Source organism: Meles meles, chromosome 5, assembly GCF_922984935.1.
Source record: "Meles meles chromosome 5, mMelMel3.1 paternal haplotype, whole genome shotgun sequence".
NCBI lineage: Eukaryota > Metazoa > Chordata > Mammalia > Carnivora > Mustelidae > Meles > Meles meles.
The window spans coordinates 2312327-2373274 of record NC_060070.1 but is presented as its reverse complement, the minus strand read 5'-3'; the positions used below and the strand labels follow the sequence as shown (position 1 = coordinate 2373274).

Here is a 60948-nt window from a genome sequence, read left to right as displayed (position 1 = left end):
AACCTAACCAAAGAGGTCAAGGAGCTGTACTCCAGGAACTACAGAACACTCATGAAGGAAACTGAAGAAGACAGACATCTGTTTGTAAGTGCTAATACCTTACTAAGTATCTGAAGAACTGGAAAGGAAACTGGGGTCAAACATTCCACAAACTGTGATTCAGTTGGTTCTCCCTGGACTTGTTCAGTGTACATCCTGTGCAACAATGAGCAGCAGGCTGACTTATAGTTACTCACGTGGAAGTTAACACTCAAGTGCCGGGGGGCTGTGGCTGTGGGCCCCTGGTGCAGGTGTGGATGCGTAGGCCAGAATACATGTGGATTGGGGAGGTTGTTTATGGGGGGGTATGGATGGTAACCAGGGTGGGTTATCAGAACCAAACCAAGGGCAGAGGGCAGCTACTCCAGATGGCAGGAGTGGTGACGGGAGACTTGATTGACAGAGGGAGGATTGATCAACTAGGAAAATATCCCGACGACTTTAGAAGCCATGTTTCTCATGGTGAGAAGGAAATTATCAATATGGAAAGAGAGAAGACTGGATTAAATCCTACAGTGCTGAGTTAAAATAGGAGATATTTGTGGGGAGGCCTGGTTTCAACGTATGTGGTAGACGCAGATACAAGTAGAGAGGTAAATGCGTGTGTGCACTCACGTGTGAGTGTGTGTGTGTGTGCAGACATAATGCACCGCAGCTTTTCCACCCAGAGGAACTGGCGGCGGACAGCCCCATAGCCAAGAACATCTAGAGCCCGGGAACCCGTTCCTGCGTCCCCTTCTCCACGGAGTGGAGCCAGGCTCAGAGGAAGGGCAGCTTCCAGGGCTGGGGCGGGGCACACGGGCTGAGAGCAGGAAGCAGGACGCTCCGACAGGGACGTGGTGTTGAGCGGACACGGCGGCCAGCTCCAGGGGGCTCCTACGGGTCAAATCTGGAGTGCCTGCCCGTCAGCATGAGTGCCGATACCGATAGCAATTAAATAAGGGCGGGTCGCCAATAACCCGCTGAGTCCAACAGGACCCCGGGAGCCTGCACTGACGTCAATGAACAGGGCAGAGGGGAAGCCGTTAGCCAAGTGGCAGCGTCTGGATGTGGGAAGACGGGTGCACGGAGAGTCACCGCTGGATGCTGCAAGGAAGCGACACAGGAAATGCCCAGGTGCGCTGCACCCGCTGGGTGGACGGTGGATGAGGAGGGGCCGCGTACAGGGTTTGCCGGCTTCTCTTCTTCAAGGACTTCCTCATTCCAAGGTGAGAAAGAATGACCTGAGAGCGCCGGCGTCTGCCAGGCGCCCCTTCATCTCGCTGTCGCTATTAACCTGAGCCCCGCAAATCCCAGCCCCGCACAGTCCCGGCCCCGCAGCCCCTGCTAGGACCCCGTGCGAAGAGCACAGCCTCGCTCCGTGATGTTTCTGCCGGCACGGCATGTCCCACATCCAGCGAGCAAGAAACCCTGCGCCAGCCCACGCTGAGGGCCTCCTCCAGTCCGCAGTGCCGGGGCCAAGGTCCCGAGACCCGGGCAGTCTGATTTTGAAAGATCCCTTGAGAACAAAGCATCCCACGTGAGTGTGCCCTGGCCCTTTCTGAATGGCTTTGGTGGGACGACACGAGGGGACCGGGACGGTCTGTGCGGGTTGCGCAGCTGTATTGGTTCCTGCGCCGCGTTATCAGTCAGTCCTCACCGCCTCTCTGCACGACCGCGAAACGCACGCCAGCCAGTTTCCTCCACGCGTTCGGCCGCTGAGAGCTGTGAGATGCGAGGCTGTGGAGAAAGATGGAATCTTAGCAAAAGCGAGAGCCGTGAAGGGGGGTTTGGAAGACGTTGTTTCACGGGAAGTCAGTCAGGAGGGAAGTGTGTTCGGCGGTCGGAAAGTGCAGACCGGGGAGGCAGCATTTTATTTTCATCGCGATTGTCCTTGTGGCTTCAGACGTTTGCGGACCTGCTCTGTTCCACAATTACGTTTCCATTTATTTCCACGAGTTAACGTTCTGTTTTCTCTGACCCCGGGCTGGTTCCCAGGGGCTACCGTAAACGGGCGACACCCCCGAAAAGCTGAACGCCCTCGGGCGACACGGTTAGAAATGGAACCTTGGGAGGCCTGAAGGGGACACTGGGGAATCTAGTGGCATCGTCCAGCTCATTCGGAATTTAACTCAGACGTCACGTTGGTCCCTTGTCTTAGGAGAATGTGCTAAGGAAAGGGGGCAGATAGGAGGTTGAGCCTTTTTGCTCCAATCATTGTAGCTCTGCTTTTAGTTAATAATCACGTGAATCCGGTATGTAATAATGGGTGCCCGCAGACAACCGTTCTAAATAATGAGAGCTTTTCTTTTTTTCTTAAAGATTTTATTTATTTATTTGACAGACAGAGATCACAAGCAGGCAGGGAGGCAGGCAGAGAGAGAGAGGGGGAAGCAGGCTCCCTGCTGAGCAGAGAGTCCGATGCAGGGCTCGATCCCAGGATCCTGAGATCACGACCTGAGTCGTAGGCAGAGACTTTAACCCCCTGAGCCACCCAGGCGCCCCTAAATAATGAGATCTTAATGCACACGAAGGGAGGCCATGGCCGTGAGGATGAGGACTAGCCTTCATTATTCATGCCCACACAGCCTCTCCAAACCCCTCGTGCGCGCAGGAACACATCTCCTTCAATGCAGGTGTTGTCTGTTACCGACCGTTCTTATTTAAAGGTAATGGAGTCCCACGACACCGCTCTGTTGGGCTGGAGGAGGCAGAAATCGGGCCGTTGTTATTCTTCAGGAATAACTGAGTGCTGTGGGCCGCGTGGGTCCCCAGAGACGCTAAGGAAGCTCACCGCCCAGTGGCGTGGTGGCTCGCTCGGCCCCGTCCCATCTGGCGTCTCTGCAAGTGTGTATTTCAACAAACCAAACCGACATGTTTAACCGGACATATTTTTCTGTGTGTACTGAAAAGCATGTAGGTATTCAAACAATAAAAACATGTTTATCTCAGGGCCACGCTGACAAGTTTGTAAGTTCTCGGTTTGGGGTTTTTGCTAGAAGCCGGGCTTGGGTTTGAGGCGGGACAGGTTCTGTTGATTTCCGGGGCTCAGATAACTCAATTATTCCAAGTGGTAAAAAGTCCAGTCAGCCGTCCCAGGGGAGAAGAACTCAGGATCACCTCCCAAGTTCGTGCTCAGGTGCAGCACGTGGGCTTTGGTGCAATAGGCGCACGGCAGGGAAGGTCCGGGGGTGCTCAGAGCTCCCACAGCCCTGGGTGTGCCCTTGCTTCGGTGACCTCCCGGGCTTCTAACAGGGCTCTCGGCCCCCGGCCATAATGACTTTGGTCTCAGTGCTGAATTCTGAAGACCATTTCTCTTCTCCGGTCCCACGGAGCACTTCTGATAACGTGCCTCATACCCGCCCCAAGGTTTTCCCTGATGTCTGGGGATGTTAGAGCGCTGGCTGCATCACAGAAAAGGCCAGAACCTCCTAAAATCAAATATCGGTGATTTCTGCCCCCAAATTCATGGTACTTTATCAGAATAATGTCTCCCAGACCCCAGCCCAGGTAAGTCTCTGGGTCGACATTTGATGGCTAAGAGTACCCATTAGCAGGCTTTCCGGATCAACACGGGTAGGCGACCTGAAGATTGCTTATGCTCTACTAAGAACGAGCCGGCAATTTTAGGCAGCAACTTTTTTTTTTTTTTTTTTTTTAGATTTTATTTATTTATTTGACAGAGAGAGACCACAAGTAGGCAGAGAGGCAGGCAGAGAGAGAAAGAGAGAAGCGGGCTATCTGCTTGGCAGGGATGCGGGATTCAATCCCAGGACCCTGCGATCATGACCTGAGCCAAAGGCAGCAGCTTAACCCACTGAGCCACCCAGGCGCCCCTAGGCAGCGACTTTTGCTCAAGTAGCTTTTTTTTTTAAACCTTGCTGAAATACATCAGCAGTAAACAGCCTCACGCCGTAATACCTGTCATTACTGCTCTGCACACGGGTTCGCTCGCTAAGTTTCCGAGTGTTCGAATGTGTCAGATGCCTAAGAAAGTAAGTTAGGGTCAAAAAAAGTGTTGGTTCTGTAGATGAGAGCAGAATTCAATAACCAAGTGTCCTGAGAACTAGCCGGGCCAAAACTAAGAAAAAGTAAAACAAAATTTAAATGTGTTTGGTGTAAAAGACCACCCTAGATTTTCTTCGAACATTTATTTATTTATTTGAGAGAGAGAGCAGGAGCAGAGGGGGAGGGAGAGTCTTCAGCAGACTCCATGCTGAGCAGGGGGCTCAATGTCGGGCTCCATCTCATGCCCCGAGACCATGACCTGAGCTGGAAGCAACAATCAGATACTGAACCAAACGCACTGCCAGGCTCCCCCATCGTGGACGTTTACAGGAGCCCAGGCTCCTCTAAACCGTGCGCAATCTACGAACTTTTGTAGTGGACATCAAGGAGGACAGTTATACCCGGTCACGATGTAGCCTTTGGTACAGTGTCAGAGACAAGGCAGGGTCCGATAGACCCTGTCCGCAGCTACAAGGTGATCATGAGTTTCCTTCCTTCTTTCTTTTTTTCAACTAGCCTATCTTTGGGCCATCACTGGAGTGTTCTGGGGAGCGGTCTGTCCTTGGGTCACCCCTGGAGTGTTCTGGGTGGCGTGTTCTGGGCAGAGTGGGTGGAAGGCGGTAGAATATGGGCACATTCTCTGTCTTACTCAGTTGGGTCAACCGCAGCTCCGCTTGAATTAAGCTCTCCTCCTACACCGTTCTTGTGCTTCTGGAAAAACAGGGCAAACAGTGGTAGTGGCTGGTCTCACTTTAAACTCATGGCTGCTCGCCGATGGTGCCTGGCAGTAGGGAATTCTCTGTCTTTTCCTCCAAGTGGCTTCTTCCTTCCTATTTCCCTCTGGGTGAGACCCGACACCTCGGTTTCCATCTTTACACTCAGGGGATGACGTGGTTTCCTGTTCGCTGAGAACACAGGAACCGTCGGAAAGGAACCTGCGTAAGCACCTCCCCACCCCCACCGCGCCTCTGCGCCCGGGCTACACGGTGGGACCAGCCCCTCCCCCACTCGCTCCAGCCGCCTGGGTCTGCGGCACGGTGGAGAGCAAGGCCTCTCATACCCTCTCGCACGGCCGACAGTTGCTTCTTTACGGGCCGTTCCCACCAATAGGCAAACCCAACCCTCCCTTCCTGCATGTTAACAAAGTATTTTTGCCTCTAATAATATCTCAGCAAATTCCCTGAGATAAATGTGCGCATTCTCCCCTGTCTTTAATTCTCCTACGCTCAGGTTTTCTTCTCTGCACCGCTCAACGCAACCGTGGCAAGGCCGCACTGATTTGCATGCTGCTAACCGGTCTGCTGGCCCCTTTCCTCAGTTTTGTGTGGCTGCTGGCCAGCGGCACTGACATGGAGATCATCTGCTCCTTCTTGAAACACATTCGCACTCGGCCTCCAGATCTCAGAACTTGGGCCTCTTCTCCACGCCCACTCCCTTGGTGACCGCCTAAGGGATGAGCCTCCAGCCGGGATCCTTTCTGAGCTCCGCATGAAAACAGACGTCTGTGTACCGGATATCGCCCCTGGGCCAGTCTACTTGTTATCCAGCTTCCCGAGTCCCTAACCAACCTCCTGGTCTTCTCCCTCACCCCACCCTGCCTTTGCCTCGGTGTTTCCTGCCGCGCCCGTGAGCTCCCTGTCTCCATCGTTGCAGGCGAACCCCTCGGAGTCACCCTTTGCGCTGTCTTCTCTCTCAAACCACTATCTCCAGTCTGTCAGCAAACCCTGCTGGCATTTTCTTCGAAACGCGCCCATCGTCTGCTACGGGAGCTGTTGTCCTCACTGTGCCTCAGTCTCCCTAAGCCATTTTTAACGTTTTCCCCGGAGTAACCTCCTCACATTGTAGATCAGGCGACACCACTCAGAACCTTCCGGTAGCCTTCCGCCTCACGTTGCCGGGAAGGTAGAGTCACGGCCATGGGCTCCGGGGCTCCATGATAGGGAGCCCATCACCTCCTTGCCTGTTTGGCTTCAACGTCCAGTGCTCTCTCCTGGCTCATGGCAGCCGCCCCACATCCCACCTCCTCGAAGTTCCTTCATCCCGACTCGCTCCTCCCCAGGCAAAGGATTTTGTCTGCTTTATTCACCGCTGCAACCCTTTGGCCTAGAAAAGTGCCCAAAGTGGGTGCTCAGGTTTGCTGAAGGAGCAAAGGCATTGAGGTGTGGTGTGAGGAGGACTTAGAAGACCCAAGTCTTGACTTTCGGAAGCCACGATTTCTGATGTATGTGCTCTGGGGCGAATCACTACCTTCCTATGCGCTGGCCTCCTTCCATCTGTAAACGTTTCTGTTTGTAAAGTACTTCACCGAAGTACTTGTTTGTCAGGATTAAATGAAGGGATAAATGTGGAAAATGCCTTCTAATTCCTGTGACACAGAGGCCAGTTAACACGAGCAACACCATTTACGAGCACGTGAGAAGGAAAGGTCATGGACAGACCAGATGTATATTCTCACTTTTGCCCAACGGAGTCTTGTGTTTTGTATCAAGGCCCACTTTGGGACCTTTCTCGAGGGATTTATGGCTTCAATAATGTTTATTTTAGATAGGCGAAGAACGTAGTTCAGGTCACCCCTCAGACCAGAGGGCTTTTCCCAAACTGAATTTTGACAGTTGCTCTGGGGCTGTGAAGACTCAGTTTCTGCTCTTCCTAAATAGGTCAAGTCACGGTGTGATGGCCACACGCTGTAGAAAAAGGTTAGTGAGACAACGGGGTGGGATTTCTCCTTTGAAACTGGGTTATGCCTGCTCTCAGAGACGGTCACAGGCCTGCAGGATTTGTGACACGCTGCCTCTCTAGTCGTTATATTTTTACCATAAAAGCTTTAGTCATATTTTTTTCAGGCTTTTTATTCTCTTCAGAATAGGAACGTGGGTAGTCGATGATAAAGTTCATTCGGTATTGTGTGGAGCTTTTCAGAGAACTTTATAATCATTCTCATTAATTTGGAATTTCCAAGAATAAGAGCAATAGTCCCCAGACCAATAATTCTGAAACAAAAAGAATTTGTAGGTAAAATTGAAATGATCGAGTGACCTACTTGCACACACTTGTCTTCCTTCCTCCACCTGACTTGCGACCTTTACGTGCTCTGAGGTGCGTGCCCGCGGAGCAAGCGCTGCGGTGAGGGAGTTCACCCCACCGCCCGGCCTGTGGGCACAGAGCGAGAGTCGGCGCTCAGAAGGCCGCCGAGCTATGAGCATTAGGCTGTCCACCGCGGGGGGACCCTGGAGAGGCGAAGCCCGCCCGCTGTCTCACGCCGCACCGAGAAGGCCGGGCCGCTTCCACCCGGGAGGAGAGATCTACAGGTTAAAGAAATCTGAATTTTAAGGGGAAAGTTCAGTGGCTGCTCATTTGCGGAACAAAACGCTACTTGTCCTTGGTGAGTTTTTGTTTTGTTTTGGAATTCAGAAAACACCGCACCTGCGCCGTCTCCGTAACTGTTTCAGGCTTTGAAGGTAAAAGCAAACATTGCAGGGCTCGCTTTGAGTCGGGTCTCGACCGATCGCTTATTTGCGCAACTTTGGTCGTGGCTTGGGGATGGAGAAGGACGCAGACTTGTATTGGGCCTGTTAGGAGCTGCACGCTGTTCTAGAGACTTTACGTTTATTTTAGGGAGTCCCGATGGCAGTCCCGGGGGCAGGTGTGGTTCAGGACCAGCACGCAGGATCTGTGTGGGGCTGAGGGATTTGAGTTCGGGTTCGTCCGATTCCGGAGTCTGTGCTCTCCCTATCTCATGAAGGTGTTAAGTACGACCTTCAGGTGCTTGGGACCTGAGGCTGGCGCTTGTACCTTGAAAACCTGTCGCATTGGCAAGGAACCCCGTTTTGAGGACAGTCAGCCGCGTGAGCCATAGCCGTAAGGGAGAGATGCCGATTCTGTAAACCCAAGCCAAACACGGTCTCCCTGGCTCCGCGCGCGCCGTGGGCCCCGGGCTGTGTTCCAGGACGGTGTGCTGGAGCTTCTGCACCTGGATGGTGTGCGGAGCACGTGTGAGGCTGCGGGGGGACGGACTGCCGTGGAAGGGCAGGGAAGGCAGGGGGCAGGGCAGGAGCCAGTCCCGTGCGGACGGAGAAGAGAGCCGGACCGGCCCGGCTGCCGGCGGAGGAGGGGCGGGTGAGCCTGGGGCCCGGTCCGCAGAGGGGGTGAGGCGGGGTGTGAGCGGGCAGCCATGCGTGTGCACCCCAGGGTCTGGTTCAAGAGAGCGCACCAGCTCTGACTCGTGGGAAGGTGTTCTCGTGATAACATCGTCTTCCAGGCGAAAGTGACAAGCGCGTGGCGATGAGTTTCACCGTGCTGTGGGTTCCTGAACTGGTGTCATTTCAAAAACACTGTACTTGTATTGAGATGACAATATGGGGGACGTCTGCTTGAACCAGGCGTTCCGTTTTCTCTTCCTCAATGTTTTAACCCTTCCAAGCCTCCTTCTACCTGGAGGTCTCTTATCTAATAACAGACTCTCCAAGACAAACTGAGAAAGAGGAAGTGAACCCCAAAAGAGACGGCAGCCGAAATAAACACCACAAAGCGCATAGTCTGCACCTTGTGAGTGTTCCTCCCCGGGGAGACCTCGGGTGCACACTCGGAGGTACTCGCTCTCACTTCAGGCGCAGTTCCGAGCGGTGGGCGGCTGGGTTTGCCAGCGCAGAGCTTTCTGGAAGAGGGAAGGTCACCTGCCGGGGTCAGAGGCTGGGAGCAGCGGGCTGACGGGCTGGCTTCTGGCACAAGCTGGGATGGAGAATTCCCAAACACAGATAGGACAGACGATGTGCTCACCCTGGGGTCATTCAGTGTAGACGAGCAAAGGGTCCCGAGTATTTGAGCCATCTCTGGGTGCAGTTTGGGGCGTGGCTGCGGAGGGAAAGGCTGCCCCGGTCGTGGGGGCCACGAAGGGCACGGAGCTGGAGCTGGGCTGGACGACGGCGATCTGACCGGAACTGTTTGAGCAGGAATCTCCTGGATCAGGTCCCTAATCTTAAAATACGATCCGCACGCAGTCAGCCTTAGTTGACAGGTAACGTGGGGTGCGTTTCCAAGAACGAGAGTGGGCAGAGCGCGCACCGGCCGGGGCTCTGCTGTCTCGTCCCACTCTCAGGCGTGATGGCCGCGCACGGGCTTCACCGTCTGAAAAGGATTCCATCCCTGGGGCGACTGAGCGCTTGGGAAAGAAATACTTCCTTTTCACCTTCCAGACTTTGTTTGGGAAGCAGAGCGTGCAGACGGCAGTGGGAAGGAAGAGAGCCGCACGGAGAGGGAACGCAGGTGTCCGAGGCAGGGCAGGCTGGGGAGGGGGGACGAGACGCAAAGAAGCAGCGCGAGGTGACGTGTGGGGGGCTGTGGCCACCCGGGAGCAGGGCGGGGCCGGCGGCTCCGCAGAGGCCCTGGGTGCGGTAGGACCTCATCCAGGAAAGGGTCTCAACTACTCTGAGCGGGGTTCGCCCGCGCGTGGATGTGGGGTGTCCTGGGAGCGGGGTGGGCGCGGTCTCTGGGACCCCCACTGGCACCCTTCCCCCGCGCTGGGCTCCCAGGTCGCACGCTGCTCCCAGCCCCGGGTGGGCTCACTGCTTCCCCCGTCTGAAGTTCCGGGGGCGAGCAACGGTGAGACTCGTGAACCGCAGACTCCGGACCCTTAACCGAGGCTCTGAGACTTCCCGCTCGAGCGCGGTGTTCGCAGGACCCCAGGCCCCAGCCAGCTCTCTGGGTCGGAAGCTGCATTTTCAGCCCCGGAGATCCACAGGCAGCTAGAGGAGCCTCACCCGCGGGGAGCGTGTTGTGTTGAGTGTGTGTGCATGCACAGGGTGTTTGCACTGGGGTGTGTGTATGTGGACGTGTGGGGGGGTGTGGGGGGGTCGTGGGGAGCCGCCTGTGACTGCCCCTCCTGACCTTACCCTTTCTCATTCCTGTAGCGCCTTACCAATCCGCGTGGCTGTTCCCCTTAGAATGACAGTGCAGGCCTGAATCTGGGTCACTGCGGAGCACAGTGAATCAGGGGGGTTCCCAGGCCCTGTGCTGGGCGCCCTCCCCTGTCATGCACGGTGAGGCCGTGAGGACCTGAGGCGCCGCTGTCTTTACAGGCTCAAGGGAGGCGCCGTGAGACTTTACTGTGGGTTTATGTAACACCAGAATCATTGGTGTGGAGGTCCCCTTTTCTCTCCCAGATTTCTTTCCGGGAGATAAACACGTTTTATTAAGCCACTGCCCACTGTTCTGTGTGTCTCATTCAATGAAAACATGATAAATTAAGTCAGTCTTCTTCGGTCTTTTTGCCAGTTTGAGCTTTTTCCGATCCAGTGACCCCAGGTGCAGTGATTTGCCTCTCCCCTCCCCCATGCCCTTCGGCAGCCATGGCTGACACCCGGGCACCCGATGGCCTCTCCAGACGCATGGGTGGCTCTCGAGGTCAGATGCCAGGCCACCATGTCCTTTGAGCTCCCGATCTGGTGGGACAGGGGCTAAGGTGGCCCTTCTGTCATCCTCGTTCTGTAATCTGGTGAAACCCACTGTGCCCTCCTCCAAGGGTTTTGTGATTTTTTTTTTAAGATTTTATTTATTTATTTGTCAGAGAGAGAGTGAAAGCATAAGTAGGGGGAGGAGCAGGAAGAGGGGGAAGCAGGCTCCCCGCTGAGCAGGGACCCCCCCCATGTGGGACTCGATCCCAGGACCCTGGGACCATGAGCTGAGCTGAAGGCAGACACTTAACTGACTGAGCCACCCAGGCGCCCCAAGTTTTGTGATATTTTTGAGTCTGAGAGACCAGTCCCATTGGAAGTTAGTTTTAGAGCTTCTAAGAGCTATTTATTGCCTGTCTCATTCTGTCAAAAATACCGTGTTCTCTGCTTTCCTGTGCAGAGGTGTCCAACATTCCAACACTTTCCTGCATCATTTGAAACAAAATAGCCTTTCGCTGTTCTGGAAACTGACAAAGAAATTGCCATTACAGGAACACTCAGACAGGGAAGATGGTCAGGAGAGATCTCGAGATTTTTTTCCAGCAGTGATATGTGTAATAGTTGCTGTAATAGTGATTTCCCTGTTCTTAGACATTGTTTCATTATGCAAACAATGTATCTCATTGTTCAATGTGCGGAAAGCCCGGAGTCCTTCTCTCTCAACCCCCCAGGCAGCCAGTGCTCGCGTTTGAATGTGTTCCCTTCCAACCTATATTCTGATCAGAGTTTTGTCACAGTTTCGCACTTTTACTTATAAAAACTCTTCATTTTTCACACTTTCTGTGTCTAGAGCATTGTGGTCAGAGTTAGAACTTTAAAGTTAGGACCTCGAACAAAATGTCGTAGAGACGGCTGCTGTCATGAGGCCGACTCGACGCTTTGGAACCTCTCTTTGCCCCATTCCAGAGATCCCTGCGTTGTATAAGGATGATGTTGGTTCAAGTGAGCTCATCCCTGAAACAGTGGCTGTGCGGGGCGTAAGATGTGTCTAGAATGTCCTGCGTGAGGGGTTGTGTGTCCCCATGGCTGAGGAGCTGGGCAGCCGCCTTGCACAAAGCGTCAGGAACACAATTTCAAACCCTCACGCGGGAGGCTGTACCTGTAGGGCTCCTGTAGGAGCTCCTTCTTAGGTCGCCTTCCCGTCCCTAGCTATCACGAACCCCTTGAGCGGGCAAGCCTGATTTCCTCGGAACTCCTCCCCTTCCTGTCTTTTGGCCCAAGTGTCTGTTTGGTACCCCCGAGAGTGAGGCCAGCGAGCGCTTGTCCTATGAGGGGCAGCGCCCTCCCCCTGGGTCCCCGGCCCCTGGTCCAACCAGCCTCCATCCTCCTTTCTTTCTTTCTTTTTTTTTTTTTTTAAAGATTTTATTTATTTATTTATTTATTTATTTGACAGACAGAGATCACAAGCAGGCAGAGAGGCAGGCAGAAAGAGAGGAAGGGAAGCAGGCTCCCTGCTGAGCAGGGAGCCTGATGTGGGGCTTGATCCCAGGACCCTGGGACCATGACCTAAGCCGAAGGCAGAGGTTTTAACCCACTGAGCCACCCAGGCCCCCCTCCATCCTCCTTTCTCAGTGTCTTGCTTTCAGGCCTGTCCTTCTGGGGAAGGAGGCACCCAGCCCCATGAACCATGCCAGAAGGGCTCATCAGTCCCGATCCTCGGTGCCAGGACTTCAGTGACACCCGGGTGACAAGGACCCGGGTGACGAGGACTGTGCTGCTCTCAGCACTGAAATTTCCACCCCCTGGCCAGCCAGCAGGGTCGGCCACCCTGAGCCCGGCAGCCCCATAAGGAGGTCCGGGAGGTCAGTGCTGGGGTGAAAGGCTGAGCCCCGTCCCTGTGGGCTCAGGGGTCCCCTGCTGGTTCACGGGGCCCAGGATCTGCGTCGTCTGCACCGGCGGCCGTGAGGGCGGAGCACCAGAGAACCTGAGTCAGAGGCCTGGAGCTTTGGGTGCTGGGGAGGGCGACGGGGCCGAGGGCAGTGTCTGTCCCCAGATCTGCCGCTGAACCCATGAAGGGGTCCCGGGGTCCCATGTGGGGGTCAGAGGTGCTGCCTGATGACCCTAGGGTGAAGAATGAAGCATTTTAAGAGATTTATTTGAGAGAGAGGAAGAACAGCGGGGGAGGGGCAGAGGGAGAGGAATCCTAAGTAGACTCTGAGCTAAGCCTGTCGCGGGGCTCAATCCCACGACCCTGAGATCACGACCTGACCTGAAACCCAGAATCGGAGGCTCCGCTGACTGCGCCCCCAGGCGCCCGTGAGTCATGGAAGTTTCACCGGCGTCGGCTGCTCTCCGGGCTTCACTCTTTCTCTGAGTCTCTCAGCTGACCTGTCGGCAACACACCGGCCACGGCTGCGGCCTCCTTCCCCGCAGCAGCGTCCGTCCTCCGAGAGCCCTGCCGCCGGCCTCCCGAGGATGCGCGCACTGAGAGCCGTGGGCAAAGGGCGCCTCGGGCTCGGGAGGTCACACGCACTCAGGTTTCAGTCCTCACTTTCCTTTCTCAGCACTTCCTGCCTCGCCTGCCTCAGGATACTATGTGAATTTTTTTTTTTTAAAGATTTACTTATTAATTTGAGAGGGAGGGAGAGAGAGAGAGAGAGAGAGAGAGCAGGCTCCATCCCGGGACCCTGAGATCATGACTCGGGCTGAAGTCACAAGTCGGACGCTAACTGTCATGCAGGCGCCCCAGGAACACTGTGTTAATTCCTCTGGCCACTTCTTTCCGGTCTTTTTTCCTCGCTTCAGTTTGTCCTCCCGCTCCTAAGCGTAAGCACACGTTCCCAGACGGCTGTGCCCCTCTGAGCTCAGCTACAAGCCCTCGGTGCAGAGCGGTGGGGCGAAGGCTGCAGCCGCCGCACTCTCGACGGTCTTGAGCGCACCCTCGTCTTCTAGAAATCTTTCCTCTTTATCTTCTCGGTGAGGAGACAGACCCCAGAGACTGACTTGAAAAACGACTCACATGTGACTGAGACGGATCTAAATTCACGTCAGTAATGACCCGTGACACAGACCTTCATTCCCGCACATTCTGGGCCTGACATGAAACCGATCCCCTTCCCCTCACACACGTCTCTGTAACGCCGCCACAGGAATGTGTTAGAGAGAACTTCCCAGTTCTTAGCTGCCGTCCTCTTGAGATGGAAAAACAGGCATCATTTTAACTCCTTCTTTGTCTTGTTTCTTACCGATTTTTCACACTATCCCCCAAACGTGTGAACTTTGGGATCAGAGGACATGACTTTGAGCCTTAGCACTTCAACTTACTAAGCGTATACATTTGAGGAAGTTGCTTTATTTCTCGGAGTTTCAGTTTGACACACCAACACTACCTTGTTGTGAGGGTTAATGACACAGAATAAGGGAAATGTCAAGGTATGAACCCAAAGCACCTGCCCGCTGGCCTTTAGACCACCAGCGACGCCTCCCTCCCCTCTGTGACTCCCTCGTGGTATCACATCTTCTCCAGTCAGTTCTGTGAACTTGTTCCCAGTCACTCCACGACCCGCAAAGCTCCCCTGCTGTCCCGTGCTTCTATCGGTTCTCACGTTCCAGTCCATGTCTGTGCCTTCCGTGCTGGTGCTGTTTGCCTCCATACCTCCTTCTCCCTGGCCGAGTGCCAGCCCCTCCTTTGTCGCCAAGACTGCTCGGACTGGTGCAGTGGCTAGAAGCACACACTCCTTCCCTCCTCTGAAGGCTCCACCTCTCAACAATGTCTTCTCAGTGATGAAGCATGTTCAGCCTTGCCAACACGGCAGCGTAGCTAACACCAGGGATTGTCCTCTGTTTTCCAGCTGTGCAAGTTTCTTAAAGTCAGGAAATAAACTGCCCCACATATCTGTACATAGTATCATGCATGGTAGTTATCTAGAAATATGAACTTACAGGAGGCAGATTAGGTTGGAGTGACTTTTATGAGTACAATTTTCAGACCAGATAATTGAGGACGTAGAGTCAAAACTCTGCAGGCCCAGAGCTAGAGCAGGCCGTGAACACGAAGGCTATAGAGCTTGAAATCTTTGTAAATTCTAAAATTTGAGATGTCAGCAAAGCTGATAATTCCCCCTGTAAAATGCACTTTTATCCTAACTGGGGAGTTTGCTGACATAATTTGCTGAGTAGCATTTTCTTAATTCTATATGGAAGAAAAGAGGTAGATCCAAACAGTGTGGCAGGGGTCCAAGCCACTGCGGAGTCTGAGATCCGATTTCCGGGGGATCCCACTCCTACCTTTCCAGCAACATCACAATTTTAGATTTCTCATCCCCCCTCCCTGTCCCCCCATGTCCAGCACCTGTTCTAACTGCTGCCTTTCTCTGGAATGGTGGTTTGTCTGCCTGCCTGCCTTCCTCCTTCCTCCCTTCTTTCCTCCTTCCCTTCCTCTCTCTTTCCCTTCCTTTCTCTTTTTCTTCCCGTCTTCCTTCCTTCCTTCCTTCCTTTCTTTTTCTCCCTCCCTCTCTCCCTTCCATCATTCCTAAGAAATGTATGTTTTATTTTGATTTTAAAACATTTTTCTTGCATCTTTATGATTTCAGAGGAGGTCTAGCATGCGTGAGGAAAAGTAGAATCATTCCTGTTATCTCTTTGCTGGCAAACCACCTGCGGTTGTGGCTTAAAATAATGATTAATTTTTATTGTTGTTGTCATTATTATTATTATTATTATTATCTCTTGTGGCTCTGGGGGTTGACCGGGCCCAGCTGGGTGCTTCCGGAGCAGTTCCAGTCAGAGGGCGGCTGGTACCAGAGTCACCTGAAGGCTCTAGTGGGCCGCTTGGTGTCCCACTGGCCTGGCTGGCGGCAGGGGTCCCCGCGGGAGCTCTCTGCCAGACCGCCTACACCCAGCCTCTCCTTGTGCGGTTTCCGCTGGGTTCCAGAAGGAAGCATGCACCCCAGGAGGCCCCGTGTGCAGCCTCAGAAATCCCGGATCACGACTTCTCCTCTATTCTTCCGGTCAGGCAAGTCGCCGGGTCCTATCTAGATTCAAGAAGATGGAAACTGGATCTTACTCCCCCTGCGAGCAGCACACCGCATCAGGAGTAGAAGAGTGGAAAGTGGCCGTTTCCTCGCTGCCACTATCACAAGACGTGCACAGAGCACCAAGGTCAGCTGGGTCGCAGCCACCCGGCTCACTGGCCGCTGGAGCAAGGCTCAGGCGTGTTCTGGAAACAGTGCCCGTGACTGTTCCGCACCTGCTCGCGGCTAGCGGGATCGTTAGAGCAGCGGGGGCCCAGGGCCTGCGGGGGCTGCCGAAGGGGCGTCCAGGTTGCAGCCTCAGGCCCCTCGGTGGACCTGATGGTCTGGGTGTCAATTGTCTTATTGAAAGGATCCGTAAAGCTTATTGAATCCTTTGTCTTCCTGTGCGAAAAAAGTTCAAGGCAATCTGTGAGGAAGTCCATTTGACTGAAAAACTTTCTTCACACAATTGTTGCTTGAAATCACGGACATTTTTTAGAATTTTGTAATGTTTTTAATTTAAGAAATTGTTTATTGGTAATTACACACATTTCCCAAGTACCTGCTTTTCCTTTTAACCTTTTCCGTCTTGCGGGAGCCGAGGCGGATTCCCGGACACGAGTCGGCGGCCAGAGCCTCCCCTGGGCGCCACGTTTTCAGCGTCCGTGGCCGAAAGGGCTCGTGCTCGGCCCAGGGCCGGACCAGCGCTTCGAACCAGGAGCCACTGGGAAGCTCGGGCCAGTGCAGCACCCTGGATGCACCCCACGCTGCGAAGCGGGTCCTCCAGGACACGCGATCGTCTACGAACTGCGGCCGGCCCCGGGCTGAGCGCTCCTCCCGCGCGGCCGGGCTCCAGGCGGGGAGATGGTGCCTGTGGACGCGCCGCCCGGACCGTGTCTCTCCATGTCTGTGAGCTGAGCGGCGCTGGTTCAAACGTGAGGACGGTCGCCTGGTGGGGGGCTCGGTACAGGCCTGTTTGTAGAGGGATGAGCACACAGCGGCTCTGAGCTTCCAAGGATGGTGTCTGGCTTGGATTTGCCGACAGAACCGAAGGGATATTGGGGCAAAGATCGCCGCGAGCACCAGGCCCGACGGTGAGCCCCAGAGCGCGGCCAGCGGCGGTGGCGACAGGAGAGCGGGGACTGCCCCGCTCCCCGGCTTCTCCGAGAGGCGCACGATGGCTCTTTCCTCAACTTGCCCCTTCCCCAGTTTCTGCTTTTGGGGTGGTGTTTCTTTGCAAAATCAGGTCTGTTTTTCTGTCTTTTTTCTTTTTTTTAGGCAGACCGAGTCGAGGGCTATAATTGCCCCGAGAGGGCTCACTTCCCCACCTGCCCGCCCAAGGAGACCATCAAAGGGGATGTTTGTGGGACTCAGTAGAGAGCACAGGATGCGCGCGTCCCCAATTCCCCAGGGGGCCTGTGTCTTCCTCTGTGAGGCCTTTGGGGCCCCCAGAAGGCAGCCCTTCCAGCAGCTTCCACCCACAGCAAGAAGCAGAACCTCGGAGGTTGGGGGAGGCGGTGGGGGGATGAGGTAAGGGAGGGAAGAAGGGCAAGAACGAGCTCCTTCCCCCGACCGTCGCCGCAGGGCAGGGACAGTGAGGGAAGTCACACGGAGGTGTTCCTCCCGCACAGAGGGGACGGGCTCGCTGCGTTGATGGACATCTTACGCTCTGTCCAAGAGCAGCATCTCCTGGTGCGGAGGGACTTGTATTCAGAAGGACTTTTGTCAGGTAGGGACAAAGGCAGTGGGGGTCCCCGTGACCAGAAGACCTGTGAGTGGCTCAGAATCAAAGAGGAAAAGGCTTTTCTTCCACGGAGAAAGGGGAAGAAAGAGGACAAACAGACTGTTTGGGGGTGTGCGGAGGACAACCGGACGAAGGGAACGGTCTGTTCTGCGAGGAAAAGCCGCTGTCATGGTCAGCCAGTTTCCGAGAGAAGCTGACAAGGGGCCAGGCTCCACGTTTCATGCTCACCCGGGCGCGGGGACAGGCGGGGTTCGGGGACGACAGGCAGGCGTGAGGGCTGACTGGCGTCCGTGCAGGACACGCAGGGTGAGTCCCGGTGAGCTCGGAGGAGGCGGAGCCGGCAGCCCGAGCCGGTCTGGTCCTGGCTCGCAGGGCTCTCTGGGTCCCTTTGCTACAAAACCTTTGGTGCTTCCTGAGACTCGAGTCTCAGCGGCGCTCTGTGCTGAGCAGCACCTTCCTGATTCCGGAGCTCTTTCTCGTGTTCGCTATTTCTTTTTTGCTGTTTTTTAAATCACTCACCCCTACAAATGAGTTCCCCAAGCTACCTCTAACTTGCTACCTCTAACGACAGCGCGCTCAGCTCTGTCCCCTGCCAGCTCATAAAGGTCACGTGCCCAGCTTCTCGGGACGTGTCTTTACGCCCCAGTCACACAGCAGCTCACACGCGATGGGCGCTGTTCTCCCTGCTCCATGGGGACCGACCCGTGTTCCCAGGACACGCTGAGGCAGGAGCCACACGGCCGTTGTCTGACACAGGAAGGAACTAGGGCGTCCCCGCAGGGTCAGGAACTGACCTGTGGGTGCACAGATTTTGGGGGAAATCCAGGCGCAGGGGCTCCGGGAGCTGCCCTAACCACAGCCGCATGTACCCGTTCCCAGACTCATCTGCGCCTTCCCAGGCACTGTGCAAAGTGTCCTTGCTCACGGGAGATGAGCTGGCCCCGGGGGCGGGGGGGGGAGTTTGAGCACAAACTGTGGCCACGAGTGAAAAGCAGCTCGAGGTCACCACAAGGAGCATGGCCACCCAGGTGTCCCGCCTCCTGGGCTCCCCCTCGGGTGGGACTCGGCTTCCCGGGAGTCACGTGATCATCTGGGGCCCCGCAGGACACACAGGGTTAACCTTCTGCATGTGGGCCAATAGGCGGTACTTTTCAGTAGGAAGTGGCAGTTCAGCAAATTTGCGTTTGGCCGGTTCTGCCTCTCACCGTTTTCTCTTCATGGCTATTAGGAATCGCATCTTGTCAAGAGAGTCCCAGTGGCGACGAGAAGCAACACCGGGAGGCCTAACGGGACGGTGCCCGTCGGGTCACGGCGTTTCTAAGGTGAGCACGGCCAAGCCCCTCGCTTCTTTCAAAGCATCTTCTTCCTTCGACACCCTCGCCTGGCGGCATCAGGAATCCCAGGACACTGGCTGGTGAGTGTGCGGAACTCGATAGAACAGTCTTGGTTTTGCAGACGTCGTCTTTCTGGCTTTAGGAACAGGACTGTGCTTTCAAAAATCTCCTCGTTGCCTCCAAGTGCACAGTGAGTGATTTATCCCAACTGCCTTGCTCTCGAGCGTGGGGCACGGTCTGGGCACTGCTTCTTCAGACAGTGAAATACCCGCAGGGCAGCAGTCTTGAGTGAGATGCAGTCATTTATTTAACATACAACGTCTGGAGAGCAGAAAACTAAGCTAAGAAATGTTTTGAAACCAAGGCCTGATGTGATCTGTGCAATGGAAGATAGTGGGGGGCATTCTGGGGGGGCATTCTGGGCAGCTGGGGACTGAGTCGGAAGGAGCTTGTAAGGTGTTAAGAGAAGTTGATGGGGCGGAAATTTTTATGAGATTCAGGGGAATACAGAAAAACTCTGGTAATGGCTGCAAATGCCATAATGATTAGGAAGTGAGTGTCTCATGACCACGGAAGTGTGCGCGATGGTCTTGGAGAGGGTCTGCTCCAGATCCCCCCCAAAGACTGCCCTGTAGCAGAAACAGAAACAGAGATTGTGGAGATCAGCCCTGGAAAGAGATAAACGCAAGGTCTGCGTTAGAGCTTTTCTTAAAATGAGGAAAGTAGGATTTCTGCAAACAAAAAAGAAAATGTAAAAGTGAGCTTCCAAAGAAGCAGAAAAACCAAAAGAAAAAAAAAATTACAAACCTATAGACAAATCACTGGAAAAAACCTCCCAGCTTCTGTCCTGCCTGGTTCTGTGTGAGAGCGAAGGGAGCCGGCCCGGACTTTCAGCTTGGCTGTTGCTCATCTATGTGCCCATGACTCAGGTTCGCTGAGAAAACGTACATTTATTGAGTACCTACACTTGCAGATGGGAGATTCTGCTATCAATTAAAGGGTTTTAAAGTATACATACTATCTGAGCTCCCTGGGTGTCTACAGGCCTCCAGGAAGACCCCGTGAAGACCAAGTGGGTTAGAGCGAACAGCCCCTCTGCTCCTCCATCTGAAAAATGGGTACAGGGTCTACCTTCAAGGGTTTTGTTAAGAGACAAGAGATATGGAGCAGTGTCCCTGGTGTCCGTGTGCAGTCGTGACTATGCCCCCACTGTGGCACACCGGTGCTCTCACACACGCACATGCGTATACACACACGTGCACACACCGACACACAAACATGCCCTCACACAACGCACACTTGAACACACGTGTACACGCAAACACACGCGCACAACACACGCACACACAGCCTTGGCCGGAAGACCAGGCATGGAAGTCAGTGTGCTGACGCCCCTTCTGCTTTTCCAGACCTCGTCTCTTCTCTAGGGGCGCCTACTTCCCGTTTGCGGCCCCTCCGCCTGCCGCCACCCACTCCTGGTCCCCACAGAGCGTGACCGGCCTGAGCGTGTGTCAGTTAGCCGGTCCCAGCTAGGATGCTTGCTGCTGAGAACCTGAAATGTGTCCCTCCTGCCTCTGTCAGGTGACTAAGGAACTCCCAAGGCCCCCAGAGTCAAAGGACAGAGGTGCAGTGGGATATTCCTCCGCGGGGGGCGCTTGCACGGGGGACGTGGCCCGCCGCCTGCCTTCTCCACGATGGCGCGTCGGCTGCCGCCCTCTCCTTGGCTTCCAGGGCTGGTCTGGCTTTTAGGGCACAGAGTATCAGATTTCTGGTTTTATACAGACTTATTTATTTGAGGGAGATAGAGAGAGACTCTCAGGCAGGCTCTGGGCTGAGTGCGGAGCCCCGACAAGGGGCTGGACCCCATGACCCTGAGATCATGACCTGAGCTAAAACCAAGAGTTGGACGCCCAAGGGCCCACGCCTCTCCAACACCCCGTTCGTTTCATGACGAACGTCATGACTCAGTCAATGACCCGTTAGTTTCTGGGACTCTTTTGCATGTGGTATCTAACAAAAATCCTGCAGGAAGTCGCTCTCTTACTGCAATAACATATACATTAACATTTTCAAAAAAAAAAAAACAAAAAAACCCACTATTTTTTAAAAATGTGACTCTCATTGAGTAACACTGAATTTTTCTTAAAGGAACACCTTGCAAAGGTCTCCTGAGATTTAACTTATCGTCATGAGCCTCTAAAACAGAAAGGGGAGCCCCATAAAGGTGTATCTTTTAATGAAAGTTCATGTCTGAGCACGCCCATGAGAAGGGAGCGACTCAGGAGTCAGTCCCAGGCTCTAACCTGAGCGGGGGTCTGGGAGGTGGTTACTGTTCGTGCAAGCAGGCGCTGAAGCGAGGAAACCGCTAGGAAGCTGCTGGGTCAGTGTCCAAGAGGGGGACGCGGGCAGCGGCATTTCCCAAACCTATCAACCACAGAGCCATCTCCCTCCCACTTCTCCCTTCTTTCCACCCACAGCCTTCCTGGGAACCACGTTCAGAGGCTGGTCCAGTCCAGCGCTCTGGTCCCTTGACCACACATGAATACGGGTGAGAGTAACGTGGACTGTGTGTGGACCCCAAGAGCTGAGTGGTCAAAGCAGACATCCACAGGACCCACGGCTCTCGCCAATGTCCCATTTTTCTAACGATGCAGAAGACGCAGGGAGCACCAGGCACATTCCCGGAGGAGCCCAAACGGTTCGCCACGGCTCACCGAAAGCGGGTTTTTGGTTAACATGAGGCGTTGTGGGAAGTGTGTGTGAAAACATGTCACAAAGGTCCCCAGTTGATACCCACCCATCCTGCGAAGAGAAGGCTTCCCTGGGTGTCTAGCTCCCATCCTCCCGTGGACAGAGCTCGTAGTCTGTCGAACCCCGTTCATGTGTAGTCAGAAATGTGGGTAACACGTATAGTCTGCTCAAAAGCTCATTTAGATGTCTCGACGGGGCCCCCCAGGTTTCTGTCTTTGATAAATGCCATTAGTGTATTTCCAAGGAGGGCTGGTCCGGGTTCATGGTCCCTGGAGCCCCAGCTAGAAGGCGGAGGGGCAGCCTGCTGTAAGCCTTCCTTTCCAGAGAGTTCTACCGCCAGAAATGCTGACCGAGTGGGTCCGGGCAGCCCTCGCCACCTCATTTTCAGGGAGGACTCACCAGCCAGTGCTCGACAGAGACGCATCTCCAGGGAGCCCGTGTCTCGCCCAGCGGCCCAGCCGTCCTTCTGATGTTAGGCCACGGTCTGTCTGTGTAACCTCCGCTCGTGGGAGTGCAGGGCGAGCCCCTCTTTCACGTGACAGCCTGCAGGTTACTGATGACTTCATTCTGCCCGAGCCTCGTGTCTCCAGGCCACGTGACCGGCGCTGGTACACGCAATGGGCAGTCGCTTCTCCCCGCCTGGCCATGGGGCCTCACCTGATTCCCGTCGCTCACGTTACCCATCACGCAATCAAAATCGCCGCGTCAGTCTGACCGGAGCAGGGTCGGTGGAAGGCTCACCTACCTCACCCGAAAGCCCAGAGTTTCACTGATTTGACCTAAAAAGCAAGCAAATTAATTTCAGCAGGACGCGTTTAGGGAGCAGAGTTTTCGTTTTCTACTGCTGTCATCACAAAGTCACTCCGACCATGCAGAGCGAGAACGGACAGCTCTGCGGGTCAGGCGTCCGGCCGGGTCCCACCAGGCTGGGGGGCTGTTGGCAGGGCACCCAGGACCCACGTGAGCAATCCAGGGGCGTCTCCCCATCGCAAGGTTCAAATGCTTAGTCCCGTTTGGCATGGGAAGGCATGTTTCCCCAGGCTCTGGGGACGAGGCATGGGGATCTCTGGGGCCCTGCTTCTGCTAACTGCATGCACTGACCCTGTCTGTGGGGGCAGAGTGTCTGCTAGTGAGTTTGCAAGCAACGTGTCTGTCGGGAGCGCGCGAGCCGCACGTGTTTGAGGGGCAGCGCGACGTCGATGACCGCACCTTCCGTAGTGGCGCGGAGCTCATGCTGCGCACACCCCGCCGTCTCGGTGGAATGACGGCCACGTAAGACTCTTCCCGTTGCTCCCGCTGCCAAACTTTCATTTCCTTCCTGCGTAACTGACCACTGAACCCAAGCGCAGAACCTCTGATTCTCCCCACGGAATTTCACCCTGTGACACGCGGCGGCTGTTTGTTCTGTCCGAGTTCTTCCACGCGGATTCCGGCGTCCAGTTTCATAATTCTCGTCTCGGGCGTCGTGTTCTTGCGTCCTCTGCTTGTGTCGCTCACAGTCATAAAAACGGCGGGAGCGCTGCCTGGTGCCCGGGAGGGTCTTCCGCTGGGCAGTCGCCCACCCGCCTGCGGTTCCCTGCATCGCCCTGCACGGCGCGAGGACTGGCGGACAGTAGGTGTCACCGTGGACTCGCCGCGTGCACCCGGCCTCCCTGCCCCGCAGGCTCCCCCTGAGCACTCAGTGCTCCCACCCTGGCCCCCCTGCCCCCGTGCCCTTCCTAACCCCTGCCAGGCTCCTGCGGCACCGGCCCAGGGCGCGGACCTTCTCCCCGCCGCCCCGGGCGCGTTCTGGGGCTCCTCCGCCGTCCGTTCTCCGGGACTCCGCGGGCTTCCGTCTCGGACCTGGGCGTCCCGCTTTCCGCATCTCCCTCGGTGCCGTGCACGGTGGGCTGCGCGGGAGACCCCAGGGACCCCGGGAGGGGGGGCGAGAGCCTGTGAGGGGCCGAGGCTCAGGCAGGCAGTGGCCCTGGGACCCTGAGGCGGCTGCGGGGCTCCGGGCAGGAAGGCTCCTCACCGCAGAGCCAGGCGGGACAGAGCAGCGTTTCTAGGCACCGCGTCATGGTTTCCTCCCAGAGGACTTGACTTCCTCCCGGGGACGATTCCGAACAGTTCGTCCCACAGAGTCTCTTCACCGCGACTGGTTCCGGACCAGTGTTCGTATTCCCGGCCGTGGCAGAGATGGGGACTTTGGAAATACTCGAATTTCAAGGATGGACAAGTTACGTTTTAAACTTGGTTGAGCCCTGGCGCGCTTCTGTGTGATCTGCTGCCTTCGAAGTAAGAGCCGGCCGAGTGCTGTGACAGCGAGGAGGCTGGAGAGGGAGAGGACGCGGGGGAGACCAGCTTCAAACCCAAGGTGGGGCAAGGCCTTCCTTGTCCCGAAGCTTCTCGGCTGTGGGTTTGTCGCTCAGCGAGAACGGACGTGTCCCCGGCGGTGGCCACCAACCCTGGTAGATAAGACAGTCCATCCCCCCCGCCCTTCAGTGAAGGTCAAAAATGTCTTCCTGGCTTTCCCATCTCAATGTTTGTAACAAAGAAGTTCAGAACGTGTTTCTCCAAAAGGCGACATTTGCTCCCCAGGACCCGAGGTGATTTACTTGCACAAAACACGTATGGGCTTCCTCAGGGCTTGTGGTGGCCCAGATGCCAGTATGTCACCAGCACGGTTTCCTCAACACACGTTGCATGGGTCTGTGGTGACGGTGGTGGTTGGGGGCACGCTGAATCATTTCCAGTCACACGAGTGACTGGCGTCCACGGAAACGCGATGATGGTATTTTCTATCGAGAACACTGATTCTTAACCACAACAGCATCGAATTCGCCGCCGCCCAGATCTGTAGACTGTTCACACGGCACAGGGCAAACAAGCCCCCGTGCCCCCGACCCGGCCCCAGCACCCCGCTCCCCCTGCGCCAGGGCGGACACTGGCCACAAGCCGGCCACTTGGACCCTGGGCCTCCCGGGGCGGCCACTGGCCTGCACGGTTTTACAACGGTCGGTTTGCCAGAGGCTCCGGGCTGCGGCTCACGTGTGACTCATCTTTGTGCCCCGTGTCATCCTCTGCAGATAGCCCATAAACGTTCTTGAGCAGAATTAAACATGATTTCAGAAGACATTATAGGTCAGGGTGTGGTTGAAGAAGCCATTTTTCTGAAGCGGCGTTCCCGCTGGGGTTCCCGCCGGGCACCGAGTTGGGAGCGCACGAGGATGTCCCTTTCACGGCTGCCCTGCTGCCAGCCCTCATGGCCACCAGCCTCCGCGTGGTCCGAGCGTCGTCGGGTCTCCCCACCCCCGTATGGCCCCGTATGGCCCCCCTCGGCTTGGCACGCCGGCCGTCCCCTCTGTGATCACGCACCCGGCCACGGCTCCCACCGAGCACCCCTCCAGCAGCTCCGCGGCCTCCTGCCATGTCCCCCCACGTCCCCTGGTCAGTGCTTTCCCTACTCCCGCGGCTGCCTCAAGCCCTGTCTTGCTCGCAGACCTGTCACACGCCCCTCCCTCCCCGGGGGGACCCTGACCTCCAGCACCTGTTGTGATAACCAGCATGTTTGTCTGGACCTTGTGCAGCCACTGGATTCGCTCTCTTGGGGATTAATTTATGTACAATGACTGTCACCAGCCTGAAGTGTCTGATTCAGTGGGTCTTGACAAATGCCCAGCATGATCACGATCCTGACAGGGGACACTCTGTCACCGCAGAAAGGCCCTGTGCCCCCTTCAGCCAGTCTCTTCTCCTCCCTGAGGCGCGGCTGTCCTGGACCTGACGTTCACCACTCTTGCTTTGCCTTTTCTAGAATTTCACGTAAATGGAATAATGCCGTGCCTGGTCTTTATGTCTGGATTCCTCACCCAGCCAAATGCCTCTGCGATCCCCGCCCCTGACTGGCGCGTACATCAGGACTCTGCTCCTCTTGCTTGGGGGCAGTGATCTGTGATACGGAGATGGTACAGTTTCCTCATCTGTCCTCCTGTGGAGGGAAGCCTCTGTTTTTCCAGTGCAGGGCTGTCACAGAGAAACTGCTGTGAACACTCAAGTACTAGTCTTTCATTTTCATGTCTCTTGGCTAAAAACGTAAGAGTCAGCTGTTGGTTTATGTGGCAAGTGCGTGTTTAGCGTTATAGGACATCGCCCCGTGGTCTTCTCGGTGTGGCCGTGCGACTGCTTGGCTATCCCCCACGTCTCCATCCCTGCCTCCTGTCTGATCTGCCCCTGACTGTCAGCCATTGAGTGGGTGAGAAACAGTATCTCATTGCACTTTTCATTTGCATTTCCCTGATGACTAATCACATCGAAAAAGTTTTCTCGTACAGAATTGCCACCCCTGTATTTCCTTTGGTGAACTCACATTTTTTGCCTGTTCCTTCTTGACGTTCAATTATAAGAGTTCTTTGGATATTCTGGATACGATCCATGATCACATACAAGTTCACAAAAAATGTTTTCCCGTTCCATGATCTGTTTTTACTTTTCTCAAGTGTCTTTCAAAAAGCAGAAGTTTTAAATTCTGATCAATTACAAAAATTTTTGAAAAGATTTTATTTATTTATTTGACAGAGAGTGTGTTTGCATGCACACAAGCAGGGGGAGAGGCAGAGGGAGAGGGAGAAGCGGGCTTCCTGCCAAGTAGGGAGCCCGATGCGGGGCTCGATCTCAGGACCCTGGGATCATGACCTGAGCCGAAGGCAAACACTTAACTGACTGAGCCACCCAGGCGCCCCTTAAATTCTGATCAATTTCAATTTATCAATTTTCTATTTCATTTTTTTTACAGCTCATGCATTTTGCAGCTTAGATGAGACATCTACCGTTTCCAAGGGCACAAAGATTTTCTCTTCTGTTTTCCTTGGATGTCTTATGGTTTGGCTCTCACATTTAGATCTATAATTTGTTGAGGGTTTTTTGTTGTTGTTTATAGCATGAAGAAAAGAAAAGATCGACTTCTTATGCATGAATACCTTGTTGGCCCTGCGCCGTTTATTGAAAAGACTGTTTTTCCCTCTGGAATTACCTTGGCCCCTTCGTTAAGAATCTGTTGGCCATGGACGTGTGGGCCTAGTTCTGGACTCTGTTCTGTCCGTTGATTTCTGCATCTCTCCTGTTTCCAACACCATGTTGCCATGATTCCTGTGGCTTCATAGTGTGTCCTGAAACCGGATAGCAGGAATCTTGGAATTCTGTCTTCTTTTTCAAGATGGTTTTGGCTCTTCTCGGTCCCTTGGATTTCTATATAAATTGTAGGATCAGCCGGTCATTTTTTTCCAGAAACCCTGCCACCGTTTTGATTTGGATCTGTGGTGTCTGTGGATCAGTTTGGAGAGAACCCACATCTCACTATTGGATTATTTAATCCTGAACCTGATGCACTTCTCCTGTAACCTAGATCTTAATTTCAGCAATGTTTTATAGCCTTCGGCATAGAGGTCTTGTAACGATGTAAGATGTCCTCATCAGTATTTGACTTCATGGTTTTTGATGCGATTATAATTTTTTTCTCAGTCCCGATTGCCAAATGCTCCAAGTATTGCTAGGGCATTGGATGACAATTGATTTGCATATGTTAATCCTCATCAGTGCTTTTTCAATGTTATATGTTCTGTCTTTCATCTACAGAACATTTATTTGGGTCTTTTTAATATTTTTTGTCACTTTCTTCATTGTATGGTGCTTACCTCTACCCTCCAGGGCATCTGCATCAGCGGAGAGTCGTTACCAACTTTTTCTGTTATCTCAGTCATTCTTGTTTCTTTGTGTCAATTATGGGTCCTATTTCCCTGTTTCTTCAAATGTCTGTGTCATGGTCAGGGTGAGAGGCTGTAGCAGATTTCCACAGATAGGGTAGCTTGAACAGGAGGCCTTTATCTCTTATGGTTCCGGAGTCTGGGAAGTCCCAGATCCAGGTGACCCAGAGCCAGTGTCTGGTGAGGACGCCCCTGGTTCAGTCTTCAGGAGGAGAGGGAGCAGACAGAGGAAGCAAGCTGTCTCTTCTCGTAAGAACATGAATCCCATTCATGAGTGGTGGTGGGGGGTCACAACTTCGAAATGCCCCCACCTTAGGGATTAGGCTTCAGCATATGAATTTTGGGGACATGTGCACATTCAGACTCCAGCGGTCTAGAAATTTTTGTTTGGATGCCTGACATGAATTTTACACGACGGAAGGCTGCATCTCATGGCATGTCTTTAAGTGACTTGGGGCTTTGCTGTGGGATGTAGTGATGTTACTGGAATCAGACGGGCCATCTGAGACTTTCTTTCAAGCTTTGCTGCGGCAGGCCAGAGTGGCAGTCACTGTGGGCGATTCTAGCAGTTTCACTCCTGCACTGGAGCTGTTCTGAGGCTGCTCTCCCATCCCCTGCGACTTAGAAGGTGCTGTTATGCCTTCTGTGGGAAAGAACTCTTTCTAGCCTGCCAGGGCTTTGAGGATTTCTTGGTCTCTCCTTTCTCACACTCTTCGTGCACCGCTTCCTCTCAGGGACACCTCTCTGCAGCTCCCCTTTCTCTGTGTGTAGCTCCCTCCTCTCCCGCACCTCATCTTGCCCTGACCTCCCAGAACTCTGATCCCTGTGTCCTCAGTGAGGTCCCCGTTCCCTGTTCAGCTTGTCCCCATGCTCTGCACTTGGAAACTGCTTTCGTGAGAGCTGGGAGCTTCCCAGAGCTCAGGTCACGCTCACTTCTCCTGTTCTCTTCTGGTCAGGGACCACAGTCTTGGGACATCAGTTGCCCAACAGTCTGAAAACTGTTATTTCATGTATTTTCCAGGTGTTTCTGTTTGTTTCATGCAGTAGGGCACATTTGGTTTCCGTGACTCCGTCATGGCCGGCAGAATAAATCTAACAGTCCTGTTTGATTGACATGTCCCATCGGTACTCAGATGGATGTGCTCGTCTCCTGCATGCTTTTGCCACACCAAGCCTTTACGTTGTGGTTTTTCTGCATGCCCTGAAGCCCTCGGGGAGAATGCACAGCTGTAGGTCACTGCCGATGTGCACAGATAACCCCCCTGCCCCGCCCCTAGCGTCACGTCTAGAGCAATGGCTGAGAGGCGGCAAAGACTTGCTTCCAAAGTGACGGCTCCGGGCGTCAGGGAGGAACCTGGGTTTGGGCCCCCTGACCCGTGACTGCGTAAACAACACAAGGAGAATCAAGTGATGTGGGAAGTGTGTTCAGAGAGTCCTCAGGCTGAGGTCTGGGTCATACTGACTTCCTCCCCCAGATGTCCGGTAGTGATGCTGACCACACAGCCGAGGACCGAGTGGTATAGCACGATCGTGTCTGCCTGTGTACCCGAGGCTTGTCATTCCGTGCTCCTCCTCCTCCTTGCTGTCTGAGCCCTTCCTTCCGGGCCCCCAGCTCGGTCCTGACTCATCTCGGGGGGACTTCTTTTTTTTTTTTTTTTAAAGATTTTACCTATTTATTTGACAGACGGAAACCACAGAGAAGCAGGCAGAGAGAGAGGAGAAAGCAGGCTCCCCGCTGAGCAGAGAGCCCGATACGGGGCTCGATCCCAGGACCCTGGGACCATGACCTGAGCCGAAGGCAGAGGCTTTAACCCACTGAGCCACCCAGGTGCCCCTTGGGGGGACTTCTTGAGTCCGGTCCTGTGCGTTGTCCCTCTGGGCATTCCCAGCACATCACCTGCTGCGTGCAACTCGGTTGGTGACTGTCACCTTGAACCAGTGGGCTCGGCCTCCCGTGGAGGCGCAAACACTCAGCCCTCACCTTTCCTTTCCACCTGCTCACCTTCTCTGCCATTCCTTTGCCGGCCCCACGCCCGTTCTCCAAGGACCGAGGGAGCCTGCCCTCTGACCATCTCTAACCTTTCTGCCCGCAGGCTGGTTTCTGACAATTAGGATGGGTCTGCCTGGCAGACTGGTGCTTGTTAGTGCAAGGGCATGAGGGCAATCCCTGTGTCTTGTAAGAGACGTATATGTACGTTGCTACTGCCCTTCAAGCCAGGGGATCCTATTCTGTGTACCTTGAGAATGGCTCTCACGTTCAAACCTGAAAAAACTCTACGAGAGGTTCTCACACGCCCAGCTGCGTGGAAGCCGTGGACTCATACTCTACACTATTTACCAGGCAAGGGCTGGGACTCGCAAGTATTCTGGACGCCAGCCACAGTCCCGCAGATTTTGTTCACCGGAATCCTGCTGAGTGTCACTGAATTGCATTTTGCACCAAGATTTCTGTGCCGACTGGAATCTGTGCTTTTGCCGGCATCTCCCTTCTTTATGCCATCGATCAGGGCGTGACAGATGTTGCCAAGACAGCCACGTCCGGCCGAGCCCGTTCACATGTGAAGTTGTCCGTGTCGCCCTCAAGCCACCAGGGCAGGTTCTAGTTGTTGGGACAGAGACTGCAGGATCTGCAGAGTCTAAAATACTTTACTATCTGGTCCTTTGCAGAAAGAGGCTGCCCACCCTTGTTCTAAAGGACTATTTTCCTGCAAAATAGCATGCCATGTACTCTTTGTGGCCAAGGGAAACAGAACGCCAGCCACGTAACTGTCGGGCTCCCTGGGAATGCTTGTCTCAATCACAGCGTGTCTTGCTTTCTTTCCTCCTTAGACTCACATCCCCCATTATCTCCGCTGGCGAGCCAGAGGGCCTGACCGTCCATCCCCTTCCGCCCACGCCCGCCCCTCCTGCCGAGAACAAGCACCGCGATGAGTGGGGTGAGCGTATTTTATTTTGGCCGGAAGTGTCGTGTCGGTGGGTCGCGGCTCCCCGCAGGTCACACGACAGCTAACTCTCTCTTCGTTCACCTTCCAGGAGGCGATGAATTTCAGCGCCGGCTTCACCTTCAACGAGGACTATTTTGGGTCGGGTAACAGTTCGGATTACTCAGCGGACGGTGACAGCTTCCTGTGCTCCCTGCAGGACGTCCGGAGCTTCTCTGGCCTCTTCGTGCCCGTGGCCTACTCCCTGATCTGTGTCTTTGGCCTCCTGGGCAACGTCTTGGTGGTGGTCACCTTTGCTTTTTACAAGAAGGCCAAGTCCATGACGGACGTGTATCTCTTGAATATGGCCATCGCGGACATCCTGTTCGTCCTCACCCTCCCGTTCTGGGCCGTGAGCCACGCCACGGGCGAGTGGGTGTTCAGCAACGCCACATGCAAGCTGATGAAGGGCGTCTACGCCGTCAACTTCAACTGCGGGATGCTGCTCCTGGCGTGCGTCAGCGTGGACCGCTACGTCGCCATCGTGCAGGCCACCAAGTCCTTCCGGCTGCGGGCCCGCACGCTGGCGCACCGCAGGGCCATCTGCCTGCTGGTGTGGGCGGCGTCGGTGCTCATCTCCGTCTGGACCTTCGTGTTCAACCAGAAGTACCACGTGCAGGGCAGCACCGTGTGCGAGCCCCGCTACCACGAGGGCTCTGACCCCGTCAAGTGGAAGCTCCTGGTGCTGGGCCTCCAGCTCCTCTTCGGCTTCTCCATCCCGCTGGTGTTCATGATCTGCTGCTACGCGCTCATCGTCAGGACCCTGGTGCAGGCCCAGAACTCCAAGCGGCACAAGGCCATCCGCGTGATCATCGCGGTGGTGCTGGTGTTCCTGGCTTGTCAGATCCCCCACAACATGGTGCTCCTGGTGACGGCCACGCAGCTGGGCAGGATGAACCGCTCCTGCCATGGCCAGAAGCTGCTGGCCTACGCCACCAACATCACCGAGGTCCTGGCCTTCCTGCACTGCTGTCTCAACCCCGTGCTCTATGCCTTCATCGGACAGAAGTTTAGGAGCTACTTTCTGAAGATCGTCAAGGACCTGTGGTGCGTGCGACGGCGGCAGAAGGCTCCGGGCTTCTCCTGCTCCAGGCTTTACTCGGAAACCTTCGTCTCCAGGCAGAACAGTGAGACCGTGGACAATGAGAATGCCTCGTCCTTCACCATGTGAGTGGCCCAGAGCAGGCCCGAGGTCTGGGGGACTGTGGACATGGACTCGGGGTCGCCGGGGGTCCCCTGCGGTTGGCCTTCCCCAAAACTGACCCCCGGGACTACAGATCAGACATTTTCGGGAATATTCGTGAAGCATCTCCCGAGCACGACCTCTCCTGATCACAGCAAAACGCACAGGGTTGGGAAACCCAAGATGGAAAAAAATCACGAGAGAGTCCTTGCACCTCATCTTCGGCAGAAGGCGAAACATTCCACCCAATGTTTCCACGGTGAAGTGGCGTGGGGAGATGGACGGCGGCTGGATGAGCACGGGTGTCCATCATCACCGAGGATAAGGAAGACGAGGTGGGAACAGGCCATCGGGAAAGGGCATGGGAAAGGGCATGCTTGCTCTCTTTCCCCAGGAAAGTGTTCTCTGTGGTGGCCGATTCTCCGAAAGTCGGAGCTCCACGAAGCCGCACTCGAACGGCGCACATTCAACACACAGAGGGCTCCGCGACTGTTGTCACACAAGTCACAGTGAACCTGGGGGCCCCGGTGCAGTTTAGAATGTAAGGTGTTTAAATCACCTTCTTTTAAAAAGCACAAGGAAGCTTCCCCGAGACGATACCCAAAGTGCTTTGGTCCCACGTCCATGGAAGCGGAAGCAGCCCCTGGAGCCAAGGGCATCAGGGGCCACAGGGAGCTGGGCTCCTTCCCTCTCTGCTGCTGGCTTTGGTTTTACCCAAAGTCTGAGGCTGATCATGGAATCTGATGTTAACAACTCTCTTCAACGTCTGGAAAGTTCCTAGGACTCAAGCTTTGAGAGTGCTTTGTAAACATATGAACACGAGTAGAAAAAAACATTACAAAAACGCAGGCGTGCGTTAGAAGGTACTGACGTGAGTTACAAAGATGCTGACGTGTATAACCCGGAGAAACTGTTACTGAAACTTTCTGTCGTTCTCATGAGCGTGACGCGCACCTCTGTATGAAATTCAAATGCTAACTTAGGATTCCAAGTCTGTATGTCTCAAACATTGTTTCGGCTTTGCAAAATGAAGCTCTTTGGTGCGTGAAGTAGGAACGGTTTTCCAGGATCAGGGATCTGACTCGGGCACTGAGGCGTTCCGAGGTCGGCCGTCCTCTCAGGCTGGAAGAGGGGGTCCCGCACTCAGAGCCCGGCGGCCTACTTGCATGACCCTTGCGGGTCCCTGATGTTCTCAGAGGATGTAGGGAGAGAAGTTTGTGTTTCCAAGCAGGAAATAGCTCGCTTACTGTGACACGGCTGGAAATCAGCTCTTCTGTGTAATTTGAATTTTCAGATAGGTGAAGCTTCTTTATGCAACAGTCCATTTAATTTCAGCCGTACTGAATAAAAGCGTTTCTAATGTAGGATGCACTTCATTTTGTCCAGTATCATCGTTTCTTGCTGTCTGGTGCGATGACACGTCAGTGCCCTTGGGAGACTCAGGGCTGTGTGGGTTTTGGCCCGTGATTAAGGGGCTCCAGGTGGCTCTAAAACAGTTCTGGTTCCTTCTTTTCATCGGTTTCCCAGATCTCTTCCCAGCGTCCGGCTCGGACTGGACCTTGCTTGTGCCTGCCGGTGACCTGTGCTCTGCCCTTTGCAGACCCCATTCCACTGTGTTCTCTGGTCAGAGCTGTCTTCCCAGGGGCAGTGACTCAGGACTTATCAGTCTGTTATTACTAAATTAATTGTATACATGGGCCTGCCTTTTTCACACACTCACGTGTGTATTCAAATACGATCACAACGATTTGTGCTGACCAGAAGACGATTTCTCTCGGTTCCTCGTACAAAGTAGTTGATCAATTATTTTTGGATAAATGAGATTTCCTATACTCCGTACATCTCGACAAAGGTGAAAATTTGGGCATCGTGTCACCAGCAGATGGCAGGTGTTTAACTGTGACCTCGCGCACTGCACTCTTAGTTGCTTCCGAACAGACAGGCTAGTTTTACAATGAAGCCAGAAAAGTGGAGTATTTTCAAATCCCTTTAAGATTTCTGACATCGTGCGCAAAGTCCAGGAACTCTTGGCAGTGTAGGCATGGAGAATCTGGTCTAAATGACTACGGAGCAGATGTTAATTATGTATTAGTGTCTTAGTTTGGGAAGGCACCCTGATGAGGTACCCCAGACCCAGGGCTGGTACCATAGACGCTCACTGTCTTGCAGTCCCGGAGCCTGGAAATCTGAGGTCCAGGTGTGGGCAGGGGTGGGCAGGTGTGGCCTCTCTCTGGGTGTGCGGACAGCCTCGGTCTCCCTGTGTGCTCACTGGGTCTTCCCTCTCTGCTCAGCTGTGTGTGTGTGTCCCGACCTGCTTATCTCATAAGGACGCCCGTCACCCACCCATATGACCTCATTTGACAGTCATCAGCTCGGTGAAGGCTCCTCTCCAAATACAGTCCCGGGCGGAGGAACAGAAGGCCAGGACACCAGCATGTGAGTTCGGGGGACACAATCCAGCCCATAACCACGTTTTCTGCAGGGAGAGTAACTTTTCATATTAAAGTTAATTTCAAATACTTGAGAGTTTTTTTTTTTTCCAGGTAGTTTCTTCCTTTCGAATAAGGCATCCTCCCAATATCCATTTCCACCCGTTTCTCAGATTTTCGGATGCACACCCCCGCCGAAGGAAAGCGAGAAAAGACAGACCACGCCCACTCTTGAACCTGAGTGGTGACTGAGCCCCAGCACCCGCCCACCCCTGGGGGCAGCACTTTCTCTGGGGAGGGCTCAGCGCCCTGATTTTAGAAGCCGGTCGGCTGGGTTCCAGGCTCAGGCTCCGCGGCTGTGCGGTGGGAGTTTCCACAAACCTGCCTCCTCCGGGGGTGCGGGGTGGCGGCAGCTGTGGCGGGAGAAGGCGCTGGTTGTGGTGCCCGTGGGACCCTATTCTACACACCCCCCATGTGTGCAAGCAGGGCGCTCCTGCTTCTGAGGTCAGCGTGGCCTCTGCTGTTGGGGATTCTGGGATATCTTGTTACGGTGCCTCCCAAACTACGCTAAGACACAATTAGCATAAAGTCCGCAGTCATGTAGGCTCCCTTCTGACTCCAGGTAGACAATCCAAGAGGGTCGGGAGGATGATATTGTCCTCAACTCTCGCTGTCCTCTTGGTGTAAAGGAGCTGCTCTAGCTCCTTCCATCACATTTCCATCCCAGCCAACAGAAAAAGGAAAAGGGGAAAGCAGGTGGCAGGTGGCCTAGTGTTTCATGGGACAATCTGAAAGTTGTGGAAATCACTTCTTTCCAAACTGTTGGCCTTTGCTTAGCTATGGGGCTACTAGTAGGTAGAAGAAAGCTGGGAAAAGTCCTCGACTGGCTGGCTGTGCGCCCACCTCCCTGGAAAAACCGTGAACACACAGTAATTCTGTTGCTATGCGAGACAGGGGCAGGGACGCCGGAAGAGGACCTTCTGGGGAGCAGGGGCAGCCGGACAGTTCGCTTGAAGGAAGAAGGGACAGAGGCTGGGCTTCCCGCAGCCACGGCGGGAGTCAGAGCGCAGGGAGAGGCAGGGTCTCCGCTGAGGCCCCCGGTGAGGACGAGGACCAGAGCCCAGCAGGTTCTCTCCCACATCCCATGGAGGATCCCCCGGGCATCCGCGCTCTCAGTCCACCGGCTCAGAGCACTGGATTTGGAAAGAGGGTTACTGTTCGAATAACGGCTTTTCATTCCTCTGCCTCCTCCTGAGAGAGTAACTGGGTTGAGTTCGATGTGAGACTTCGGGATCCTTTTCCTGAGCCTGTAGGCAGGGGAACCTGCCAGGACTGAGGCGGGAGGGAGATGGCAGGGCTGTGGCCCGCTCTTCGGCGGGGCGCTGCCGCCCCCTGGTGGCCACATGTGGCATCTGCAGGCCCGCGCAGTCAGGACCCTTTGCCGGGTTTCAGGCAGGTGCAGTGAGCCTTTCAAGTTTACGCTCAACAAACAGATAATCACAGATAATCTGCCCATCAAAAAATGGGCAGAAGATATGAACAGACACTTCTCCAATGAAGACATACAAATGGCTATCAGACACATGAAAAAATGTTCCTCATCACTAGCCATCAGGGAGATTCAAATTAAAACCACATTGAGATACCACCTGACACCAGTTAGAATGGCCAAAATTAGCAAGACAGGAAACAACGTGTGTTGGAGAGGATGTGGAGAAAGGGGAACCCTCTTACACTGTTGGTGGGAATGCAAGTTGGTGCAGCCACTTTGGAGAACAGTGTGGAAAGTCCTCAAGAAATTAAGAATAGAGCTTCCCTATGACCCTGGAATTGCACTGCTGGGTATTTACCCCAAAGATCCAGATGTACCCCAATGTTTATAGCAGCAATGGCCACGGTCGCCAAACTGTGGAAAGAACCAAGATGCCCTTCAACGGATGAATGATAAGGAAGATGTGGTCCATATACACGATGGAGTATTATGCCTCCATCAGGAAGGATGAATACCCAACTTTTGTAGCAACATGGATGGGACTGGAAGAGATTATGCTGAGCGAAATAAGTCAAGCAGAGAGAGTCAAGTATCATATGGTCTCACTTATTTGTGGAGCATAAGGAATAACACAGAGGACATGGGGAGATGGAGAGGAGAAGGGAGTTGGGGGAGGGGGAGACGAACCATGAGAGACTGTGGACTCTGAGAAACCAACTGAGGGTTTTGTAGGGGAGGACGGTGGGGGGACGGGGACCTGGTGGTGGGCATTAAGGAGGGCACGGATTGCATGGAGCACTGGGTGTGGTGCATAAACACTGAATCTTGGAACACTGAAAAAGTAAAATAAAATTTATAAATAAATAAATAAAATTACTTCCATGTTATATAAAAATATAGAGACAAACAGATATCTTGGGACATTAATAACTTTTTTAAAAGTTCCCATCATGTTATTCCTCTTTTTCCAGTCCTTTAGCTGTCCTTTATTTTAGGATCAAAATTTTAAAATCCTCGTTATTGCCCATTTGTTTTTTTTAATTTTTAATTTTTTTAATAAACATATGATGTATTGTTAGCCCCAGGGGTACAGGTCTGTGCATCGCCAGGTTTACACACTTCAGAGCACTCACCATACCGCATACCCTCCCCAACGTCCATCACCCACCTCCCTCCCTTATCGCCCATTTGCAAGCCCTGAGTAGTCCCACGTGATTCCAGAAAATGAGCTGCCAATGTTAGTTGGTCTTGTGGGAAACAGTCGGAAAGTGTCCTGTTGGTCTCCGTAAACTCAGTCCTGCGTAACCTACTGGATGGCCACCGGCATCCTAAACAACATCCCTACCCACCTTCTCGCTAATCCAGGTCGAGAACTGTGTGATTTAACATGAAACAGACTCGAACTGGCCCTGGGCAGAACTGAAATCCGTCTGGGGCCCTTCACTTTCTCTGCGCCGACCATCTTTCCCCAAACGCAGACTATCATGCTCCTAAAACAAAAAAAGGACTTTAAAGTAATTTTTTCAAGTCCTCAAAAAGGTAAAGTTTACACTCAAAAACAAACATACAAAGTGGAGAAGCGTGACGGCCCCAAACCGAATGCCCTGGGCTCCGCGGCTTCCGCGCCCGCGAGCTGTTCTCCACCAAGCTCCGAGCTCCGTGCGCGCATCACTGACCGCACCGCGTCTCAGGCGCCCTGTGTGTGTGTGTGTGTGTGTGTGTGTGTGTGTGTGTGTGTGTGTGCGCGCGCGCATGCTAGCAGGTACCGAATACTGCTCTGTTTCGTGCGTCTGCGGGGTGATGTAGGGAGCGAGGCGGACACTGAAGGGCGGCCTCCCGGGGGAGGGTCCGACTCTGCGACTCTGCAGGGCGCAGGCGCATTGAGAGCCGCCCCGCCCCCCGCGCTCCCCCCTCCCCGCCCTGCTTGTTTGCACCCAAAGTAACAAAGTAGCTTTGAGATGCTTGAGCGCATGTAACGCTTAAACACAACTCGGGATATACTTTCTGGTTGAGGGAATAAACAAAAGGAAAAGTAACAAAATAGGCAACAGAGATTCCATGTTAAAATGTCAGTTCTAAGGGAAAAGAGGCATAAAAAAAAAGAGACTCTAGATAACCTAATAGTGCCTCGTGAGTGGAGATGCACAAAAATAACCAAACTGCCTTCACATCTGGTATTTTTAATAGGAGAACGTTTATTTGCAGTGACTAAATCTATTTTACAGAAAAAAACAAATATACAAAATGAATAGAATCTTTTACTAGGTCCTCTACAATTGGTAGAAAACCCTTGAGATAATTCCTAAGTTTAAATCTGATTACTGGATTGCCGCAGTTCACTTTTAAAATTGCTTTTAATACTCATGTAATAGTAGATTGGCTCTTATTTATTTTGTTATGTGACTACCTATGTTTTGGTTTTCCGGTGTTTGCTTGTTTGTTTTGGTCCTAGTGTATGCATATGTGTATATGTTTTATAAAGGATTTAGAAAATATAGTATCTATATATACTTTAAAGTATATATTTTAGGACACTTTTTAGGGTATTCTAAAGTAATAAAAGTTGTTTTGTTTTGTTTTTAAAGGAAGAGATATAATTTCCTACTCACCAGAAATTAATTCTAAAATTCTTAAACTAAACCCTCATTTTGTTAGTTTTCTAAATTCTGGGGATATCTGGTTTGTTGCCCCCCAGTTGTTTGGACAACAGAGGAGCAGCGTGGCATTTGGGCGAGTCAGCATGCAAGGAGGGTCCTAGGGCTTCTGGTCTGTGCGGTGTGATGGGAGATGTACGCGGGACCCCCTGGAGAGCCCTTGTCAAAGATTGCCAGTGCCATGGGGGGGGGGAGACTCGGGAGCCTAGCCTCAGTTTTGGGAAGAGCCTTTTGAAGGAGCCGTCCCTCCGTCACATGGAGAGGGTCACACAGTGGCCACCAGCAGGTCCAGGAGCGGGGTCTCTGGGGTCCCAACTATGGAAATGGGCATGACCTTGATAGTCTGTCCTCAGTTGTTGGTCCCTTCCCATGGAAGCTCTCTGTGGGCTACCGGTGACGTATCCCTGTGGAAGACACCACACACCGCACCGCCTTCAGCCAGGCGACTCTGTTCTAGCCAGAGATACTGGGTACCAGTGTGGGCATCATCCTGGGTGGCCTGGGAGCGGCAGAATTCCCACTGGCCAGTCCACCCCTTGGCGCTCCAATGTGAGCAAGACATTAACCATGTCTGAGCCAACCTGCCTTTTATTGTTACTATTACAGGGCTTAGCCTGTCCAGGTGGAACATCACCCAGGCCTGGCATCCCCCTCCCCCAAAGGGCGCTTCCCACCCCACAGGCTCCACCTTCCTCCCACGCTGTCCTCCCATGCTGTCCTCCCCCTCCCAACCTTGGCAGGCAGACCTCCGAGGGCGTTGTGGGCAGAGAGAGCCCTGCCATCTCCCACAAAGGGGGCAAAGACGTCTGCAGTGGGTTAATTATTGGTCTGAGAGCTTCTCCCCTGTATCCCATAGCTGCCCCTGGTCACGGCCCCTCGCGGGTCTCGCACACACCTGACCCTCTGGTTTTTAAGCCGTGGTTAGTAATAATAATAAGCCGAGTACAGTCGTGGGACACCTGTTTTGAATGCCACATTTCACAGAGAAGTGGCTTGGTAGGTTTGATGTGGCTTCCTGCTCTCCCCGGGATGCCCATACCCTGGGCACCCACCCTTGGGTGCTAAGGAATCGGTCAGTATCTGCCAACTGAAGGAGACACTCGGGCCAGCCACTCACCAGGCAGCCCAGCACCCCAGGCTTCTTGGCGCTGTTGACGGTCTCTCTGGTTACCAAGGCAGCCAGCAGCTCTCCAAGGGATGTGGAACGAGGTGGGCGCAACCCCCAGTACCTGGGAAGCCCCCTCCCACCAGGAGATGCAAAGCTGCGGTCTGAATGAGATCGGGGGTCCCGGTTGTACGGGCCGCGTGCCCCCCCACTGAGAATGGCAGACTCGGTCTCCCTCTCTGCTCATGACCCTCTTTTTTTCTTCATCCAAGATTGATTTATTTGTCAGAAAGACAGAGAGAGAGAGAGTGCGCGCGTGTACAAGCAAGGGGCAGGGGCAGAGGGAGAGGGAGAAGCAGACTCCCCACTGAGCAGGGAGCCCAACATGGAACTCGATCCCAGGACCCTGAGATCCTGACCTGAGCCGAAGGCAGAGGCGTCACTGACCGAGTCACCCAGGAGCCCTTCCTCTTCGTTCTCATCGTCCCTCCCGACCACTTAAATGTCAGGTGGGGAATTTAATTCTCAGATAATGAGATTACTAAGTCGCTCGGCTTCCAGGGAATGGCACGAGGCCACTTTCACAGTTTCCTTCCCTTATCTGTAGAGTGTTTGCTTTTGTGTAACAGAAGTAAGCCCGCGTTTTCCTAGACAGCTCGCTCTTACATTTTCTTATGCTGGTTTTTGAAGTCAAAGAAACGCCATGTTTTGGGATCAGACAAAAGCTCTAATAGCTCTTCGTGTGTGTGGGTCGGAGGACAGAATCGCAGGAGCCTTTCCGGGTTACGAATTCTACCAACGGGTTTGTTATGCAACTCATCGGTCTTCAACCTCGGCAGTGTGATCGCGCCCGAGTTCTCGTGAAAATGAGAACGATGATTCATGAAAGGGTTGGGGAGTTTCCTCCATCTGAGAGCCGCTCGCACGCTAGGAACCGGAGCCCACATCTCACCCCTCCCCGGAGCCACGCTCCCGGCGGCCTCCGGGAATCGTTTCCCGGAGACGCGTTCATTTTCTCCAGAACTTGCGCCCCGCTCGCACCCCGGCCTCCGGCTCAGGCTCACGGGGGTCCCTGCTGCCTGTGCTTTTAAAGTTTAGAAATATTTCTAACTTTTAAATATGCCTTTGGTGTGTTTTAACTGGAAAAAGCACTGAGCTGGAGTTGGTGGTTCTCTCTCATGCGGGTGTGAGATGAGGGCAGGCTCGTGGGGAGGCTTGGCTCTTTTTCTTGCTCTGGCGGGATCTGACAAGCGTCGTACGAATGTGCTGATCACAGAGCAGAGTGAGCTTCAGTCCCGAGGCTGAAAACAAAGCCGCGTCTCTATGAGTTTCCGTGTTTAGCGGTGCTGGACGAGCAGTGGCCTCGCCCAGCGTGGTGTGACCATGGCATGAGGACCACCGGCTTGATGAAGAAGAGAAGCCAGATGGCGAGCTTTGGGGACTGGGGACCGTCCTCAAGCCGGTACAGGAATACGGATGTCAGCAGGGAGCTGGAGGTGGCCGTAGCTGGAACAAAGGGACAGAGTGAACCCGAAGCTCTGTGCGGACAGATGTCACTAAGATTGCTGCTCCGCTCTGTGGGAGTCGAGGCAGCAGGGCGGGGGTCCGTCTTCCTCCTGGCCCTGAGGGCTGCAGACTATGGGAGAGCCTGCAGGAGATGGGTGCGCAGACCTGGGGGTGGGCGTTTACTTCAAGGATGTGGCTCGGTGTCGCTGTGGGATGGGCAAGTCTGAAGCTCAGCGGGCAGGCTGCAAGTTCCAGTCCCAGTCTCGAGGCACCTTCAGAGTTTGGGCTCTTAAGGCCCTCACCTGATTGGACGAGGCCCACCACATCCGTGAGGCCCATTCTTTACTCTTGGCCACTGCAGATGTTAACGGCACCCACTAAGCACCTTCACACAACACGGGAGTAGCATCTGATGAACCACTGACCACCATGGTTGGCCAAGTGGACAAAGAAAGTCAGCCACCACGCTTACCGAGCAAAGGACACTGGGAAACACAGCGCAGTGTAGAAGAGGGACCAGCGGGCAGGCATCCTCGGGCACCGGAAGGACACACACCGGTGGACATGGGACAGGTGCGCACACTCTGCCTTGCGGGCCTGGCCGCACCCCTGCCGACGGACGCATGGGGAATCAGTGTCCAAGCCCGGTAGATCTTCCAGTTTTCAAGACAAAATCCAGACTTTTAAAAGTGTGCTGTTGCTGTTCTAACTACACATAAAAAGAAAATGTAAAAATACCTTTTGAGCCAATGAAAATCTGTCCAGGATGAAATGTGGCTTTTGGGCAGCTGCTTACAGACAGTCGCTTACCTGTCTACACAGCAGGCCCACCGGCCCCCCAGCCCCCGCTGCTAGATGTGGGGGTGATGCCTGTGCAGGGACCCTCTGGGGTGTGGGCCTGCTGCTTCTCCCTTCCTGTCCCCCGCACGGTCACCGGCCACACATGCTGGCTGTCCCCTGCTCTGAGCCTGTCTACAGGAGCTGCGGGATCTGAGGGGCACCGGGCTGTCCCCTGCGGCCCCCTGGGCCATCCCCTGCATCACTGTCTCCCCCGCGTGCTTGTTCTCAGAAGCTGCTGAATGGTGGCAGGAACGTCAAGGCTCAGTTCCCTGGATTCAAAGTGACCCATCAGGGCCAACCGTCCTTTGTGAGCGAAAATGCAGAAAGCATTTTGTCTCCTTCCCCAGATGGACTGACAGAGGGAAGATTCCCGGGTGTTCCCCGCGGCCACAGTCTGGGCCCAGGAGCACCCCTGGGGAGGAGGGCCCGCGGGGCAGCTCGGAAATGCTGCCCTTCGATCTCCGCAGCCAGTGGGAGAGAGTCCGGAACACCTGGGGTGTGGGAGGGAAGGACGGATAGATGGACAGAAGGAAGGAAGGAAATTGGTAACTGGGATGCTCATGACACTGGGAACCCAGCCTCTTGCCCCAATTCCCACTGTGCCGGATTCAGTCAGTTTAACTTAAAAAGTAAGAATATAGTTTGGAGGTGTGCCTGGGGGGCTCAGCCGGTGAAGCCTCTGCCTTCGGCTCAGGTCATGATCCCAGGTCCTGGGATCGAGCCCCGCACCGGGCTCCCTGCTCAGCGGGGAGCCTGCTTCTCCCTCTGCCTCTGCTGCTGCTCCCCCTGCTCGGGTGCTCTCTCTCTCCCCCTCACTCTCTGTCAAATACATAGACAAAATCTTTAAAAAAATAAAAAAAAGAATATAGTTTGGGCCAAACATTCCTGCTGCGATCCTTGACTAGGACACCAAGAACTGTTTCACGTTGTGGTGCACTTCGTGAACACAAGTCAGGAAAGGGAAGCCTCAGCCGGGCTTGGCTGGCATCTCTGGTGTGTGTAAGTTTTCTTTTCACCTAATTGTCTCAGTACTACTGAATTCTAAGTCAGCTGAATTCCCCTCCCGGGGACATGCTGTCTCCCACAGTCCTCCCAGGGAGGCAGAATGAGCCGGCCAGTTGTGGGAAGGACTTCCAGAAGGCGTGGACAGGGAGCCCTGAGCGGGCAGAGGAGGAAGGGGCTTGGCTGGGGGCCCGGAGGCTGTCCTCCCGTCTGTCGGCCGGAGAGCCGCCAGCATGAGGCTTGCTCCGGGCTGCATGTGACCAGCCCAAAAGGAGGAGCTGGGGTTTCGTCCCGGAGGGTGTTGCTCCCTCAGGCCCCAGTCCCAGAGCGCCTCCCTGTGTGTCCCTTAGCAATCCAGGGGCTTGCCTCCCGCTGGCCTCCAGTTACCAAAGCTCATCGCTCAAAGCGTCTCTGGGTTTCCTCCCCGTCTGCGGATCAGGCTGGCCTCTCGCGAGCCTTCACCCACAGGGGGCACACACAGCTCTGTCAGCGACAAGCAGGTGCACGGGGTCTCTGCGGGGGGCCCAGGACCACAGCGCCCTCCCCTTGCCCAGCGCCGCCTTCTCTCTCTCTACTTTCTCGGCGCGCACCTGCAGGGAATTCCGAGCCGGCCTCAGTGCATCTGGGCCTGCCCGTATGGGGACACCGGGGACGGTGGAGGACCGCAGCTCGCTGGGACCGACGCCAGCTCGCAAGGGACACAAGGGGGTACAGCGGGGCCGCGCTGGTGAATCAGCTGTGGAATGTTCTGGAATCACGAGCCCACCCTGGTGGGCACCGACCCCGCAGTGCTTAGCAAACGCCACGTCTCTCCTCCCAGAGGGCCGGTTAGCAGGTCGCCCCTGGGTAGGAGGAAAATCAAAATATAAGTAAGTGATGAGAGCCCAAGGGGGAGGCATAAGGCCGAGAAGGTCCTGGAACACCCGTCACCCCCGACCAGTGCCGACGCCCAGGCTCCCGTCACCGTCCGGCCCACTGCTGACCTGCCCTCCGGCCGCCCTCCCCACCCCGGGGGGGTGCCAGCTTGCTCAGCTGCGAACAGGGAATCAGGACTTGCCTTGCCGACCCCCCGGGTCTTGCAAACGGAAAGGGGGTATTATTGCGACTCCCGCGGGTGCGTTTACTATTTTGGGCCTCAGGGTGTTACAGAAGCACAGCGGGCTCTTGTCTGCAGTGTAGACCGTCTACACCTTCACACCCCGTGTGAAGGAGGGGAGCTGGAGCCGCCGGGGTCGTGCAGGAGGGGCCGCGACCTCCGGGAGAGGGGCGTCGCTGTGGCCGGGTTTGGAGGGCAGCAGCCGGATGCCGTGGGCGCAGGGGGAGCAGGTGCGGGCCGTCTGCAGGGGTCCGGGGCAAGGGGCGGGTGCTGGGGGCCGCTCGGCAGCGCTGGGGCCCGCGGAAGGGCCTGGGCTCCGTGGGCGCCTCCATCCAGGCGAGGGCCGCTCTGACCGAATTCACAGGGGCGGTCCTGTGGCCGGAGCGTCCGACGCGAAGGCTACGGTGTGAGTCCGGGGCCCCCAGCGAGCCCCGCCCAGGCCTGGCTGTCGTGCGCACCCGGGGCAGGGTTTCCTGTTGTCCCTGAGGCTCAGGGACTCTTCTGGTCAGAGGTACGCGTGCCCCGCACTCCCGAGGCTGCAGCTGCCGCCGCGCCCCAGAAACAGGAGCCGGGGAGGGGCGGCGCCGGGACCCGAGCAGGTGGGACTGTGCAGGGGGAAGCCACGCGCGGGCAGCGGCGGCCAATCCTGTGGGGGTGGCCGCTAGGCACGCACAGGACCCCGCGGGCGCCCTGGCGCCTACGCACTCGGAGGGGTTGCAGGCGGGTCTGGCGGGGACGTGCGCACCCGCGGCCACAGCAGCACCGCGCGGGGCCCGGAGGTGGAAGCAACGCAGGCCGCACCCGCGAGCAGGCGGCCCCGTCCAGGGCAGCAAATCCTGACCCGCTGCGGCCTGGGAGTGCGTGCGCGGGAAGTGAGCCAGCGGCAGACAGAGCTGTGTCCCCGCTCCTGCGGGGGTGCCCTGCGGCCGCCCCAGAGACGGAAAGGAGGGGGCGCAGCGGAGGCGGGGCGGGGCGGGGGTGGGGCTTACGGTTGGATGGGTCGGAGCTCCTGCTGGGGAAGATGGAAAGTTCTAGAGGTGGACTGTGGTGATGGCTGCACCTCAGTGTGAATATCCTTGCTGCCCCTGCACCGCGACAAGACGGCCAAGACGGCAAATCTCACATGAAGCACAACGTACAGACGGGGCCCTGCAAAGCGGGCGGTCTCGGGGAGTCCACGGACACTGGCGGTGCGTTCTGGAAGCCTCTGACAGTCGCTGACCCGGCGCGCAGGGAGATACGCAGTTCATGATCCCGAGCCCTAGATCAATCACGGCCTGACTCAATTAGTGGCGGGGTGACTGTGAGAGTACAGAGGACAAGCTTTCTCCGTCACCATGTTTTCATGTTAGTGTCTTCCTAGAATACGCTTTAAAGATATTTTAAGTTTGCCTCTGGATCCAGAATTCCAAAGTATATTTTAATACAACCTACTAGGTGATGAAGAAAGTTAATTTGTTAACTTTAAATCGGGTCAATTTGTTCATGTGTTTATTATCGATTCCACAACCGTAGTCCGTGTCTGCCGTGTGCCAGGCCCTGTGCCCCGTGCTGGGGACACAAAGATAAGTGGACACTTTCCGGGCTTTGGGGAGGGGACGTGGAGGGGAAGCAGGTGTGAGCACCAGCGCGGGGCCTGCAGGGCGGGGCGGGGCGTGTGTGCGGTGCTGGGGGTGTGGTCAGGGGGCTTTAGGAAGGGTCCCTCTCGGGATGGACCGGAAAGGGTGGGTAGGGGGTCCTAAGACAGAGCTTCAAATGTTCCCGCACCCGGAGGACTTCTGTTTAGCCAAGGAGGGATCGTGGCCTACTGGATTTTAGGGGAAACAATGACATTAAGAGAATTTGAAAACACTGAGTAGGGAAAGAAACCCATCGCTCAGAGTGGAACTCGGGCTGCTGGCCGTCCTTTGCCAGACTACGGTCGAGACCGTGCACCTGCTGCGTTAGAAGAAGCGAATCAAAGGAGAAAAGAAAGTAAAACTTGCTGCTGACAGCAAAGTCGCTGTGGTTCTGGGGCCCGCCGCTGGCTGCTGCCCACACTTTCCTTCTGACTCATTTCCTTACTCAGAGAAAACAGTTTGGAGAAGGACAAGATCCCCCTTCCTCCCCGTATGTCTTCAAAGAAGACAACTTTCTGAGGCTTCTGTGATGGGAGTGACAGGACACGACCCCAGGGAAACGTCCTCAGAGGCGGGGGGACCCCGAACCTGGCGACAGACAGAGACGTTGTCCCCTCTCAGAGATGTGTGGAATCATGCTCAGGGCCGACGGAAGCCTCACAGAAGATCTGGAAAGGACATACCAGAAAGAAAGAATCCTAACAAACCTTTGAGTTAGCAGAATATTGCGACCTCCAGGTCACTGACCGCCTGTCCAGCTTCAGGCCCCGTGTTGGGGGTGCACAGGCAAACCACTGTGTCCCCGAAGGGCACAGTCTGCTCGGGGATTAAAGAAAGTCGAGGGACTAGACCGGTCACCTGAAAACGGCAGCGTCATGCCCGAACGGGGGCCGGACACTCGCCAGGCTCGTGCTCGACGTCTCACACATGACCTTCCCCACTCCGTGCAGCAATCCCACAGGCCGGGGTTGTTACCCCCATTTCACAGACAAGGGGAGTTCAGAGCAGCTTTGTCGCAGGTCTCAAAGCTAGGAGTGGCAGAGCAGGGAGCCGACCCAAGGGCCCCGACCGTGGCCGCCCTCCCAGCGCAGACAGCACTAGCTGCACGTTCCCGGAGTGAACTAAGGGGCTCAAAAACCCGGGGGCGCCGGGACTCCCCAGACCGACCGAGTCAGAGAGTTGGGTTTGCCCAAAGCGTCAGGGTGTTCTGAGAGATCCTGGGTCCCCCACCTGCCGGTGGGCAGGAGCAGAGAGGAGGGCCAGCGCTCTGCTGGGATGAGACCCCCGGTCGCGGGGGGATTGGCAGCGAGGAGTGCAGCCCACGGCTGAGCTTCTGGACAAAGCTGGCTCGCCCGGCAAGGAGCCCGGAGACAGCCCTGCCGGGAAGGTTCTGCAGAGCCTGGTGCTGGGCCAGGAGCCTGTTGAGGCAGCCCGTGTGGGCAGGGCTGCGGCGAGGTCTCCGGGGGGGGCTGTGCGGCCTCACAGCCTGACTCACCCGAGCAGAGGGCACCAGCTCCCAGTGGCCATCCTCGGGGAAATGGTTAAGAAACATCTGGACAGACGACGGGGGATCGAGTAAAGAAAGCCTGTGGGGAGTTGATCATGACGTGGAAAAGGTTTACGTTAAATGCTAGATTTTCAACAAGAAGCGTCAAGTGGGACGGCGCGTGCCCTGAGCCCACGGCAAGAATACGGGCGCGATGTAGATGGAGTCGAGGGCAGAGAATTTTATTCGAAGCTCCTGCATTATTTTCCGGCCGCAGCTGCAGGCAGTGGCCTGAAGTCCACTCACTGGAGGGGACTTGACGCCGGCCAGCAGCAGCCCGGCTCGCTGAGAAGGTTCGCTGCCCTCTGGGGACCGTGCTCAGCAGAGCACAGCAGCGGGGACCCACTCGCCTCCAAACTCTGCTTCCGAGAAGGTGCCTCCTCGGCAGGCGAGTGACCAGAAGGGAAGGTTGCCATTTCTTCTGGCCTCAGGGACCATGTTTCACCCTGGATGTTACCAAGGTCATGGGGCGGCCCGGTGAAGACAGGGTCTGTCCGTGTGGATGAGGCAAGTACAGGTCCCGGAAGGCGACGGGCTGGGCCTCCTCACACACTCAACCTTGTCCCTCCTCTAAGCATCTTGGGGCGTCCCGTCTGGGGCCAGGTTTGAACAGAGAACGAGACAAAGCAGTCAGGAAGGAGACGTTCAAACTGTTGTTACCCTCATGAGCTCCGGTTGTGGGGCATCGTTTAAGAGCATGACGTGAGACAATGCGGCCGCGGCACGAGAGCCGGGGCTGGGCTCAGGTGGGCCCCCGGCCCTGCCTGGCCCCCCGGGACCGGGCGGATCCCCGGGGGCCCCTCTGTGCCAGGTGGGCCCCGCCGTCAGGTGGAAACCCCCGATTCACCGTGCATTTCTCCGCGAGGCATTAACTATGGTGACTTCTCAGAGCCGGGAAGCCGAGCGAGTTTCAAAAGCATTTAGACCTTCAGACCTCAGGAGAGACCGGCAGCAGTTTTGAGAGATCTGGCAGGAAGGTGTTTCTTACGTACCGTCTGTGCAGACGAAGCGAAGTGTTACGAACCGGAAACACTATGTGCCAGGCAGAGCCGAGGGGAGCCGTGAGGTGCACACCCCCGAACGTGGCCTTGAGCCCCGCCTGCCAGTTTCCCGGCTGGGCCATCGCAGGTCTGCGCAGCGGCGGGGGGAGCAGACTCCCGGGAGAGCGAAAGCGGACGACTCACCGAGACCAGACAGAGCGAGGGCAGCGCGGCTCAGCCTCCCTGCTCCCGTGACGGAGCCACGAGAACCCGTCCATGAGAGCGTGGCGGCAGCCTGCTTCCAGGTCAGCGTGGTGGTGGGTGCAAAGGAGCTCTGCTTGCGTCTCTACTCTGTGTCTGATGGGACAGAAGAGCAGAAGGAAGACCCGCAGCCCGGGGGGTCCAAGCTTGGCTGCAGGGGTGCCGATGCGTGGGTCCCGCTCCTTGGGGCGCGGCCTCAGTTTCCTCTCCCCGCAACCCTCAGTGCTGGTTGTCAGATCCCTGCCCTTCCCGGGGCCCCGGGGCCCGGAGGGCTGGCCGGCCTCAGGAGTGGGAGTCTCCGATGTCCGCCGGGGCCTCGGTCTCCCTGCCGCCGCCTCGGAGGGTGTTGAAGACCTTGCGGTAGGAGTGTCTGAAGGCGGGGTTGGAGAAGCAGTACAGCACCGGGTTCAGCACACTCTGCAGGTAGCTCAGGCCGTTGGCCACGTCGGACACGTGCTCCATCGCTCCCAGGACCCCGCAGCCGCCCGCGCCGCGGAAGACGGCCACCAGGACGCGGGCCAGGAAGCTGGGCAGGAAGCACAGTGCGAACAGGACCACGACCACGGTCACCAGCGCCCGGGCCCGCTGCAGCTTGGGCTGTCTGTCCGGCTCTCGCAGGCGCCTCCGGAGGGTCCTGATGACCCCGGCGTTGCAGAACAGGATGAGGCCGAAGGGGAGGATAAACTGCAGGAGGAACAGGGCCTCCTGCCAGAGCAGGCGGAAGGACGCGCCTCCCGGGGGCTCCGGACCGGGGCACGCGGCCTCCGAGACGAGCAGGCTCTGGTGGGTGAGGCCGAGCAGCAGCAGCCACACGAAGCCCGACACCGCCCAGGCCGCCCGCGGGGACAGGAGGTTGACCTTCAGCCGAGGGTGGACCACCCGGAAGTAGCGGTCCAAAGCCACGGCCGTGAGGAAGGCGACGCCCACCCCGCGGCTGAGGACCCGCAGGAAGAGCAGGGTTTGGCACGACGCGTGTCCCCAGGGCCAGGTCTTGCGTCTCAGGTAGAAGGCGGCGTGGAAGGGCTGGCAGAAGGTCAGCAGGAGGTCGGCCGCGACCAGGTTGAGCAGGTAGACGGCGTAGGGCTTCCACACCTTCAGGCGGAAGCAGAAGGTCCACAGCGCCACGGCGTTGCCCGGGAGGCCCAGCGCGCACTCCAGCACGAGCAGCGCGCCCACGGTCACCTCCACGGCCGCGCTGGGCGCCGAGCAGTTGGCGGTGGCCATGGCGATGACGCCGGCCGCGCCGCTGGATCCCGCCTGAGAGCCGCGGGGCGCTGAGAGCCGGGGCTCCAGGGAGGCTCCTTCCCACCAAATGAGAGAAACGCGCTTTTTCCCACCCCAGGGTATCTGTATGAGTTCCGCATTTTCTCAGCAAGAAAAAGTACTGAACCAGCATCAGGGTGAGGTCAAAAGCAAACTAAAATTTGTTTGGGGAAAGAGGATCAGTGGGGAAGGGAAAAAACCCTTGCAGTTTTGTTCTGTTTTGTTTTGCCCTGAAAAGGGGAAATGGTGTTTTGCTTTATTTCATCGGCATTTCGCTGAGCGCCAATGTCCGGGATGTCTGGGCAGCACAGGGACGCGCCTGCGGCTGCTGCCCATGAGCCTAAGCGGCTTCCGCATGCCTGGGCGTCTCGTCCTTACACGGGTAGATCAGGATGGAAACCACAGGCTTCTCTAGCTTGCATATGCCTCGTGGGGAAGCCCCAGAGGAGGGACACTTACTGAGGCTCTCCTGCGTGGGCTCCGTTTCACACATGGGCACCCAGACCTGGTCCCGGGCATCGCAGAAGACGCTCTGGGTGGCCCGGTCTTCTCACTCATGGATGCCCACTTTCCGATTGTCCTTTTCTTTTGTCCAGTTTTATTTTCTGTTGAGGAGGCTTCCCCTCCCTCCTACGAGACCGGATTAGGATCTACACCTGTTGGCCTCCATTGGCCTTGAGAGAAATAAAGTTGATGACTGGCCAAGATGCATAGATTCTGCCAGAAAGTCAAGGTCATGAGATACGAGATGAATTCAGTCATTTCTTCCCATGGTAGACCATGCTTGACCTCGGTTCTGGCCCATTCTTGACCCTGACTCTCCTGGGTCCTGACCCACTGTTGACCCTCACCCACCCGGGTCATGACCCTCTGTTGACCCTCACCCACCTGGGTCCTGACCCACCGATGACCCTCACTCACCTGGGTCCTGAACCACTGGTGAGCCTCATTCACCTGAGTCATGACCCCCTGTTGACCCTCACCCACCTGGGTCCTGACCCACCGATGACCCTCACTCACCTGGGTCCTGAACCACTGGTGAGCCTCATTCACCTGAGTCATGACCCCCTGTTGACCCTCACCCACCTGGGTCTTGACCCACCAGTGACCCTCACTCACCTGGGTCCTGAACCACTGTTCAGCCTCACTTATCTTGGTTCTGTTTAGTGTGGTTTGAGCTCTGGAGTCAAGTATTTTTTCATTCTCCGTCTGGTTTCTACACTTAGCAGCAGTGTGATTTGGGGGAACCAGAGGAGCTCACGTGTTCCGGCGTCTGGAGTGAGAGGCGAAGGTTGACAGCCCCTCGCAGGGTCACGCGTGTCTGAGATTCTGTTACAAATACAGTCCCGCTCGCCGCACCTGGTGTGCCGGGGCCACTTGCAGCTGCCGTTGTTGACCTCCACGTGACGGCAACAAAACTCCTTCCGCTCCCAGCACAGAGCTTCCTTCCGCGCCCGACACCAAGGTGCCCCGACATCTTCCCTCCGGAGACCAGACTTCAGACCTGGAAGCGTCTCAGCAGTAACAGCTACTGGGGTCTGCTGCACGTTCGTGTGGGGTGCGGCCCTCCACGCCCTCGCCCATGCTATCGTGGGCGCAGGCAGCAGCGAAGGGAAGCGGGTCAGCTTTAAGCTCTGTGTTGTGCATGAAGTGGAGGCCCAGGGAGGTTCATTCTTTGCTCAAGGTCACGGTTCAGCAAATGGCAGGAGCAGCATCCTCTCGGCCCCGAGTCCAGCCAGAGCCCGGGGTCCTGACCACGCTGCTACGCGGACCTCCCAGTTAGCCACGGCTCCCTTCTGTGTCATAAGAGGCCCATCTCCAGAGTCCCACCGGGTCATTGATTTACCTGATTTCAGGGGATTTGACCCAGAGTTTTCCTTTCCGGCTGGACCCCGGCCCACATGTTCCCCACATCTGCATCAGGCAGGCTCACCTGTCTCTGTTTCTAAGAAGGTACCTTTGGAGAGTGTCCAAGCATCCAGACTGTGGGAGTGTCCCAATGGCACCACCGTGGCGATGCCTTCTGTGGACAGGGTCTCGCCGGCAGCACCCTCGCTGTGGACAGCTTCGGCCAGCTCCCGGGGACGGTCGCCAAAAGCCATCTGCCTCATCTCTGCGACTGCTGTCGGCACAGGAGGACGCCCAGGAACTGGCCGCTAACTCTTCGGGGACCAAGTGACTCAGATGTGTTCCTCACAACACGTCGAAGACAGACTTTCAGAGCTACCCCGTAACTGCTGACTTCAGCGTAGGCCAAACACCTTCGAAATCATAGATAGCCCACTAGACAACACAAACATTAATAATTACGTATTTCTGTTTTTAAATATGGGAAATAAAAAATAACAGAATTTAAAATTCTGCTTCTTTTTCTGAGTACACGTTTATCTTCCTTATTTTTTTTTAAAAGATTTTATTTATTTATTTGACAGAGATCACAAGCAGGCAGAGAGAAAGAGAAGCAGGCTCCTCCGCCGAGCAGAGAGCCCGATGTGGGGCTCGATCCCAGGACTCTGGAATCATGACCTGAGCCGAAGGCAGAGGCTTTAACCCACTGAGCCACCCAGGCGCCCCTATCTTCCTTATTTCTAAAAGACTGAATTGTTCTTACTTCCTGTCTTTTAAAGGTACACTATCTGCTTCTCCCGTTGGGATCTTGTCTTATTAAATCTTATTATCCCCTGAAACTTTATTTTCAATCACTATTACTATTTCTTCAAGGTTCTTCTCATTAAGGAAGATTCCCTGTCGTCAAAGAAAGTTTGTATGGTGTACGCTTGACTTGCACGCCTGTTCCTAAATTTAAGTGAAAACGGAATCTTCAAACTGTGTTTGTGCTTCAAACCAGCACACATTTAATTCTCCTTCTCCTTTCCAGTTTTTCCTTCATGTCTGAGGACAAGCAGACGGAGGGCTAAGTCAGATCTTCCTGTCAGTCGCTTTGAGGTTAGCCCATGGCGGGGTTTGGAGTGACAGTCCCCACAAGACCACCCCCTCTCAAACACCGACTGTTAAGTCAGGGGTCTCCACCACCACCCCCGGTTTTGATTCCTCTAGAAGGACCTGAGAACTCACTGGACATTGTTTTGTTCAGAGTTTCATTTTATTACAGAAAAAGCCTAGATTGGAATCCCCGGAGGGAGGGAGAAGGTACACGGGACAGAGTCCGGGAGAGTCCAGGAGCTGCCTTTGTCCTGTCGTGGGTTAGGTATGGAGCGACGTTCTCAGAACCCGATCACGCACTGTCAGCTGCGGGAGCTCCCAGTCTTGGTCTCCAAAGGCCTCGTCGAGGTCCATCCCGTCAGGGTGGCCAAGCTTCCATGTGGCCCATCCCAGGCTCCTTCCGTCCTGGAGGGCCGGCTGATGTGTGTGACCCAGAGCCCCACGCCTCGTCACAGTATTACCATCTGGCTGGGCCAGAGCCCCCGGGGAAGCCATCTCTCTATCAAGCATGAGCTTCCAAGGGCTCAGAGAAGACCTCCTGGCTGCTGAGACCAAAGGTCAACACCTCTTTTGGGGCAAAGTTAAATACTTTATTAGACACATTTTTTTAATAAAAAAAATTTTTAGAACATATCAAGCGTTGTTCCTTTTGTGTTGGGGATACAAACACTTACAATGTTCAAAATCCTTCCTAACTTTGAGGACTTACCTTCCAGCAGGAAAGACCAAGGAATGCACACAGATTTGCGAGGAACGCGTGATGAAATTCAGTAGCAGGGACGACTGAAACAGGATGCGGATGGAGTTGTCAGGGATGCGGGAGGCGCCCGTGGCTGGGGGCGCCCGGCCCCGACACACTGACGGCACGTTGTCTCCTCGGCCCGGGCTACCGGCTGTCCTACCAACTCTCCGAAGCTCACCGCGTCCCACTTTCCCAAGCTCACCGTCCCACCGGGTACAGATGGCCGTACCCGACTGCCCATCCCCGCGACCCTGCTTCTCCCCGTCCTAATGAATTCCTGCTTTACCCCGGCGGGACACGACTCCCGGTCTAAGGCTCGGTGACTCTTCACATCTCTTACTTTCACCTCAGACCCTGGCAGGGTGAGCCTTTGGGGAAAGGAGTGACGGTCATTTCCGAGAAAAGTGGTCATGTTTTAGAAAAACGAGCTGGGAGTGTGGCCTCAGAGGGAGGAAGTCATATGACTGTGGCCAAGTCCTGCAACGATCCAGAACACGCGTCTGAATTTAGGGCTTGGGTAAAAGAATTTTGGCAACCTCAGAATATCCCTACAACGTGCGTTGTAGGGATGAACGATGAGTGGAATCCGTGTTTCACGCACATGGCATGGAGCCCCGCCTCGGGCTCCCTGCTTGGCGGAAAGCCTGCTTCTCCCTCTCCCACTCCCCCTGCTTGTGTTCCCTCTCTCGCTGTCTCTGCCTCTGTCAAATAAATAAACAAAATCTTAAAAAAAAAACCATTACAGATATAAGTTATTGTTGTAGAAAAATGTTAATCCTACAAAAAAAGTTGTGAATGATTATACTCAAACTCCCACACAGGTCAAGTGCAGAAAGCTGCTTCCTGGTGGAATGAAAAAAAAAAAAAAAAGCCAAACAAACTAAAACAACAGCAAGAAAACCCACAACAACTTTTCACCATTTTTTGGGCACATGTTAAAATGGAACAGTTTCGAGTTCAGAAGGAGAGAAAGCCCCTGACTCTTGCGAAGTGGACGTGCGAGAGGGAGATGTGGACGAAAGCAGAAGTTGGGGCCGTCTTGGAGGATGGGAGCAGGTTTTCAGGGGTGTCCGCTCACCGCTGCTGGAGAAAGGGTTGGAACATAGCCAGAAACGGCATTTTAAAATGGACTTTAGTGAGACTGATCGTTGGAAGTGCGCGATTCATTTATTTGTTCATTCAGCAAACCTGGGCCACCCTGACCACGGTCGAGTCCCACTTACGACCCTCGAAGCATCTTCACAGAATAACCTTGAGTGCTACCTGATGGCACATCTGATATGCTCTCGATGCGTACAAGTGGGAAACGCAGAAACGCACATGAAAAGGGGAAAGACAGGAGCTGTGACCCCCTCCCCCGAGCAGAGGCACACGGGGCAGCTGGGGGCTCTGTCGGTGAGACGTCTGACTCCTGGTTTTAGCTCAGATCGTGAGCTCAGGGTGGTGAGATCGAGCCCCGAGTCGGGCTCCTCGCTCAGCGTGGCGTCTGCTTGGGATTCTCCCCTCTCCCTCTGCCCCTTTCTCACAGGGTTTATTTTTCTCTCTCTCTCAAATAAATAAATAAATCTTAAAAAAAAAAACAAATGGTGTCCAACGTAGGTATTGTTTGTGCTTCTTCCCCATCCCTGACGCACGCCCTTCCCAGGTCAGGGCAGGGACCCCAGGGTGTGGATGCCCCCCTCCCACTGGCTCTTCTCCTTTCTGGGCTTCTTTCCCCGACGGTCCGAGAGCCCAGCGCCCGCCGTGTCTGTAGCTGCGAGGCCTGTTGGAAACGATCTTCAGGTTCAGGTTTTCCAGTGGCTGGAGGCAACACGCTGGTCCCACAAACGTCCTCTCTCTCCTCGTGGGGGGAGGGGCGTGGAGCCCACGGGGGTGCGCGCCGCAGGCCCTGACCTTCGTCTGGCGCTGGTTCTCCCCAGCACAAGCAAACCCACAACCTAATAACTGAATTCTTAAACTTGGGATTATTTTCTAATTACAGAAGTGATCTGTTCCATATAGAAAATACAGGCACCAGGAGGGTCAAAAAGGAAAATCATCATTCATAACCTGCCGTGCAGAGAATTTCCTGCCCGGAGGTCGCACGACAAGATAGAGTTGGTGCTGCTAGACGCGGCTCACAAGGGGCTTTGCCTCCGTTCAACGTGCAGTTTTTCCTAACATACGTTTTAGAGAGAGACCGGCGGCCCCTCCAGCGACTGGCGGGGAGTCTCAGTTTCCCCTCAGGACGGGTTATTCTACGAGACACCTGGGCCTCGTGCTTTGTCATCGAGCAGAGGAGCAGACACAGGGACGGGAGTGTTTGTAATTCTGATTAAAAGGTACTTCTCAGGGGCGCCTGGTGGCTCAGTCAGTGAGCGTCTGCTGTAGCTCAGTCATGATCCTGGGGTCCTGTGTTCAAGCCCCGCATCGGGCTCCCTGCTCTGCCAGGAGTCTGCTTCTCCCTCTGCCCCTCTCTCTCTTGCAAACATAAATAAATAAAATCTTTTAAAAAATGAAAATAAACGAAACACTTCTCAGAGCCTGAACCTTGAGAAGTCCTGCTCCCTTTCTCTTCTCTGTGTCCTTGCGCTCTGGCTGCAGAGCTGTGAGTTTGGGGGAGAAGTCCTCATTTTCCTGTTTCGAGGAAACAGGAAAGCCTGTTTCCTGGCTTGAGGTTGTGACAAGCCTGTCAGTGCCCTGCTGAGCTGCCGCACGAGCCATCCTCCTGTGGGCGAATGCTGGGCCCCACGGACTTGGACGGGAAGGAATCCTGAGAGAATCACATTTTATCAACCAAGTACTTTTCTCCCTTTATCACAATCAAACAGAAACTGAAGCCACGTTCACACAGGAGTCCTCCCAGCTCTGGGGAAGCCAGGGAGCAAGAGGCCTTTGACCTGACGCTTAGCAGGCAGAGAGGGAACCTCCAGGGGACAACGGATCTGCCCATACAGGGAGAGAGGAGGAGCTGAGGTTCACAGTGGACCCCACTCAGGACCAGCTGGTTTCTCAGCCTGAGGCCCTCAGTGGAGCAGGGGAGATAGTTATGCCCCAAACTAAGACATCTTGACCACAGTTTAGACATTTTCCAGTGTTTGAAGAATGTTATAATCTAATTGTTATGTCACAATTGTTACATAACAATTGTTATGTCTAATTGTTCTTAGGGATCACCTTAGGCACGGTCACTACTGTGTTTTCAGACTTACTCAGTGGGCGTCATCAGCTACAAATGATCTTTCTGTTAAATCATAGAATTACAGTCTTTTTTTTTTAGAGCAAGTGAACTCTTAGAAATTAACCCCACCTTCTCATTTCACAGGTGAGGAAACTGCCAGAGATTTATTGACCTGACCTTGACCTGGGCCAAGTTTCCCAATGAACGTCTCTGTCCTTCCCGCAGGTGCCCAGAGCTCCCGGCCCCAGCCGACACTGTTGACATGCGCTTCCCACAACGTCTGGTCCTGGGAGGCTTCCGGCTGTTTCCTTGCCCCGCTCTTCTCTCTCCTCCTACCCCTGGTCTGCAGTCCGGGGGCGGAGCCTGCCCGCCCTGGCTGTGCCTCTTCTCTCCTCGAGCCTCCAACAGCCTGCTGCGCTCCTGGTCTGTGGGTGCAGCGGGCCCCTGGGGCTCCGCTGGGGACCCACCGTCCTCCTCGCCTCCTGCACTGGGACATCCGGGTAATGGCACCGTGGCATGCCACCTCTGAGACCCTCTCTCTGCCTCCCAGCAGCGTCGGGCCTGCTCTGTAGGAGGACACACGGCTCCTTCCTCCGGCTGGGAATCAGCCGTCGCCACCCCCGCCGCTCCTCCCCATCGGAACCTCGGTCCCTCTGTCTCCCGTGTTCTCCCCGTCAAGGAGCCGGAGTGTTTGATTTTCTTCATTTCGATTCCCATCCAGCTTCTGGGTAAGGCCTAGATGTGCACAGTTTCCACGGTGTCCTCCTGCTTCCTGTTTCCTGGGGCCGCTGCCACAGATCTCCACAGACCTGGTGGCTGCAACCAACGCCCATAATTTCATGGAGTCAGGGGTCAGGAGACCAGCCTGCGACCGTCAGGCCCGAGACCCAGGGGTCGGCAGGCCAGCCTTCCTCCGGACGCTCGGGGAGAGCCCACTCTCTTGTCTTCTCCAGCTCCGGGAGGCACCTGTGTTCCTTGGCACGTGGCCCCTCCTCCGTCTCCGAAAGGGAGCGTGGCTTCCTTAAGCCTCTCCCTCCTGCTCGGGGGCCAAGTTCTCTCCCGGACTCTGACCTTGAAGGACAGAGGCGATTAAGCGGGGCCCCCAGATGGTCCAGGATCATCGCCCGTCTCGAGAGCTCTGACTTAATCAATTGAAAGTCACTCTGCCAGGAAAGGTGACAGATTCACAGGTTTGGGGCTCAGCCTGTGGGCTTTCCTGGGGACCATTACTCTGCTGACGACAATCTTCATTCACATGAAAAATGTGGAAAACATTGGCATAGACATGGCTGTGTGACTGGGTTACTGGCGCCTTCTAAACGGGCTCTCCCCCTGCCTGTGTGTTTACGCGCTTCCGCCAGAGCCCCCAGGTCTGTCTCGATGGACGTTGGCCACTTGCTAATCACACCAGGTGCAGCCGGCCTGTGTGTCTGAGCCCACCGCAGGCTTCCAGCCTCATCGCACACGCTGCTGGAGGCAGGGCTGGCCTGCGGGCTGCCCTCCACCCAGCTCCCCTGCTTGGCAGGTCCGCTTGGACACGTCCTCTTTCTCTCGTCCTGCAGAGCTCGCCTCAGCTCAAGTCCTCCTCCGGCGTCTCCTTGCAGAGGAAGAACCCTGGTCAGCACCGTGCCGTCTGCGTGCTGGCGATCCCCTCGTCACTGAGGCTCGATGGCCCAGGTATGCCTGAGGTTCCTAGAGATGGGGACCACATCTTCCATCTGTCCTTGACCCTCAGTGACCCGCTCAGCACGGGCCCAAGAGACTGCCGACCCATTTGCATCCAAGGAGTTAGAAACTTGGTCTTCATCCGACTGAAAATTTCAAGACCAACATTCGTCCTTATTTATTTGCAACTATGTAGAAAGTGCTGGTTGGCAGAGCTCTGACGCAATGACCAGGAGATGGAATGTTTACTGTGACTTCACGTCATGCAATAAATGTCTGTGTCTTACATGAAGACTTTTAGCTGAAGCTCTAACGAGATTCTGCTGAAACGTAACTGTAAGAGGCACCGTTACCTGCTTGTCGTGCGTAGTAGGACCGTGTGGGGTTGGATGACACCTGGTGGGCCCCCGGGTGCCGGCAAGCGGGCGAGTCCGAGACCGTGGCTGGCGGATTCGTGGAAGCGCACTGGCCGTCCACCCGCGTCTCACCGTGGGCTCCACCGGCATCACAGACTGGGGTCCTTTCTGAGAATTCAGACCTAAAAGGGGAACTAAAAACCGAGTTCAAACCCTATGTAATGTGACTTGCCCCGGATCAGATAACCCTTCTGTGACAGAGGCCGGCTCGGGTAGGGATTTCTTCTTCTGCGCTGTCCTCTCTCGAAGGTGGCTGAGTCCAGGCCACACACCGAGGAGAAAGGCATCAGAGGACGTGAACGCGTTCTCACGCCCCTGTAAGGGAAAGTGTGAGGCTGCTGGTTTCTTCGCGAGATTCTGAATCTGCGTTTACTGGTCTTGCATAAACGTAGTAGGTGAAGTAATTACATGTTATTTAAACATGTTGTGATTTAAAAATCTCATAGGAAAAAACTTAAATTTAATAAGCGCCACGGGGTCAAAGGAAACCTATAGATGCCCTCTATGCTGACATTTTTCTCATTCCTCATTTCATAGGCAGGCTCTCAAAACTGATTTTAAAAAATAATTTTTTCTTTTATTGGCGTGATAAAGAAATTTAAAGTCTGATCTAAAGTTTTCTTTTGTCAAGTTATCAATGCACATAACTTACAGAAGCAAGAGGTCCTGTGGGACTCATGAGAAGAATTCCCGTGCCTCACCCGCTGCCCCACCCCGGACTTTCCCCTCCCTACAAGAAATCCGTTTACTTTTTCCAAATCTTAGCTGCTGTGCTCTGGTTTTTATGAAACTGGTGTTGATGCTTTTTCCTCCCACCTTTTACTCTGGACCGTCTCAAAGCCACGGAGCAGACCGAGAATCATGATTCACGCAGGGCCGTGGAGCGTCACCTCGGTCCATCCGGCAGGGCTGCGTGCTCTCTCCCCGGGTGCGCTGTGCGTGTGGCCGTGGGACTCACTGAGGATGCCCTCAGGCCCCTCAGGACAAGGACCTTCCCCGACGTCACCCACACGAGCATCACGCTTGAGCAGACACAGTTCAGTCTCCAAGATGTTCCCCTCCCCGCAGCTTCCTCTGTCCTTCTCTGCCCTCAGGTGTGACTCGGGTCCAGGACCCCTCCATCCCGCGCCTCACACACTCTTCTCTGGTGTCCTTTTCTCTTCTGCTTTGGGACAGCCCACCATGGCCGCTCCTCTCCCCTTCCCCGTCTTCCCTTCGCCTGCGTGGCCGTGGGGCTCAGGGCTCGACTGCTCCCTCATGACAAATGCAGCATTTTGGATGATCCCGTTTTCTCCTAAGCTGGGAAACCCAAAGGTTTGTTCCTCGCATCAACTACTCCTTCCTTCTCTGTGTTTGTGGAGTATTGTTAATTTAGTGCTCGATCTTTATCATTATCTTTCTAACAATAAAGATAAAATAGAAATAGTCTTTCTAATCCTAAGATATTTTCACATAAAATAGGTACAACGTCAGAAACACAGCTCAGTTCCTCCCTCGGAGGACACGCCGTGTGCCGTTAGAGATTTCGCACGTGACGGAGTCGGAAACGGTTCCACTGGGACAGCGGGTCAGTGAGGCTTGTCGGATGTAAGCCTAGAGCACATTTTGGGCGTATCTGCACTGCTTGTCATTACAGACATGGACCAAACTTACGAGCACCAGAGGGTTCTGTTCGCCTTGTATGAGGACTTTTCCTTCGCTGCTTTCTGGTCAACAGGAGCTCGAAATCCCAGGCAGAGCCCTGAAGCTCTGGACACATTTGGACCAAAACCAAGAGCTCCTGCTGGGGACACGGGGCTCTGCCCCACCCCGTCCCTGTTCCTCCGTGTGGTGCCTCTGCTCCTCTGTCTGCCCCACGTCGGACCCCCAGCTGCTCCCCGAGCTGTGGGACTCCAAGTGGGGAGATGCTCTCCTGGTGACTACGTCGTTTTGGGGGCGTGAAAGCCTGGGTTGTTGGTGAAAAGGCTTGGTGATTTCACAGACCAACCAACAGTGAAATGAAAGCGGCATCGGTCCCTGCGGGTTGGGAGCGGCAGGCAGAAGGCCACAGACAGCGGCGTCCGTAGGATACGGGACTGAGAAGACATAGGACTTGGTCTCAGCGTGGGGCCGCCTGCTCCCGGGCCCTGCGCCGTCCTGGTCCCACACTGTGATCTCTCCCCCCAAGAAGTTCAGGTGGAGGCAGCTCGGGGCTCCCTGTGGGACATCACGCGGCCGCCACTCACCTGGACAGGGGCGTCCCGTCTGGGCCTCCGCAGGTGACACTTCCCTCCGTTCTCTCGGCCGCGTCTCACCGTGGGCTCCGTGCGCTGTCTGTGATCTCCCTGCTCGTCTGGTCCACCTTCTGCGAGAAGAGAGCAGCACAAAATAGGAGGTTTGGGCCGGCTCCCAGCCCCTGGACCGTTGTCTCTGTTTAGAAGAAACGCAGCTACTGGGAAAGGCGGCCTCGACTCCCCCAGCTGCTTTCCAACATCACATCTTCGGCGTACGGGTCGCCCTCAGAACAGTTTTCGTGCATTTTCCCTCAAGAAGAAAAGCATTGTCTTTTATTTAGAAAAATCCATATTTTAAAAATCACTTCATTTTCCACAGGCCCAGTGTGCTCTCGATCCCTGTCCCCGTCTCCCCAGCCCCCGCCGGCCTGCCCGTCTGGTGACAGCCAGTCTGACAGCCAGTAGAGCATCTGCTTCTTGGTCTCTCTTTCTCTCTCTCTCTCTTTCCCTTTGCTTCTCTGTTCTGTTTGTCAACGTCCACGTACGAGGGAAACCGAACGGCATTTGTCTTTCTCTGACTGGCGCGTTTACACTCTGGCCGCGTCCATATTGCAGCAAAGGGCAGATTTCATCCTTTTGATACTGAGCAACACTCCCTTGTGTGCCCACAGCGCTCTTTATCCCTCCGTCGGCCCGTGACACGTGGGCTCTTCCCACAGCGCGGTGGTCGCAGGTGACGCCGCTGCGGCCACGGGGGCACGCGTCCCTGTGGTCAGTGATTTTGTATCCACAGTAGTGCAGCTGCTGGATGCTGGGTTGTTCTCGTTTAACAGTTTGCAGGATGTCTGCACGTAC

At 55.2% G+C, this 60948-nt stretch overlaps 2 protein-coding genes across 12 annotated transcripts; one reads left to right on the top strand and one right to left on the bottom strand.

Annotated features, from left to right (window-relative positions):
• Positions 1 to 7224: 7224 nt before the first annotated feature.
• CCR6 (C-C motif chemokine receptor 6) lies at positions 7225 to 35182 on the top strand. 11 transcript variants are annotated; one of them, XR_006818466.1, is made up of 6 exons: positions 7225 to 7408; positions 18400 to 18493; positions 29827 to 29933; positions 30031 to 31496; positions 33453 to 33597; positions 33705 to 35182. XR_006818466.1 is itself a non-coding variant. In XM_046006893.1 (4 exons), the coding sequence occupies exons 3-4, from the start codon at positions 29925 to 29927 to the stop codon at positions 31147 to 31149; spliced, it is 1128 nt and encodes a 375-aa protein (XP_045862849.1). In that variant the 5' UTR covers positions 7225 to 7408; positions 18400 to 18493; positions 29827 to 29924; the 3' UTR covers positions 31150 to 33209. The 11 variants fall into 11 exon arrangements, 9 of the variants coding, with proteins under 9 accessions (XP_045862849.1, XP_045862856.1, XP_045862855.1 ...); XR_006818465.1 differs by having other exon boundaries at positions 30031 to 32024; positions 33705 to 35178; XM_046006893.1 differs by lacking the exons at positions 33453 to 33597; positions 33705 to 35182 and having other exon boundaries at positions 30031 to 33209.
• Positions 35183 to 44583: 9401 nt separating this feature from the next.
• GPR31 (G protein-coupled receptor 31) lies at positions 44584 to 49131 on the bottom strand. Its single transcript, XM_046004169.1, has one exon. The coding sequence runs from the start codon at positions 48913 to 48915 to the stop codon at positions 47974 to 47976; it is 942 nt and encodes a 313-aa protein (XP_045860125.1). The 5' UTR covers positions 48916 to 49131; the 3' UTR covers positions 44584 to 47973.
• Positions 49132 to 60948: the final 11817 nt, after the last annotated feature.

What these genes read in the sequence shown, in the direction of transcription:
- GPR31 (XM_046004169.1), bottom strand. Translation starts at nt 48,915, where the DNA reads ATGGCCACCGCCAACTGCTCGGCGCCCAGCGCGGCCGTGGAGGTGACC.